The sequence below is a fragment of the Panthera pardus genome, unplaced genomic scaffold (assembly GCF_024362965.1).
Source record: "Panthera pardus isolate Hobbes unplaced genomic scaffold, ASM2436296v1 HiC_scaffold_15, whole genome shotgun sequence".
In the NCBI taxonomy this organism is placed as follows: domain Eukaryota; kingdom Metazoa; phylum Chordata; class Mammalia; order Carnivora; family Felidae; genus Panthera; species Panthera pardus.
This window is the reverse complement of record NW_026526710.1, coordinates 8,856,101-8,927,541: the sequence shown is the minus strand read 5'-3', so window position 1 is coordinate 8,927,541 and position 71,441 is coordinate 8,856,101. Positions and strand designations below refer to the sequence as shown.

At 51.1% G+C, this 71,441-nt stretch overlaps 1 long non-coding RNA gene across 1 annotated transcript; it reads right to left on the bottom strand.

Moving 5' to 3' along the window:
- Nucleotides 1–30,609: 30,609 nt before the first annotated feature.
- On the bottom strand, nucleotides 30,610–65,852 carry LOC109277576 (uncharacterized). Its single transcript, XR_008422135.1, has 4 exons — nucleotides 65,777–65,852; nucleotides 53,889–53,963; nucleotides 31,943–32,046; nucleotides 30,610–31,740 (listed from the first exon to the last, which is right to left on the bottom strand). It is a non-coding gene; the product is annotated as an uncharacterized LOC109277576 (long non-coding RNA).
- Between the last annotated feature and the right edge of the window lie 5,589 nt (nucleotides 65,853–71,441).

The following is a 71,441-nucleotide window of genomic DNA, read 5'->3' as shown; positions in this document are numbered from 1 at the left end:
ATTAAAAAATACTAGAAGGTACCTTTTATTATTTTGCCAGGAGTCAGGCACTTGCTTAGCACATGATCCATCTTACTGAATTCTTGCCTGGCCCTCAGGTGGTAGCTCTGTGACTTTCCCATTTTACAGCTACAGAAACTGAGGCTAGGAGAGACTAAATTAACTGGCCCAGGGCCTTTCTGACTCCAAGGCCTATGCTTTTAACCTTAAACTAGAATCCTCAGGGAGTTCCTGATTAGATGGGGACATAAGAGGATGTGTACACACAGAATTTGGATGGGGCAGCATGAAGGACATTGTGCCCCACTTCAGGAGGGTACGGGGGGTAGATAAGAAATGCAGGATGGGGCGGCTGGGGGTTTCAGTCATTTGGGCATCCAGCTCTTGATTTCTGCTCAGGTCATGATCCCAGGGTGGTGGGATGGGAGCCCTGTATTGGGCTCTGCTCTGGGCATGGAGCCTGCTTAAGACTGTCTCTCAAAAGAGAGGAAGGAAGGAAGGAAGGAAGGAAGGAAGGAAGGAAGGAAGGAAGGAAGGAAGGAAGGAAGAGAAAGGGAGGGAGGGAGGAAGGAAGGGAGGGAGGAAGGAAGGAAGAGAAAGGGAGGAAGGAAGGAAGGGAGGAATGGAGGGAGGAAGGAAGGAAGGAAGGAAGAGAAAGGGAGGGAGGAAGGAAGGAAGGAAGGAAGAGAAAGGGAGGGAGGAAGGAAGGAAGGAAGGAAGAGAAAGGGAGGGAGGAAGGAAGAAAGGGAGGGAGGGAGGTAGAGAGAGAGAGAAAGAAAATGCAAGACAGCAGAGGGGCAAGGGGCTTCTCAGTCTTTGCAGCCACAGAGCGCTTTTGTCCAAGCAAAACCTCATGGAAATAGGTCCAACAGAGCTATTCTGCATGAAACTCTGATCCCATGCCCTTGGGGGACCCCTGAGGACCCTCGGTGAACTTCTGAGGTGTGCAGACAGCTGGAAGGTGCTTTGGTATGAAGTCAAAGCCAGCCCGGGTGAACATGGCAGGTGAGGATACCTGGCAGGTGATGGCAGAGGCGGCCTTGAGGGGTTGGGAGGGATATAAACAGGAATGGAGAAAAGCAGACAGTCACTCATTGAAATATTCACTCACTGGGGCGCCTGTGTGGCTCAGGCAGTTAAGCATCTGACTTCAGCTCAGGTCATGACCTCGCGAGTTCGGGAGTTTGAGCTGAGCCCCACGTGGGGCTCTGCCCTGGTGGTGTGGAGCCTGCGTGGGATTCTCTCTCTCTCCCTCTCTCTGCCCTTTCCCCACTTGTGCTCTCGCTGTTTCTCTCTCTCTCTCTCTCTCTCTCTCTCTCTCTCTCAAAGCAAACAAATAAATAAATAATCACTCATTTGACAAATGCTCACTAAGCTCCTACTATGTGCTCCATATCTAGGCACCAGGAATGGAGTGGTGCCCACAGAAAACCAAGCTCCTCCCTTTGAACAAGAACTGATTCTCTGTACGGCCTGACTGAGGAGGCCCATGGATTGGAGCAGAAGCTTTGCACAGAGGGCAGGAGAAATGCCTCGTTCCTTCAATAAATGCCCATGAAGTTCCTGCCATCCGCTTGGCCTTGACACTGGGGTCTCAGTGATTGTCAGGCTGTCCCTGCCTGTCTCGGGTCAGGTTCTCTAGAAGTAGAGCCTGAGACATGACATCCTGCGCACATGGGTTCTGGAAGGAGAGCTTTCTAGAAAGAGCGAGTGAGGAAAGCAGGAGAGGGCAGAAGGCGCTTAGCAAGGCTGGGATTTCAGCTGGTTCCCACAAGGGATTCTAGAGCATGACTTGTGCCGCAGAGTTGATCCCGCCTCCCCTTGCCCGCCAGTCGCTGGTTCCAGCTGGGGTCAGCTGGGGTGAGGGGTGTCATAACCCCCCCGGCAAGTGAGTTTTCCTACGTAAGGCAACGCTCCAGAAAAAAGGTCAGCGGCTGCCGAGCGGGCACATTGGCCTGGCCAAGGGGACCCAGACGAGGCATCAGACTGGTCTAGCTTGCTGCCCCTGAGTCGTTCCTGGCCCAGCGTAGGAGCTGAGGACGATACAGAGGGCGTGTTGCCCCAGTGGAGAAGACAGAAGCCGAGGGAGCCCCGGACAGGGTGCCGGACCCAGTGTGGGCAGTCAGGCAAATGCAGCAGCGAAGAATTTGGGGCCTGGGTTCAACTCCTAGGACTGCCGCCTGCCGGCTTGTGACCTCGGGCCGGTCACTTCACTGCTGGAGCCCGCGTTTGCTCGGCTTTGGGATGTGGGGTTTATGTGCGAATCGCACAGCCCCGTTCCAGCATGTGGTGACCTACTGGGACCTGGCAGGGGGCGGTGCTGGCGTGCGGAGGGCGGGTGGGATTGCAGGGCACCCGCCTTCCCGAGGAACCCCATCCTTTCCCACAAACTCCAGAGGCACCTTGGGGGCCGTGGGAGATGAGCCAGAAACAGCTCCCAGTGGCAGGTCCCGGATATCACCAGCGCTTTGGGTCGCTCAGGAGGCGGCGAAGGCAGGACGCGCGTGGTTGGAGCAGAGTCGGCTCCGGAGGGGCCCGGGGCTTGACTGAGCGCTGGAGAGGGCAGGGCACTGGCACTGGCCCAGGGGCAGGCCGCCTTCTTCTCCCCATGCCGACTCCAGAGTCCAGAGCCCTGGGCTGAGCAGACCATGTCCCTCCGTAGGGCTCATTCATCCGTTCATTCATTCAACTGGCACTTCTTGAACACCCACTAAGCGCCACGCTCCGACGATGCATTCATGAACAAGGCAGAAAGGATCCCTGCAGGGGCGCCCGGGTGGCTCCGTCAGCTAAGCCTCCGACTTCGGCTCAGGTCATGATCTCACAGTTCGTGGGGTCAGGCTCTGTGCTGACACCTCAGAGCCCGGAGCCGGCTTCGGATTCCGTGCCTCCCTCTCTTTCTCTCTGCCCCTCCCCTGCTCGCACTCTGTCTCTTTCTCTCTCAAAAATATATAAACATTTAAAAAAAATTTTAAAAAAATACACAACAAAGACAGGATCATGAAGCTCGTGAAGCTCAAAGCTCACAGTGGGGGTCACCAAATGCCAAGGACAGGGGACAGAGAGAGGGACATTGCCCGGGAGACAACAGCATTGAGCGGTTTCTGGGCACCAAGGGGCAGAGCCTGGGGGCGGGGCTGTGAGGACGTGGGGCTCCGCTCGGGGAGTGGACGGGGCATAAGGCTCTACTTCCGAGCCGTGTTCAGCTGGGCAGAGGGGACGTGGGGCTCCAGCGGGGACTGTGTCCTTTGAAGAACGTGGGGTGTGTCTGAGGGCGTGTGCGTGTGTCTGTGTGTGACTATGTATCTGCATCGTGTGTCCACGTCTGTACCTGTGAACAAACGTGCGCACCTGTGAGTGTGTGCGTCAATGTCTACACCTGTGACCACATGCGTGTACCTGTGCGTCAGTGCGTTTTCATCAAAATCTGGATCTTTGGGGCTAGACAGAGTCTTGAAGCTTATTCAGTACAACCTTCCCCCCGGCCCCACTGCGCAAATAACAATCCTCCCTCCGTGTGCCCCACACGTTCCCATTCACTGTTCCCCGAGGCCCTCCCAGCAGCCCCGCGAAGATGGCTTCATCCCATTCCACAGGTGGGGAAACTGAGGCTGGGGGGCCCAGCGTGAGATGGCAGTGCCTCTAAGTCACAGGACCTGGTCTTTGGCCAGATGTCAGCTCTGACCACTCATTGCTGTGTCTCCTCAAACCCAAGAGCTTATGCACATCATGAGACGCCTATTCAAAGCCCACGTGCATTCATTATATTATTTCTTTTCTCCTTTGATTCTATCACTTTCTTTTTTTATCCGATGTCTCCCCGGGGTTCCACTTCCCTTCCACTTCACAAAGAATAAATGAGACTGTAACTTTACCATCCCTCGCCCCACCCCTCTCCCCCCTTGCCAAATGCATTTTGAAAAATCACTTTTCCATTAAGAGGGAACTTCTCATAAAAATGTTTAAATCGAAGTAGAGTTCGTTATTCAAGAAAATATGGTTAGGAAAAAAAAATTGGTTTGCAATGCTCCCCATGATTCCCCGAGAACAGTGCATTATAAAGAGACACTTAATGCTTACAAAGAAAAACAAACGATCTCAAATAAGACCAAATATTTTCACAGAGTCAAGCCCCAAAGCAGAAAAAATAAATTTAGTCTTAAGCAAGCTGGCAGTTACTGTTAGCCAGCAATTCCCACAGATTCGGGGGAATATCTCTCTCTCTCTCTCTCTCTCTCTCTGCCTTCCCATCCCTCACTGGCTCCTGACTATGTCTTCCACTCTGCCTTGCTACTGTCACTCTTGCAACAATAATGGCAGCCCTTCATGTTGTCACTGACACCCTCCGTATCCTTGACCTCATTGGTCCTCCCACCTGCTCCGTGAAGTGGGCAAGGCTGGGATGATCCTTTGTCCTCATTAACATATTGGGAGCCCGAGGCTCAGGGAGACATTACAACTTGTCCCTGGTCACACAGAGCTGGGCCTTACCCCCACGGTGTGTTTTCCAGTCCAGAATGTTCCTCCCCAAGGCATCACAGAGCCTCCCGTGTCTCCTTCCCAGGCTCCACACCTTTATGTCAAATTTCCTTCTATCTTCTTGACTGGGATATAAGATATGGAGACAGGAACATCAGGAGAGGGTATTTATTTTTTATTGTTTTTAATGTTTATTTATTTTGAGAGAGAGAGTGCGCAAGCAGGGAAGGGGCAAACGGAGAGGGAGAAAGAGAATCCCAAGCAAGCTCCACGCTGTCGGCACAGAGCCTGATGCGGGGCTCGAGCTCATGAACTGTGAGATCATGACCTGAGCCAAAACCAGAGCCAGGTGCGTAAGTGACTGAGCCACCCAGGCTCCCCGGGAGAGGGTATTTTTATACCTTTAGATACCTCTTCCCCAAGCCCCATGAAGTAAGGGTAATAGTAGTATTCTCAGGAGTAGTATTCTCATTTATCAGGCCCTGACCAGTGTTTAGGCGCTGGTGTGAGCCCCTAAAACACCCCGGCCTTACCTACCATTGCTGGAAACTGGCACAAGCTAGTTGGAGAATATTAAATTGACCTGGTAGCTGGTGTGGAGGGCCTGTCCATGGTGACCAGCAGGATACCGGGATGAGGCTAAGCTTTCGGAATATTAACTCTAAGTGGGCGATAGTTTTTGAGCCAGGGGGATGGTCTGCAAAATGGTATGTGGCTCTGTGTCTTTCAAACATAGAATACTTTTTTTTTAACTTTTTTAATGTTTATTTTTGAGAGAGAGAGAGAGAGAGAGAGAGAGAGACAGAATCCAAAGCAGGTTCCAGGCTCCGAGCTGTCAACACAGAGCGATGTGGGGCTTGAACCCACGAACTTTGAGATCATGACCTGAGCCAAAGTCGGACGCTTAACCGACTGAGCCACCCAGGCGCCCCAAACATAAATACTTTTAAAGGGCACATGTTCTCTCAGATGCTTCCCTCTCAACATTACCATAAAATATTTTTCTTATGATGCCGCTTAGAAGATGCTGCTTCATCACCCTAATAATGCAATGACACCAAAACAAATCCACAAATTAAATGTGATCACAATTGCAAAACAAATCCAATTTGAATTCAAAGCCTGTATGCAATGGGCAGAGTGAGGTTTTGCTCACCACGTGAGCATAGGACAGGCCGCCCAGAGGGCTTTTTGAATATCCCCCTACCCGGGTCTGGAGTGGGTTCTCCACTGACTCAATTTTCTGCCATTTCTCCCCCTGCCACCCCCCTGCCCCATACACTGCTATGGAGCCTCTGTTTGTACAGCGTGGCATTCTGGCCTCATTTCTGCATTACATCCACAGCCTTTCCTTATTATTGTGCTGGGATTAAAGCAGGGCAGCTCAGCCCAGTGGCCATCATAACAGAACAGTCACTGGAACCACGTGGCAATCCTCAGCGATAAGATGGTTATCAGGGAATCCGGGAAAGGCCGATGATCATGTCCTACAAATGGCCACACAGTTACAACTCTTATAACACAAGCATAGTGGTATGAGACCCCACCCCCACCCCAGAGGACCCCAATTTCAGGCACTCAGGTGCAGGTGCATCTAGCAGTCACAGGGTAGCATGCATCAAAGTTGGGGGCCTAATTAGGAGGCTATGGTGGCATTAAGGTGTCATACCAGGATGACTCCGAAGGCTAACACAGGAAGGCAGATTTGAACAATGAGCTAACGGAAGGTGGGCGGGATGTGAGCCGTGATGGTGATGCCCAGGGAACTGGCACGGGTTCCCTGAGCTTTCCAGAGCCCTAGGGAGCCACGAGGGACGAGGAAGGAATCAGCAGGCAGCTGGGCAAGGGCAAACCTCAGCTGGGTTGTTTCCAAGCACGCTGGGATCCTGGGCTTGGCTGCATTTGATTGGTCTGATCCTTGATTTCTTTATCGGTTACATGCAAACAAGACTTTCCTTTATACCCGGCAGCATAGGGGAGCACTTAAGGGCGCAAGCTGGGGAGTCCTGCGGACCAGTCTGAATTCTACCCTATGACTTACCACCTATGGGGCTTCAGGCTAGTCCATAAATATGGCTGGGGATGTGTAACCCGGACCGTAAAAGGGAAATCGCATTCGTACCTTCCTACAGCTATTGTCATGGTTGATCTCAATAATATTTGCGAAGGGCTCGGGACGGCGTCTGGACCCCGTGAGCTCAGAAGAGTATAGCTGCTGACGTTTTTACCACGATTGTACCATTGTGCTGTCACCAGAATGCCTTCACGCACCTGTTACCCACCTCTCCGTTGGTCTGGGTCCTAGCTTCTCTCAACATATGGATCCTGCTGTCTCCAAAACTTTATCAAACCCGCCCCCTCCCCCCCCACCCACCCACCACGTCCAAGCTGTTCTTTCACTAAAGCAGGTTCTCAACCTATTTCATGCCATACACCCTTTGGCAGTCTGGTGAAGCCTACAGAGAGCCCTTCTCAGAGGAAATGTCTTTTAGTGCAAAACAAAACAAAATCAAAAAACAAAAAACGCACAGGATTGCCAAGGAACCAATTACAGTAAAACCTTGGATCGCGAGTAACTTGTGCTGCAAATGTTCTGCAAAGCGAGCAAACATTTCTAATAAATTTTAAATTTTTTTATTTTTTTAAGTTTATTTATTTGAGGGAGAGAGAGTGAGCAGGGGAGGGAGAGAGAGAGAGAGAGAGAGAGAGAGAGAGAGAGAGAGAATCCCAAGCAGGCACCAGCCACACTGTCAGCACAGAGCCTGATACGGGGGCCCGAACCCGTGAACCATGAGACCATGACCTGAGCTGAAGCCAAGAGTTGGACGCTTAACAGACTGAGCCACTCAGGCTCCCCTCTATAAATTTTAACTTGATAAGTGAGCGATGTCTCTCAATCCGAGTTGTCTGTAATGCCAAACATCACATGATCACAACTGAGCCAATGGTTCTTGAAATTCGCTTTGATATACAAGTGCTTTGGGTTACAAGCATGTTCCCAGAACGAATTCTGTTCGCAACCCAAGGTTTTATTGTATATTGAAATACCGTTGTCAAAAACGTACGTTAAAGAAACAAATGTGATATGTGCTTCTCCGTTGAATCGTTAACAAGAGAAGCTGTGAGTCCAACAAAGACTCTTATTCTGAAGTAGTGATGAGTGTAAGTATCTCGAGATGATCTGCAACGATTCTAAGGTGACAGGAAATCCAATGATTTTCATTGGTGATAAAGTCACAGGTCTGGTAAGACCACTGTGGCTTTTTGTCTATGTTTGTAATGAAAGCAAGTGCTGAATTTCAGTTAGGGGACAGTAAAATTAGGATGGGATTATTTTTCCCACCCAAGTTCATAGCCTCCCTGAATTGTCTCCATAGACCCCCTTGCTCCAAATCCAGCCATGTTAACTGTCTGTGCCAATGCATTTGGCTTTTGACCACTGAGTTTGTTAAGCTGTGACTTACCTCTATTCAAATGTTCAAAATATTTTATCCAAGCACATGCGTATGGCTAAAAAATAATTAAGTAGGGGCGCCTGGGTGGCTCAGTCAGGTAAGCGTCTGACTTCAGCTCAGGTCATGGGCTCATGGTTCGTGGGTTCAAGCCCCACAAGGGGCTCTGTGCTGACACTTCAGAGCCTGGAGCCTGCTTTGGATTCTGTGTCTCCCTCTCTCTCTGCCCCTCCCTCACTTGCACTCTGTCTCTGTCTCTCAAAATAAATAAACATTAAAAGAAATAATTGAGTAAAAGAGAAAGCCTTACATTAAGAAGCAGATGTCCACCCCACCCCCTCCTACTGAATCTGCTTCCCAGGAGTGACTGTTCTTACGTTTCCTGGCTGTCCCCTCTGTGGTTAACTACAAATCTCTGAAAACTGTGCTTACATTTGATATTTACTGGTTTACAGACCTTAGACCTTATCTATGGACATTTCCCGCCCTGTCCTCCTAATATAGGTGTGCCATTATTTTTAGGTTCACACTAGTCACTTTGGCAACTTTAAGAAATGCCTTCACTCTCTTACTTCTTATTCCATCAACTACAGGCAGTGTATCTTGACTCCACACTACTTCAGATGAGATGCTGGTGTTCTGCCTTCCTTTCGCCTCCCCTTTTCCCTGCATTGGCATCATTGATAACCCACTCTCTTTAATATTAGGTCCTGCAAGGATCTGGTTTGATTTCTCCTGTATCCCGGCACAGTACATGGGACACAGTGGGGGGGGGGGGGCAGTAAGTCTGTGTCCTGTGCGCTGCCTCTCGGCTGTCTTATGTACCCCCTAACCTGGTTGCCTGCTTGGGCAATGAGCCCCCAGCCAATGCCATGACCAGGGAATGGAGCAGGACTAATGCTAGGCAAGCTTCTCCCTCCCAATTGGCCAAAGGACATCATTGCCCATAATTATGCACTACAGGAATCCTCTCCTGGTCTTGGGTCTGAATTTCTCACTAGAGCTTCAAGGAAGCTTCTTCAGGGAGAATATTAATGACTGTCTGAATCATTAGCATCCCTCCTGCCAGCATCACTAGATTTTCAGCCAGGCAGAAAATGGCTTTGGGAAAGGAGACAGCAAGACCAAATTTCAGAAGGAAGAAGCCTTTTCAGGATCGTTTCCAAGTATGACAACTTGCCTCCCACATAGTGTTCCTGTTCAAGAAGAGAATCTATTTCCTGTGAGAAAGACCTTTCTAGAGCCTGCTTTCTTCACTCAGGCCTCTCTAACATGCATCCAAGGCTTCCCAGTCTCTTGGGACAAAGTCCAAACTCAAACTCAGCCTGAGGCTGTGGACTCCAGCCAGCCCTCTCATTCCTTCCAGCTTCACTACCTATGATCTGGCCAGACGGAGCCCCTCACAGTTCCCCAGGCCAGCACTTTCTCTTGCCTTGCCTGTGCACATGTGGTTCCTTCTGCCTGGAAGGCCCTTGTCCCCACACAGCGACCCCTCCTGGGCTTTCCTGCCTCAGCTGAGATGTCACCTCTGCCAACAAGTTTGTCTGATCCTCCCAGGTCTTGTGCTCTCCCACAGCCCCTCTATGCATCCCTATCGTAACTCATATCCTACCGAATCAAGATTGCCTATTTGCTCGTTTGCCTCCCCCTCTAGAATATAAATCCCTTGAAGGTGGAATCCATATGTCATTTACTGTCAGGTCACAACAGTGCCTAGCACAGTGCCTGTAAGGTAGAAAGTGTCCACTGCATATGTTTGTGATAGGCTATGGGTGGATAGATGTTCTAATAGATGTGCAAATGGGTAGATGAATAGATAGATGGATGGAGGAATAGATGGACAGAGAGATGAATATTTGGATGGATATCTGGATGGGTGGAAGGATGGATGGATGGATGGATGGATGGATGGATGGATGGATGGATGGATGGATATATGGATGGATGGATGGATGGATGGATGGATGGATGGATGGATATATGGATGGATGGATGGATGGATGGATGGATGGATGGATGGATATATGGATATATGGATGGATGGATGGATGGATAGATGGATGGATGGATGGATGGATGGATGGATGGATATATGGATGGATGGATGGATGGATGGATATATGGATGGATGGATGGATGGATGGATGGATGGATGGATATATGGATGGATGGATGGATGGATGGATGGATGGATGGATGGATGGATGGATGGATATATGGATGGATGGATATTTGGATGGATGGATGGATGGATGGATGGATGGATATATGGATGGATGGATGGATGGATGGATGGATGGATGGATGGATGAATATATGGATGGATGGATATTTGGATGGATGGATGGATGGATGGATGGATGGATGGATATATGGATGGATGGATATATGGATGGATGGATGGATGGATGGATGGATGGATATATGGATGGATGGATGGATGGATGGATGGATGGATGGATGAATATATGGATGGATGGATATTTGGATGGATGGATGGATGGATGGATGGATGGATGGATATATGGATGGATGGATATATGGATGGATGGATGGATGGATGGATATATGGATGGATGGATATTTAGATGGATAGATGGATGGATGGATGGATATATGGTTGGATGGATGGATGGATGGATGGATGAATGGATATGCAGGTGAGTGAAAAGGTTAGTGGTTGGAATGGTAGACATTAGATGAACTTTTGGTCCCTGATAAAGGTGTATATAATAAGAAATGCCACAGGGAACAGACTTCACATTTCTGTCATCCTACACTCTGTCATTGATGGAGATATCAAAGCATGTGCCCTATTGATTGACCCTATTTCATGTAGCCCTGAGTTTAAGTTCATGTTCCAACTTTCCCCAGCTCTTCCAGTAACACATGAGGGATATTTCATTCAAAAATGTCTCTTGGGGCGCCTGGGTGGCTCCGTCGACTGGGCGTCCAACTTCAGCTCAGGTCACGATTTCGCGGTTCGTGAGTTCGAGCCCCGCGTCAGGCTCTGTGCTGACAGCTCAGAGCCTGGACCTTGCTTCAGATTCTGTGTCTCCCTCTCTCTGCCCCTCCCCTGCTCATGCTCTGTCTCTCTCAAAAATAAACAAACAAAAATTTTTTAAAAAAGTCTCTCACCCTGGGATGCCTGTAAGCATCCAACTCTTGACATTGGTTCAATTGGTGATCTCGCAGTTGTGGGATCAAGCCCCACGTGGGGCTCCCCAGTGGGCATGGAACCTGCTTGGAATTCTCCAGTAGGAGAATAGGACATAGATGGAGAAAGAAGTGAGGGTGTCCCTAATAGGAGAAGGCACAAGAAAAAGGTAATACTCTCTCATGTGAAATAGGTGCTATTAGCTTCACTGTAGAAATGTAGAAAGTGAGGCACAGAGGGGTTCACAGAATAATTCAAGGTCACGTAGCTGATAAGTGGCAGAGGCAGAATTCTCCCTGCTTCCAGGACCCAGGCTTTTAACAACTGCATGGCCTCTGGCACGGCATGCCGCGAGCACGAGAGAGGGACCGAGAGTGGTCTAAGCCAGGTGCCGGGTACTTTCTGGAGAAGAGGTGGACGCTTCACTCAGGGCTGTGGATTCTCTGTGGACCTGAAGGAAAGTCGTTCACAGAATTGGAGAGGGGCTGTCCCGTGGTCCCTGATACGTCAGTGGTAAACTCCGTGGGGTGAAGCTCGAGCTGAGATCTGACCAGGGGCAGGGCATGCACTTCCCGGCTAGGGTACCTTGCTCCGTTTCCCAGAGGGAGCCAGTGCCGATGATGGAGCCCAGCTTGGCATCAGAGAGGCCTGTGCCAGCCGTGGGACAGGCAAGAAACCAAGGCCAGTGTCTATCCCCCAGTTTGAGCACCTGGAACCTCTGTTTCCTCAACTGGAAAGTGAGAATGATAGGGTCTACTTTACCCAGTTGTTAGTACAGGGATGATGTATGTCAGCCTGGCACATAGTAGGGCTTGGTAAATAAATGGTGGGTCCCTTCTCCTGTCCCTTAGGCACAAGCAACCTGCTCAGACCATTTCCAGAGATGATCCCTTGGGAGACATAGAACCCCTTTGAGAATCTGATAACAGCCAGAAACTTTCTCGAAGGAAAAAAAAATGTATCTGCACCTCGAATTGGGTATACCTTTTTAAGAGGTTTGCACACCAGTGCAGATGCAAGGTCAGACCTTCTGGTCTTAGGGCCAAGGTGTAAGTCATATAATTGCTCACATTAGCATTTTGGTGATTTTGGATTTTGGAAACCCAAGGGACCACAGATGATCCAGTTTGAAAGTCTCTCTACGGATAAGCAAGAAAATGCTCTAAAGGGTCTGTAAATTGATAAAAACAACCACCACCACCATTGCTTGGACATTTTCCATGTTCTGAACATTGCACATAGCCTCTGATATGTATTAGCATTTCTTTTTTTTAAGTTTATTTATTTTGAGAGAGAGAGAGAGAGAGAGAGAGAGAGAGAGAGAATCCTAAGCCGGCTCTGGGAGCACAGAGCTCGGAGCCCCATGCAGGGCTTGATCTCATGGCTCTGAGATCATGACCTGAGCCGAACGCAGGAGTCGGGACACTTAACTGACCCAGCCACCCAGGCGCCCTGCATTAGCATTTTCTAAACAAACAAAGCCATCTCAGCTATGATCCCCATTTTCCGGATGAAGACACTGAGGCTCAAAGATGTGGTGTTACTCACCGGGGATCATTCAGGAAGTGGCAGAGCCAGGATTTGAATCTGAGTCTGTTTACTTCTGACAGTTGTGTCTCTAATGAGAGAGGATTAACGTGACTGAAGGCCACTTGTGGCTCATAAAGATCAATGTAGTGGGACAGTGCCCTTGTAGGACCCGAGCTCACGGGGCTAGATCGGAAACAGAGTGAATGCGGTGCGAACCCCCACTCCTCTAGTAAGACCTCAGGGGTGGCCAAAATGAGCTTCCCTGAAGTGGGCTGTGCTCCCTGCCTTGGGACACGCTGTGTGGACCGCACACTGACCTGAGGCTCCCTAAGCCCATTGCTGCCAAAGCTCTCGGAGGTTCCCAGGCCGGCAATACATGGCCTGCTTTTTTAGCAGGGGCAGAGAACAGCGGACAACATTTTAGTGACAGCACAAGGACACCCTTGAATCATTCCTCGAATTCTGAGACTGGCTGGTAACAGGAGAAAGCCATCGGAAATCGGTTGTCCAGGGTCCTCGACTCCTGGGAGGGATGCGGGAGTGGCTTTTTCTCCCCCGTGACTTTGACGGGCCGAGAGGCGCCAGCTGACAGCCTGATGGCGGTGTCCTCCCACACGCAAGGCTGAAAGACACCCCAAAGTGGGCGGCTTCAGCCCCTGAATGGGCTCAGCCACCATCCACGGCGGCTGCGACTGAACGACCAGATCGTGTCAGAGCCGTGGCCGGTGGACGCGTTGTCTCCCTCTGTCACCTCCACCCACGAGATGTGGGAGATGCATCACAGCAGAAAGGAAGAAAGAGGCTGCCTGGAGGAAAGAGACTGTTCCAAGTCTCACCCTTGTCAGGGCTGGACGTGCTGGGGGCCACCAAGCATATATTGACACTTCTGGGTGCCATGGCCCCACTTTTGAAATGTGAGGGGCCGTATCTCTTTTGGGATTGGGCTGTGGGCTATTGACCGTCTTGAAGATGAGATATATTAGGGCTGCCACGGACTGGGAGGCATAAACCACAGAATTCTACCATCTCACAGTTCCGGAGGCTGGAAGTCCAAGATCAAGGTGCTGGCAAGGGGCCGTCCTTCCAAGGGCTGTGGGAAAGAATCTTCCCCCCACCCCTTTCCTGGTTCTGGTGGCCTCGGGTGTTCCTGGACTTAGAAGCGGCTAAGGCCCTAACTTTCCTGTGCATCATCTTTCTCTGTGTATGACTCGCTCTTCGTATGTGCTCTGTTTTAAGGACACCAGTCATATCGAACTGACCCCCACACCCCGGTTGGACCTCTTAACTAATTACATCTGCAATGATTTTATTTCCAAATAAAGCCACGTTATCAGTTACAGGGGTGAGGACTTCAGTGCCTGAATCAGAGGCCGGGGGGAGCACAATTCAGCCCACGAGACGGGACTGCATCGCAACTTAGCAAGAATGGTTTGAAAGTAGTGATCCCTTCTGTAAGTGGTCAACGGAGAAGAGGAGGAGGAGGAAGAAAATGGCAGGAGGAGAAGGGAGAGGGCACGTGGTTACGAATGAATGTCCCAAACCCAAGTGTAAAGGACACACGCCTGTCACCAGAACTGGGTTGTGGTTCTTCCCCTCCCTACCTCTCCCCCCCACTCCTCCCCCCTTCCCTCTTACTCTCCCTTGTCCAGATAAGTGAAGAGTATGGTACCTGGGCATTTTGAGACTGATTCCCGTAGACGAAAGAAGACACCCCTACAGACAAGCGGATTGAGTGGCCAAGGACAGGCGGGCAAGCTGTTGGGGGTTTGGAAAAGAAACAGTGTTCAATGCATTTTGCCTTTTTAAGCGAGAGGATTCAGAAACTTCCCCCACCTTTGCGCTCTCATACTTTAGAATCCCTAGAGGGTCAGCTCATAAACTTGAGCGTACATCTGACCCACCCAAGGACCAGGCTAAAAAAAGAAAAAGGAGATTCCCAGACCCCACTTCCCGAGATGCTAACCAGGGCTGGCTCTGCGAGTTGTGGGGCTCAGAAATTAATGAGCATTTCAAGATGGCGGCAGAGAATCTCAGCAGAAGCCTGGGGCCCTTCTGAGTGTGAGGTTCTGTGTGGCTGTCCAGGTAGCTCGGCCATGAGTCTGACTCAGAAAGGCTGGGGTGGGGCCCTGGAATCTGCATTTTACCAGGTCCTTGTGTGATTGTGGTGCCAGTGGCTGCAGACCATCCTCAGAGACACCTGGCCCCGAGCGGGAGCCACAGGAGATTCTGGACATGCAGATTTGGGCCGCAGCTGCCTGACCGTCCCACTCCTCACCAATCTCTTAAAGATGGTCTGGAAAGATGTCAGAGCAACTTTCAGAGTCCTGAAGGGCTGCCTTGTGGAAGAAGGTCCCTGCTTCCACACTCCCTGGCAGCAGTTGGAGAAGAGGTAACCTCTAGGGCTTGGCCGCCCTGCCTGTCCCACCTCTGGAGAGGACTTTGGCAGAGTCCAAAGGACAAATGTGTGGGTCCTGGGCTCTCAGCCCCTCGTGACTCTCAGCCCCGACCCAGTTTGTGGGCGGCTTTGGCGGAGCCTCACCCCAAAGGGATGTTCGGGAGTCTGGGCTTGACTGTGCAATGTGACTAACTTCCCTGGGCTAGACAGAAGGCAACAGCTGGAACCCCCCACGAAGTCAGGGCGAGCAGCGTTTCAGTGGCAGGTGGCCTCCCCAGCACCATGTTTAAGGGACCCACACCAGAGAGCTCCAAAGAGAATGCTCCCTGGGATTTCAAGAGAAGCAGTGCCTGAGACAGGGTCTGACATTGCCTTTGCCTCCTCTCGCTAAGCCTGGGACTGGGGTCAGCTCTACCCCAGCGCCCGGCATGTTGAGGGGGTGAATAATCGGTTCACATGCAACACGAAAGAATAACAAAAAAGTAAAGGCGGATGCTCATGTGATCTTAACCTTCCAGTGCTAAAAGTAGCCAGCGTGTCCTCACCTCGTGCCAAAAGATGAGGGGTTTTTCTCAGGTCTATGACCCCTGGGATCCTGCAGTCCAGTCGGTGATTTTAGATTCTGTGGGAAAATACTACGTTCTGTAGAATGAGGCAGTGTCATCAGTACTGAGGGGTCAGGAAGGGAGAGGGAAGGTGGTTGTGAACTGGACCCATCGTTGGGGGGGAGGGTGGGGAGGGATCGTCAGTGGGGGGTGGGAGGAGTGGGTTCCTGCGGAAGGTGGGGGTCGATTTGGGCACCTCCAGCCACAACCCACTCCAGTAGTGAATCTATGGGGTTCGGTATCCAGTTGGATGCTTTTCATTCCCCTCCCTATCTTTACCTCTTGCTGAGGGTTAAACAGAGTCCCCCAAAAAAGATATATCCAAGTCGTAGCTCCCCCATACCTGTGAATGGGACCTTATTTGGAAATAGGGTCTTTGCCAATGTGATCACGTTAAGGACTTCTGGATGAGGTCACCCTGGCTTTAGGGTGGGCCCAAGTCTAATGATGGGGGTCCTTAGTGGAGGAAGGAAGCCAGGGAATACCAAGGATCACCAGCAACATGAGAGGCTGAGAGTACCTAGGACCGCCCCTCCCCCTTTCCCATACAATTGTTGCAACTTCCTGTGACTCTGTAATTATTTCAAAACAGAAGTTTGTTAAAAGAAAAAAATAAGAAAATAAATGTGATCTGCAAGAAAGAAGAAGAAACTAAGAGGCGGGGAACAAATTGTCTTCTAGAAGCTTCGGAGGACATGTGGCCCTGCAGGTACCTTGACTAAGGATTTCCGGCTTCCAGAGCTATAGGACAATAAGTGGCTGTTATTTTAAGCCTTGTTACAGCAGCGGCAGGAAACCAGCACAGGTGTAACAGACACAGGCCTGCCTGGCTGGATTTGACACATAGTAAGTGCTCAATAAATACATGTTGGTTTCAGGGGGTTGCTTTTCCTTACACAGACTTTTTTTTTTTTTAATGTTTTTAATATTTATTTATTTTGTGAGAGAGAGAGAGAGAGAGAGAGCACCAACGTGTGCAAGCAGGGGAGGGGCAGAGAGAGAGGGAGACAGAATCTGAAGCAGGCTCCAGGCTCCCACCTGTCAGCACAGAGCCTGACACGGGGCTCCAACCCACGAACCGTGAGATGGCGACCTGAGCTGAAGTCCGACGCTTAACCGACAGAGCCACCTGGGTGCCCCCTCCTTACACAGACTTTTAAACTTTCTACCACGGATCTGGAGGTCAGCATAACTCAGACATTCCTCAGGGATGTAGGGCACAAGACTGCATTTGAAAAAGGGGGGTTGTTGTTATATTTGAAAGGCACCTTATCGAATGCGTGGTTGCCCAAAATGTGGTCCACCTGAGAGCTGGTTAGAAATATAGCATCTCGTGATTAGAGTCAACAGGACTGTATTATAAACTTCAAAGTTGCTAAGAGACAAGATCTTGATTGTTCCCACCACAAAAAAGAGATAATAATTATGTGACGTCATAGAGGTGTTGACTAATCGTAGGGCGATATATAAATGCATCGCATCAATGCATTGCGTGCCTTAAACTTACACAGTGTTGCATGTCAATTACAGTTCAATGGTCATAAATAAATAAGAAAGAATCTCAGGCTCTGCCCCAGACGTGCAGAGTCAGAACCAACAGTTCAGCAAGACCCCCCCAGGTGACCCATGTGTACATCAGAATTCAAGAAACCTCAGCCAGGGCACTTTTGCCCCACTCCCAATTCGTGTTTTTTGGTTGTTTTTTTTTTTTTTTTTTACAGAAGTTACTTTAATTTTTAAGAAGCAGGGCAGATTTCGTATGTTATTAAAAATTGGTGGAAGCAAATCTCATAATAGAGTTGAAAGACAAAACGTATTAAAAATCCCAGTTTACAGTGGTTTTTTTTTTTTTTAAATACTTTTTTAAAAAGTTAGGTACGACTTACACCATTTCTGGAAATAAAGATCCATCACCCCTAGAATCTAGAGTCCAGATAAATATACATCGACAATGTGACATAGGCTGAGTGCAGGGGCCAGAAGCTCTGAGAGGTGGGAGCCTACCTGCGGTAGATCTCTTGCGGACCCCAGGCAGGGGCCCCTGAGGACTCTCCTGCGTGGCTGCTGGGGCCTGGAGCCAGAGTCCCAGAGGGCCAGCTGCACTGGGCGACCGGGCAGCCGCTGGTCCCCACTGCCCACTGGATGCCCACAGAGCGAGGCAAGGTGATAGGGGCTGGGTTCACCACCGGACTCCTCACGCGGCCGCGGCAGGCTGGAGATCAAGGGCGCACCTGGGTGAGAGGCCCAGCCCGTGTGTCTGTGGGCTCGGGCAGGTCCCTGAGGTGTAGACGCCCTACGGCATCCACTGAGGCTGCCGGCGCGGGGCCCGGGGTATGGATGCCCTGTGTATCCACCTCCAGCTGGAGGACGTTCTCACCCTTGGTCACTGCCAGGCAGGGCCACTGCCTGTCACACAGGGCACGTCACCCACGTGAGGAGTGGGCGCACCATGATCTTCCTGCAGCAAGACGCGCTTCTCCGACACCTGCAGCTGCAGGCAGGAGGGGGTGGCGGGGCCCCCCCCCAGCCCCGGACCAGACGTAAGATGAGGCCACACCTCCAGCTCAGGCACGCATCGCAGAGCGGCCCCCAGGCTGTCTAGAATGACAACTCCCCTCTGCCTGCGAAGAACAGGCCCTTCTCCAGGGGGCCTGAGAAGCATGGTGTGACCCCCACCACCCACGTGAGGGTCCCCAGGGGCCACCTGTCCAGCCTCAGTCTCCTCGCACAGCCACTGATCCCAGAATCGCCCATGGCCGCCGGGATCCTGGCGCTGAAGCCGCCGACAGGGAGGCCCCCCACAAAGAGAGTCTGGGCCCAGGGGCTCCCTGTCCCCTGGTGCTGCTGGCCAGGCCCCTCCTGGCCCTGGGCCCAGACCCCGTCTGTCCCCAGCTGGATCCCATCACAAGGGCACCATGTGCCACCGACCAGCCCACGATGGCAGCTGGGCCTTCTGAGTGACAAAGGGTCTGTGGTCCGGGAGGAGAGCCAGGTGGCCATGAGGGTGCCCCACTCCCATTTTTTCTTAAGTGGGCTTGTGCCTCTCAACAATCTTTTTCTATTTCCGGAGCCCCTAACGCTTCATCTATAAAATGGGACCAAGACTGCTGTTCTGAAGACTGAAGATCAAATGGAACAAGTCCTGGACTGGACATGCTGTCCCCTGCCTGGTCCTCCCCCTGTCCCTCTTGTGGACATCATTCTCCCAGCATCTGCAAAAAAAAACAAAAACAAAAACAAAAAAACACTGGCTTTTTCTCCCTTCCAGGGCAGTTCTTGAGGGAGGTCCTTCCATGCAGGCACAGAAGAAATCACAGTGTCCGTGCGATGGGGTCCAGCCTCACGGCCAGGGCAACCTTGGCCGCCAGTCGTGGCTTTCTCCCCCCTCCTCTGCCACTGCTGCTATATGTCCCCATGGCTGAGATTAGTCCCTGGGGCTGAGTCAGGTGATCCCAAACCCCAGATCAGGGCTGCAGCTTGATAACAAGGGCCAGACTTTTCTTCCGATGAGAATCCCGGCAGCTTTCATGGGACAGATCTGAAGGTTGAGTCCGCAGAGGGAGGGAGAGAGAGCGGAAAGTGCTCCAGGTGGAGGAAGCAGCATGTGCAAAGTCCCTGGGGTGAGGAAGAGGGAGGGGCAACCAACCACAGAACTGAAGGCAGCCAGGTGTGGCTGGAACATGGAGCTGGGGTGGTGAGTGATCAAGAGAGGTGAGCCTGGGACACAGGCAGGTCTGGGTCAAGGAAGGGCTGCCAGACAGCTTATGGAACTTGGGTAGTGGGGAGTCAAGGAGGAAGGCAGATAAATTCAGATGGACACCCAGCTGGACGGGCATGAAGAGAAGGCAAGAGACCTACAGTTAGCAGGTGTTCGCAGCAATCCTGGTGAGAGAGGGTGGGAACCTAAGGCTTTCTAATATGGCTAAGGAATTAAGGATGCAAATGGTCCCTGTCTCACCTCTGAACTCCCGAACTTGACCTCTTCAGATGGCAGGAGCTAGAGAGTATCCCCAGCGGAGGTCAGGCACATCTTGGTTCAGATCCTGCTCATGGAGGAACTTGCTGTGTGGCCTCAGGCAACATGCTCCAGCTCTCTGAGCCTTGGTTTTCTCAACCATAAAATAAGGCTAATTACCTACCTCACAGGAGGCATAAGCACATCTACTCTACTACTGTGTGAGGATTAAATGAGAAAATGCGCATAGAGAATGGTGCCCAACAGAGTCGCTGTAATTATTTCATGTATCACTTGTTAACCTCCAGTGTACCAACACCTATTTTGTGCCACGTTCTGGGGACCCAGTGAACAAGACACTGTCCCTACTCTCAAGGATATCACAGGCTAGCTTGGGAGGCAGGCATGTATATAAAAGGGAGAGGAGAGTTAATCATGCCTACTGTACATCGCAGGTATGGGCCATGGACGGCCAGGGGAATGTTTGAGAGAGAAGCTTCGAGTGTAGACAGGCAATGAGAACAGCCCCTGGGATCCCCAGGGCCAGCTGCCAGCCTGGGAAATCAGAGCAGGGGAACATGATCAGGCCTGGAAATCTCTCATTGGCATGGACTGACCAAGGGATGGTGTGTGTGTGTGTGTGTGTGTGTGTGTGTGTGTGTGTGTGTGTGTGTTAGGGTGGGCGAGGTTGCCTAAATAGCCCAGATCACGAGGCTCATGGTGCAGGGTTTGTGACAGCCACTGGATCACGGGATCCATGGAATAGATGCCACCTGAGATGAGAAAGGCATCCTGAGCCTCGCCTGGCCCTGGGCTGTCTGGAGAAAGGGCAAGGGTGAAAATAACCCTGGACTGTCAGAAGCTACAGGCTGGAACAGCCTTCAGGATGGCACCTGACAGGACCTATTAACCGGAGAACTCAGCCTGCCTCTGACCTTGCCACGTCTAGAGCAGCTGCGGCCAAGGGGCACGTTGTTTATAATAGTAAAAAACTGGAAACAGCCTAAATGCCCATTAGGAGGGGAGTGAATAAGTAAAATGTGGTTTCTTTAACGGATACAGCAATTTAAAAAGAAAGAGGTAGATCTGTGAGCCTTCATGTAACAAGATCTCAAACATCCTGTAGAGGAAGAAAAGAAAGTTGTTATAGGGCAAAGTGTAAAAGGGAATAATATTCATGTCTATTTCAACATCTGCACATATACAAAATAACACTCTGTATGTTTTACTGATACCTGCATTTGTATGTATCCATGGAAAGCAAGGTTGGAAACATACACAAGTAATTCACAGCACAGAGTGCCTCTGGGAAGCAGTTAACCTTAGAGGAGATTTGATACCTAGAACAGATCAATTTTTAACACTCCTCTAGATGACAAGACTACTTGCAATAACAATTCTATAATAAAAATTATTACTCTCATGGTTTGGTCTTTGGTTTTAAAGAATGAATTTCAATGTTAAAGATGCATTCAAATTCACCAAAATAGATCGTGAATGAGTGAAACATCTGTGCTTTACAAAACAGAGAACAAAAAATATTATACCTAGCGATTTGTTCTCCATTTCACTCAAGTTTTAAACACAGATAAGTTTTAAATGCCACTCCAGGTAGTGACAAAGAGTGACTGGAATAATTTGTTTCTGTTGTTTCTCCGTGTCTATAATCACTGTTTATTTTGAACCTACTGCTTAAATGTAGGAATATATATTATCCCAGAGGTTGGAGACACAAACCGAGCCCAAAGGTGACTTTGAACAATTCCAAACTGTTAGGAACTTTTGAAATGTAGCTGAGTCTACCTGTGTCGGGATCCAGTGTATAACCAGGGGGTTCTCTGAATTAGCTTCCAGGTATAATACCGTCTTCACTAAAAGTAATAAAAATGGGCTGATTTGAAACTTATTCTCAAAACTTAACAGTAATGCAGCAGTGGTTTACAACTTAGACAAACAAAATACTTTCTCGGGGAGGAGTATTTATTTGATCACTGACTTTGGTTAAAAGAGACACTGCTCAGTGATGATATAAAGCAGACTGACTTCAGTCGGTTTTATTATTGCTGCAAACTTCTACAGACGGTTCATTGTTGCCTGCTTTCAGGGCCGGCCACCCCCTCAGCCCCGCCCTTGGGACCTCATTGCTAGGGAAAGCTAGGGTCTAGGCTAGGGGGTCAAAGGGGACTTTGGCTTTACCTGTAATTTTCTAATTTTTTCCAGCATAGTTGGCTAAGAGTCTGACTCCAAAGTCAGACTTCCGAGGTTCAAATCTTGGCCCCGTGCATGTGTGACCCTGGGCTAGTTACTTAATCTCTTCTGGCCTTGCTTTCCTTATCTGTAACATGGGGCTAATGATGCCTTTGTCAAAGAGTGTTTGTGCCATGACGTGCGATACTTTGTTTAAAATGCAGAGAAACATCTGGCATACGGTAGGTGCTCAATAATGTCAGCCACGTTTTTAGGGGGACAATGTATTCATATATTAAGCACGTTGTTTTTAAAAATACATGCCTAAAAAATAAATAAATAAATAAATAAATAAATAAATAAATAAATAAAAATAAAAATACATGCCTAAACATACTCCTACCTTTCAATCCAGGCAATCGCATTCCTTGGTATTTACTCAAAGGAGGGGAAATCTTTTGTCCACACAAAACCCTGCAGACAGATGTTTTCAGCAGCCTTACTTATAATTACTAAGATTTGGAAGCAACCAAAATACCCTTCAGTAGGTGAGTGGATAAAGTGTGGCCCACCCACACAATGCAATGTTATTTAGAGAAACGAGCTAGCAAGCCATGAAAAACGTGAAGGAACGTTAAATGTCTATTACTAAGTGAAGGAGGCCAATCTGAAAAGGCTACGTTCTGTATGATTCCAACTATAGGACATTCTGGAAAGGGCAACACTAGGGGGAAGAAAAAAATCAGTGGTTGCCAGGAGGTACTGGAGAGGGAGGGATATATAGGCAGAGCAAGGGGCTTTCTAGAGCAGGGAAAGTATTCTATCTGATACTGTGATGGTGGATACATGTCATTATACATTTGTCCAAACCCATAGAATGCACACCACCAAGAGTGAACTTGAATGTAAACTATGGACTCTGGGTGATAACCATGTATCAACACAGCTTCACCAATAGTAACAAACCTCCCACCCTGTGCAGGATGTTGACTGTGGGGGAGGTTGGGAGGGTGGGCAGAAGGATACAGGAACTCTGTGTACTTTCCGTTCAATTTTGCTGCGAACCTAAAACCGCCCTAAAAATTAAAATTTATTTTTTTAAAAAGCATACGCCTAGGGGCACCTGGGTGGCTCAGTCAGTTAAGTGTCCAACTTCGGCTCAGATCTTGATTTTGCGGTCCATTGGTTCGAGCCCCATGTCGGGCTCTGTGCTGACAGCTCAGAGCCTGGAGCCTGCTTCGGATTCTGTGTCTCCCTCTCTCTCTGCCCCCCCCCCCCCCCCGCTTGCGCTTTGTCTCTGTCTCTCCCCAAAAATAAACATTTAAAAAAAAAATTTTAAGCATATGTCTAGAAAAAAGCTAGAATGCCAAAATGTTAATCAGGGTTAATGCAGGGTAGTAGGAATATGTGAAGTGGTTATTTTATTATGTGTGGTTCTTACAAAGTATGACACCTCCCTCCATCTCGAGGCTGGAAGGCAGGAAGGTAGTCTCCTGGGGCCTCAGCTGCTGAATCAGAGCCCTGCCCTCAGCACACCCTTCAGCTTTGGGTCTGAGGCTTCGAGATCTATTCAGGACAGCTATGACCTGGCCTATGGAACTCTCTGGCATGACCCAGGAGGTTCCTTCTCTCTCTGGGTAGATATCCTTTGTCTGGAGTGGACTCAGGGAGAACGCAAGCTGCTGAGGAGGTAGGAGGGCCTTGGGCCAGGCTGGCAAAGAAAATGGGGGCTGCTTCAAGGTTTAGAAGGATTCTTACGGTGGAGAAATAGGGCAGGGGACTGGGCAGGAGCCTGCCTGGACACCAGACCTGGTGCTTGTCCATACACCTGTCCACTCACCTTTCTATCTCTTTTGCCTGTCCGTCTGTCCATCCATCCATCCATCCATCCATCCATCTGCCTATCTGCCTGTCTGCCAGTCCCTGCTCTCATGCATCCATTTAATTCGTTCATTTAGTCCACAAATATTTATTGAGCACCTACTATGTGCCAGGAACTAGGCTAGGCCTGGGACGTTGCTGTGTGTGAACTGGGCGGACACAGTCCCTGCCCTCCTAGGGCTAACGCTCTAGTGCAGGACACAGCAAGAACAAGTAAACAAACAGTAAGTATATTATCACAAGTTGGGCAAAGACTCAGGGGGAGACGACCAGGCTGCTGCCTGTCTCCTTCCAGCTGGCCCTCCATCTGCAAACGCTGGTACCTCTCCTGACGTTGCTCGCTCTGTCCTGCTAACGAGGGGGTCTGCGCCTGCTAACGAGGGGGTCTGTCCTGCTAACGAGGGGGTCTCTTGCCCCAACTCGCCCATCTGTGAGCATTTCTGGGGCACCTGTTAAAGATACAGATTTCTGGAGACACCCACGCGGGTGCCCTGAGTGTTTTAACAAGCTCTCTGTTGTGAAAGGCTGCTGTGCACTGCCCGGGGAGGGAGGGGGGAGCCTGGAGCTCCACCTTCTCCCCCTCCCTTCAGCTGCAGCCCTGTCATCTCAGGTACAGTCCCAGGATCATGGTGACATCTGGGTCCAGGTCACAGGGCCCCAGAGGACTCACCTGGGCTCGTTCTCACGGCCTGGGGCCCCGGGAGGGAGGGCTTGCCGGGGCCGGGGGGCAGACCTGCTCAGTGCCAGGCTGCCAGGAGCTCGAGGAGGCCAGGCCTCTGGGAAAGCAAGGAGAAAGGCGCCCACGGGATCCGCCCGCCCAGCTCCGAAGCAGAAGGAGGAGGAAGAGGAGGAGCCTTGAAGGGTCTCCGCAGGTAGGAGGCCTGGGCAGGGAGGAGCACAGCCCTTCTGCCTGGTCGGGAGGGGCCTCTTCTGCCAAGACTTGGTAAAGAGCCCTCAGTGAGGCCCAGCCCAGGTACCGCCCACCTGACCATCCTGGGCAGGGTCTGAATTTGGTTAAGGAAATTGTCCCGCTGAAGGCACTGGAGGGGTCAGGGCAAGTTTGCCCCGGGGAAGAGGGGAATTAGGAAGGTGTTCCTAGGGGTGGCAACAGTGGGAGCCAAGAACGGGGCTTTTCAGCATTCGAGAGAGATCCACACCATCCTCATTTCCTGAAGCTCCCGGTATACAGGAAAAGGAGGAAATTTCTAAACAGAGTGTTAAAAAACTTGCTGCTGTATTTTAAATGCTTGCAATGAGCTAATGGGACCGCATTTAACACCCAGCCCACAACAGGGCAATACAAGTGTGCTGGTCCTAGGAAAATGAAGGGATTTGTTTTAAATATTGATTTATGGCACACGGCAGGTGCCATAGCCTGGGGCTGGCCAGAAGTTAAAAGCTGTTCGATGAACGTCCCTGCTTGGGACCCTATCACTGCATCTTGGTGACTGTGTGAGCGACCCCACAGTCATTCGGTTCAGAGATTCAGAGACAAGGGGTATCTGCCTTTGAAGTTCCTGCTCCGGGCAGAAGGAGGCCTGCGGGCACTAGGGAGACAAGTAGGACTTCAGTGAGGGGACCTGGGGGGTGTGGCTGTGTTGCAGGGTCACGGAGCACAATGGCCAAGGAAGAATTCTGGACGCGTATGGTGCCACTTAGTAAGCTTATTTGAGTAGCACAGAGACAGGACCCGTGGGCAGAAAGGGCTTGCCCTTTTGCTGTATGAAGCTGGTGATAAGACGAGGAGTGTTTGAGGGGAAGGGGACGTGCGGGGAACAGCAGATTAGCAGTGTCTTCTTCAAAATTCTACTCGTAAAATTACGTTCGCAAGCTTTCCCTGGTGCTTATCGTCCAGTTCGCTATGGACTGTCCTTCAGATGTGCAGGCAGCCATGAGACCCTTGGAGAACGTAGCCACCGGCACGAATCTGATCTTTATCGGAACTGCACAGGCTGAAGTTCAGCCTGCCGAGCTAAGGGTGAACGTTTTTCTGCTTCCGTCCCTCATCAGTGGGATGAGGCAGGCCACTGTGGGAGCGTGAAGGAAGCATCTCACCCAACCCGGGAGAGCCAGGGGGACTTCCTAGAAGAGGCGGCTCTCACCTGGGACCTGGAAGATGAGCAAGCATGAGCCATGTAAGGAAGGGCACAAAGGGGGCTCCCAGAGGAAGGAATAGCAGGGACTGGACAGAAGAGGCTGGAGCCCTTGGTAGGACTGCTGAGAACGGAGAGGTGCGTCGGCAGATACAGAGAAGGATGTCCTCTCGGGTGTATTCAGGAACTTGGCCTTTAATTCCTGAAGTCGGTTCAGCCAGACTCGCTTTGCTTATGGATATCGCCAATGCGGATTTTTGCATATATTTGGGTTCTTTGCTGACACGTCGGAAAATACAGAAAAGCAAAAACAGTTGGGGTGTTTGTGTCATGATTGGGAAATGCACGGGCAGCCTGTGGCTTTCTCTTTCCCACCCAAACCGGTAACGTGAAAATAATGGCTTCCGTTCCTGGAGAGCCCAGTGGGTGGGTGTCTGGCCTCAGGACTGTATAGACAAGAGATAGATAGAAAGATAGAGGAATCAGTGATATATGATGTATATGTTAACTATTAAAAACTTTAGCTATTATATATAATTATTAAATATATAAGATATATTACTTATCTGTTGCCACATAAACTAGTCACCACAAACGTAATGGCTTAAAACAACACACAGCTATGGTCGCAGTTTCCATGGATCAGGAAGCTGGGTTTGGCCCAGCTGGTTCCTCTGCTTCATGATCTCTTATGAGACTGCAGTCAGGGTATCAGCCCGGAGTGAAGTCTCCTCCGAAGGCTCAGCTGAGGACAGCTCTATTTCCAAGCTCCCGTGCCAAGCGCTTAAGAATAACAACACGTTTGTGGGGTACCCACCCCCGTCCTCTCAGCATCATATCTATGCCTCTGGCACCCCTGACTGCTTCCTTGTCCCATCTCCTCCCTATCTCTGATGCAGGGCTGTTTCTGAATGTTTTGGGGGCTTCAGTTCCCAAGGGAGAGATCTGACTGCCTGGCTGGATTTTGAGGGCCAGCCTTCACCATAAGACTCAGGCTTTCCCAGGATTTTGCTTGTTCCCACGTGAGTCCCTGACCACATGACATAGAAATAAACCCTTGCTGGGGCGCCTGGGTGGCTCAGTCGGTTAAGCATCTGACTTCGGCTCAGGTCGTACATCTCATAGCTCGTGAGTTCGAGCCACATGCCAGGCCCTCTGCTGTCAGCGCGGAGGCTGCTTTCAGATCGTCTGTCTCCCTCTTTCTCTGCCCCTCCCCCCCAGCACAGGAGCGCACAAACCCTGACCTTGACCCTTGTTAGCCTGTGAATCTCCTCGAGGCCAGTTCGCCACACCCAAGGGGGAATGTAGTCTCACACACTCATTTATTCTCTCACTCATTCATTCACTCCACACTTTGTGTTCACGCCTACTGTGCGGGCAGGCACTGTGTTGCTCAAAAAATGTATCATTCCTCCCCTCCTAGAGTTAAGTATGGGTATAAATCAAGTACAGGTTTACAAAAACGGGAGTTATGTTCTGTATTAGAGGTGTGGGGGGCTGGCCTGGCTCTGCTTTGTGTAAGTCTAGAGAAATTAGCAACGAGTTGCCTCTCTTGGAAGGAGTAGAGGCTGAGCCAGAAGGGAAGCAGCGAGGAAGGGGCACTTCAGACACAGGGAACTGTATGTGCAAAAGCACCGAGGCACAAAATGGCAATGATATATTTGAGGCAAGCTGGAAAGTCCATCATGTGTAACATTTTGGGGAAAGGGGGTAACAGGAATGGGGAGTGGACAGGACAAAATTGGAAGAGAGAAAGAGAGACCTTTTTTAAAAAGGGTGGGATCCCATACAGTAAGATGTAGCATTATGGTCTCGCCATTCCATGGTCCTTCTGTCCTGACCCGAGAAGCCAGCTGTCACACGCAAACAGCTCTGAGGCGGGCACATTCTGTTCAGCCTGCAGTGCTATATCTTGTTGGGTTTGCTCTGGGGGTGAGTTGCCCGATTTAAAATTCAGATTTTACATTAAAAGAACAAAGCTCAGGGTGCCTGGGTGGCTCAGTCGGTTGAGCATCTGACTTCAGCTCAGGTCACGATCTCGCGGTCCGGGAGTTCGAGCCCCACATCGGGCTCTGTGCTGACAGCTCGGAGCCTGGAGCCTGCTTCGGATCCTGTGTCTCCCTCTCTCTTTGCCCCTCCCCCTCTCATGCTCTGTCTGTCTCTCTCTCTCTGTCAAAAATAAATAAACATTTAAAAAATTTTTAGATCAGACCATCTGGCCACGCTGAATCTTCCACATTCCCACCTGGAACGATCGGCCGGAGCTGAGGGGCGGGCGTGGGTTCAGCATCCCCTGGGTGCAACAGGGCACCTAGGGTGGTCGCACGGAGGGTCCTAAGCTCTCCGCTACCCTTTCCAGCCCCGGCACCTAAAGGGGCTGATCTGGGCTGTTCTCCAGAGGCCAGGCTGGCTGAGTCGGCTTCAAGGCAGCTCTAATCTGCCCAGACAGAGGGAAGCAAGGGAAAGAGGGCAGGGAAATGGAGAGAGAAGAGCCCAGCAAGCCTCTGCATGTCTTTCTGCCTCGTCCCAGGCGATTCTCAAAGTTCTTCTTCTTCATCTGTGCCCCTCCTTATCCCCCCCCCCCCACCCCGTAATCTCGTACTCACAGCTAAGAATCCAGTGCCAGGAAGAGTGGAGTTCACCACTTCCCCTGAAGCAGGAGGAATAAAGACATCACCTCACGGGTTACTGCGGGAAGAAACGGGCTCATATCCATAAAGTGGTGGGCACAGTACCTGGCACTTTGTTCGAGAAAAGACAAATGCGTCTGTGCATTAATATTTCTTCAATCGAGTTCTTTCTCGAAGTGTCTGTAGCAGACGCGGTCAGTGCCCTGCACCGATCCGTTACGATTTTTTCACCATATTTGTGCACACTGGCTCCCCGCGTGCGTTCACTCCCAACAGCCGGAACCCGCTTTGCCTGGGAGAGAAGCCGAGTATCTGGGAACTTGCATCCTCCTGGGGGTGGTCCCTGCCCGGTGATTGAGCCGGAGGGGTGTGGCCTCCTCACACCCTAAGGGGGACAACTCTGGGGTCTTGTCTACACTGTTCACTGCCATACAAATCCTCATCTCAGGGTCTGCTTCTGGGGAACCCAACCAGAGACGTGATCTCTTTTCATCTCAGCCTTCCAAATGCCCCTCCCTCCCAACCTGGTTCCCTCGCCTCCTTGCTCTCCCCACCTCCTCCCTGCTCTGCCTTCCCCTCCCGGCCGCCTTACCCGGGCACCTCCACCACCGACTTGGAAACAGATGGCATCATCTGGGCGAGAGAGCTCCCTTTGTGGTGATTTATGATCCTTGATTGGGCAGCCGTTATTTTTAGCTGCCTCTCTCCACCTTCTGCTGCCCTCCGCGGTGGAGAAAATTCTGCCCTGGTTTGTGGGCATAAGAGGGTGTCTATGTCAGTGGTCTTCAACTGAAGACACTTTTGCCCCCCACACCCCTCCCCAGAGACATTTGGCAATGCTGGGAGGCATTTTTGGCTCTCACACTCACAGCTGGGGCAGAGGGTGCTCCTTGTGTCTGGTGGGTAGACTGGGGACATGGGCAAATAACCTACAAGGCACAGGACAGCCCTCCCCCACTCACAAAGAATCATCAGGTCCCAAATGTCAGTGGTGCTGAGGTTGAGAGCCCCTGGGCTATGCGTTTCTCTACTTCCTTTATTTTGTCGCAGGACGAGGATGTCATGTTCTCCTCCTGGAAATATAGAGGGGAAAAAACCAAGATGCTGTGTGGGCTGCTGTTTGGAGCTTGCAATGAGAAAAGGCCCAGAAGTGCTAACACCTAACACATGTTGGCATTGGCTCTGTGCTAGACCTGTAGCAAGAGGCTTATGCCATTAGGTTCATTCTTTCTCACGGACGCCCTATGAGATGGGGACTCTTAATACTCCCCGTTTTGCAGGTTAAAAAATTGAGGCTCGGAGAGGTAGGGAGTGTGACTGTTGATGAGCACATTTGAGACGAGACTGTCTATGCCCTTAACCACTACACTAGATTTAGTCCACTGGCGAACAGCTTATAGAGTGCTTACTCCAAACAGGATACAGCTACGTCTGTTTATCGCGTAAGAGGCATCTGTGGTCCCAGCTTGGAAGCAGGCTGGGTGGGTACCCAGGAGAACTGACCGTCAGACGCAATTACCAAGGCTCTGGCCTCATGAGGGGGTAAGGGCCTATCCCTACGGATGTTCCAAGTCGGACAGGTGTGGGTCACCGATGGCCCTCCGAAGCCTCTCCTTGCGATGTATCAGTCAGCTTCTACTGTGTAACAATCCACCCCCAAATGCAAATGCTTACGATTTTAAGTCACTATTTAAGTTCCTAATGCCGCAAGTTGGCACTGTAGGCTGGGTCAGGTTGAGTGGTGCTTCCGGTTTCCAGGGGGCTCGTTCATGCATCGGTGGTCAGCTAACCAGATCAACTGGGGGCTGGCTGATCTGGAAAGCTTTAAGCTAGGATGGTTTGCCCCTACCCCAGCTAGCCTCTCAGCCTCCAGCAGGCGATTCTGAACTTGTAAATGTAGTGGTACAGGACTCAAAGAGCATGATAGCAGCTACCAAGGACTCCTGAAACCTATACGGGGCACTAGGAAATGTCACTTCTGCTGTATTTCGTTGGCCAAGCAAGTTACACAACCAGTGCAAATTCAAGGGGCGGTGAGGTAAACTCCACCAACTTAGGAAGAGTCACAAAATGTTGCTGTCATTTTTTGTCATCTGCCATGGGGGCGTGTTCCTTCCAGGCCCAGGTCCGGTATTTATGTACAGTCTTCGTGGATGGTGGCACCAGCACTTAATCTGGCTCTGAGAAGTTGTCAGTTACTTAGCTATGTAGCCTTGGAAAGTTACTTAGCTTCTCTGGACCTCGGTTTTGGTTGGTTGTTTTTTTCAGTTACATTACAGGTAAAATATACCCCTCCTGCCTGCCTCGTAGGTTGTCATAAAGCTCAAATAAGACAGTGGAGAAAGGAAGGCCTATTATTTCATAATCTGTCCTTGAAACAGAAGGAGGCCCGGCTGTTTACGCTGGGCACGTGCATCTCTCCCCCTGAGCTGAGGCTCCTGTAATTCATCAGTAGCCAAAGCTTGACAAGCCCCCAGTGGTTCTCCATCAATCCTCCTGTCTATTTTCCCAGGGAAAACCCAAGTGGCTGGGCCAGAAAAATCTCAGGACCTTTTTTCCCCTCAAGTTCGAATATTAGGCATGGACCAAGGGCCCCTCTTATGGCTTTGTTATTTGGTCTAAAAGCAAATTTTTGAGATCTGTGCCCTGAGCTCGTCTCAGTGAACCTCTCTCACTGGCAAAGCCTCTCTCCCAATTGACAAACAACAAACACAGCCTGTGTGCTCTAGGACGTCTCCTAGGTCCCGAGAGAGCACGAAAGAGCTGGGTCCTCCCAGATGGGGCCAGGTCTGTGGAAGAGGATCAGGCCGGCTCAGTGCACGGTGGCCCTCCTGCAAAGATCATAGCAAGCCTCCCACAAGCCTGGGGAAACTGAGGCCAGAGGCATTAAAAGAGGAGCTTGATTATCCATGCTGGGATCATGGGTCTTTGGACTATTTGGAGGAGAGGAGAGAGAATGAACATTGTCATTCACTTATTACAACTGATTCACACTATTCAGGGCTGGCTTTGTGACAGTGTCCCCTCCCTGTCAAGGCTAGGGACCATTCCTGTCCCATTCGCTGTTGTAGCCCTATGCACAGCACTGGGTCCTGTCTACGAGATGCGGAGAGGTGTGGAATGGTCTCATTTAATGCTCCAACAACCTATCCAAGTGGGTACCATTATTACCATCCCCATTTTGCAGATGACAAAGCTGAGGGCAGGGAGAGGATTGAAGTCACGCAGCTGGGAGGTGGCAGAATCAAGATTCAGACCGGGTCTGTCTGGCTCCGAAGTTCATACTCTTCATGGCTGCACGGTGTCCCTTCAACTCCGCTGGCTCCATAATAGTCCAGGACTTTGGACAGGGTTCAGGAGGGTTACAGACGAGCACCTGCAAAGCAGAGAGATGACCCGGTGGGGCGGCGGGGGGTGGGGGGGGCTCTCTTCCTGGGGAGGGGGAGGCAAACCACTGTTCTCTCTGGCCTCCTCCAGATCAAATGCACCCTGCCCCTGCTTCTGGTGCCAGCGTGTCATGTAGCAACAGGGACCAATTTGGACTTTTTGTACTGATTTCACACTTATTACATACTTACTTGTAGCAGGCACTGCTCAGAGCTTGGCAGAAGTCATAGCCACAAGAGCAAAGCCCAGCAGGTCCATCAGGCCTTGCAAACAGTCACTGCACACCCAGGGCCCTCTGGAAGGAGCACAATTAGAAAAATAAGGGACAAAATGGACATTTAAGGTGCCTCCTCTTTTTCCACCCCGTATAACAAAAAGAATCCTGCTTTCTCCTGCGTGCATGGGAAGTAAGCTTTTAAAAAAGCATTATTGAGCATGGCTGTGTGCCAAACTCTGTGTGTTCCCCATGGTCGTTGATCATATTCTTACAGTGCTGCTACGTTTATTGTCCCACATAGAGGGATTCCGTGAAAATAGGAGTCAAATGATGTCACTCCCTGTTCAAAACCTTCCGGTGACTTCCGAGAAGACTCAGAGTGAGGTCCAATGTCCTCACCGTGGTCCATAAAGCCCCCATTATCTCTAGGGTCTTTTCCTATCGCTCCCTTCTCACCGGCTCTGCTCAAACCACACTGCTGTTTCTTCAGCACACTGAGCATGCTTATACCTCAGGACCTTTGCACTGGCTGTTCCCTCCAGCTAGAAACATATTCCCCCAAGTATCCACATGTCTCATTCCCCCACTGACATCAGGTTTCTGATGAAACGATTCCTCACCAAAGAGGCCCTTGCTGACCACCCAGCATCCCCTCTCCCCACCATGTCCCTACCCTGTCCTATTTCTCTCCAGATCCCCATTATCCCCAGACACACCAGAACATCAGATGTTAGCTTCATGAGTGCAGGTAGCTAAAGTGTCCACTCTGTGTCCCCGGGACCTAGCACAACACCTGGCACTTAGGAGGCGCTCAAAGAGCATTTGCGGAATGAATGAACAAATGATGAGTGACCCTGTCAGATTAGAGTGAATGATCCTGCTTACAGATGAGGAACCTGAGACTCTGAGGTGAAGGGACCCCCCACTCTGTAAGAAGGCACCAGATGAGGAAGAGGACATAGGTCTATGACCTTCATAATATTCCGTCCTCCGATCTTCTATTGTTAGACTCTTACATCGTTTCCTCTCTCCAGTCAGTAACTTGATGACCCTCCTTATACATTCACCTTTTGTCCTGTGTCTGTTCATTTTCTTAAGATTTTCTTACCTTGTTTTCCCTGTTTCTGCCACTGTATTCTGGAGGCTTAGATTCCAATTATTATTATTATCATAAAATAGTTTCACGGACTAGATCTTGCTTCAGATAATTATTTGATATTTGCATTGTCAATAACCACCGGCAAAAAAAATAGATCTATCTTTTCATTTTCCTGGTTTTATCACTCAGTATCAGTGCTTAAAAACCACCATCCTCTCTACCACATTCTTGGATTATTTATCTTGATTTATTATTTGGTCAATTGGGGCTTATATCGGGGTCCTTTTTTTTTAAGGACACATAGGTGGCAAACTGTGTAAGCCTGTGTGAGAATGCATTTCTGGTGCCTTCCCACATAAAGGCAATTTGAAGAGTGCAGAGTTCTTGGATTATGATTCATTACCCATGACTCGGCGTGTGTGTGTGTGCACGAATGCGCATGCGTGTGCACGCACACACGTGTGAAAGTACTGTGTTCAACTGTCATAAACATACAGTAAAACGCAGAAATCTTTAATTAAAAATCTCGACAAACAAGTTACCCATGTAACCATCAACCAGGTCAAGATAGAAAATATTTCTACCACCACGGAATGTTCCCCCTGGGTTCTTTGTATTCATTCTTCCACCCATATGATGCATTCTGAGAGTACTATGGTCTCTTTTCGTCTGTTCTTGCACCCTGATTATTTTAAGGAGGCTCCATGCCCAAGCAGGGCTTGAACTCATGACCCCGAGATTGAGAGTCATAGGCTCTACCAACTGAACCAGTCGGGTGCCCCTCTTGCACTCTATATAAATGGAATCACACCGTACGACCCTTATGTCTGGCTCAGCTCAGTCAACACAACACCTTTGGGATTCATCCACCCTGTTACACGTACCACTGGTTTATTCCTTGTATCGTTTCCATCTGAGTAGGATTCCACTGAATTAATATACCAGTTTGCTTTTCCATTCTCCCACAGATGGACACTGGGGTGGTTTCCAGTTTGGGACTTCCATTCTCGTGCAGGTCTTTTTTCGGACATCGGGTATGAGTGTGGGAGAGGAATTGCTAGATCATAGAGACAGTCAATGTTTACCTTTGTAAGAACCCGTCAAACAGTTTTCCAATGTGACTGGACCAATGCATACTAGTTCCACATCCTGAACAGCTCTTGAAATTGCCAGGGTTTCAAACAATTGTTGTGTTTTTGTTTTTGTTTTGTTTTTGCTTTTGCCTTGTTCCAACCATTCTGATGGGTGTGGAGGGAGGGTGTGTGGTTTTAATTTGTGTTTCTCTGATGACCGGTATTATCTATCTTTTCATTGTCCTTTAGTCTCTGGCTTAGTTTTAATCTTCCGTTTCCTGTTTCCACTGTAGCTTTTAATTCAGCAGTCATGCTCGCCTCTCTTCAGTCTTCCCTAATCTCAGCTATGCCTCTTTCGTGAATGCTTCCTATGGTTTCTTAGAGGTGGCATTCCTTAGAGCTGTCTCAAGAACACAGATTAGAAATTGATAGTTGACCCTGATTCCTTTATGATCTTCCCATTACATAAGGATACACCATTCTTTCCGATACACCATCTCCTATTTGCTCGTTCTTTCTACGGGAGCTTTCTGCTGCTACAGTGCAGGCAACTGAACCACGTTTTTCTAAGATTAGGCATCCTGTTGATCCCTTGGGGCCCAGTAGAAGTCAGAAGGGGAAAATTGAAGTTGTTACAGTGAAACATGTCTCGTTTGGGATTCCAGCCACGTGGGGGAGCGGGCTGGAGACTTGCGCCATGGGCAACCTCATCAGGAAGTTCAGCTTTAGGTCAAATAGTATCCTTTCTCTGGTAATCGTGGAAGCAGGGGGAAGTTGAGATAGTGTCCTTAGTCCCTCGCAAGCCTGTCTTTCCCTCAGTGGCAGTCGGCCGTGGCAGTCGGCCATGGCAGCACCATGGGGTTCCCTCTAACATGGCGGCCCCTACTGCATCCTTCCATAGGCACCAGCTGGATTAATTGAGCTGCTTGTTACTCCCCATTCCTGACAGTGGTATGCTCGGGAACCTCTCCTGCTGACTTGATAGTGACTTACTCTTTCTCACATGAACTTCCACGGATCTGTTTCGACCTCCCTCCCATCTAATCCCATCTATACTCTATCTTGCATAACTTATCTGAAGTTTTGGGCAACGTGGATGCAAGCTTCCTTAGTTTACGGCACCAATAAAGGCTTTCCCCCTGGATTTTTATATTTCATTACTAGCTTCAACAGATATCCTGAAGAGGAACATAGACCCAGCTCCAAAAGCCATCAGCCAAGCCCAGAATTCCTTTGCTGTCCCCCAAAGCCACAGGAAGCTGGCATCTAATTAAATAGAGATCAGACCTCACCTGATAACCACTCATTGTATTTTATTACACAACCCAGGAACCCTCTTATTAAATCTAAATTGCTCACATAACTGAGTGTACCGTAGATGTTTAATCATGGCCAGGGCCTGTTTTTCTGCTCGAACTAAAGCACTTCCAGGTTTGGAGAAAAGGGAAGAGGAATTATTACACTAAAGCCCCTGAAGCTGTGGAAGGGCTTTTGTTTTTAAATGAGGGGCAGTCTGAGGGGCACCTGGGTGGCTCAGTCGGTGCTAAGCATCCGACTTCGGCTCAGGTCGTGATCTCGAGGTTTGTGAGTCAAACCCGTGTCGGGCTCTGTGCTGACAGCTCCGAGCCTGGAGCCTGCTTCGGATTCTGTGTCTCCCCCTCTCTCGGCCCCTCCCCTGCTCACGCTCTGTCTCTCTGTGTCTCTGCAATAATAAATAAACGTTTGAAAAAATTAAAAAATAAATAAATGGGAGAGTCTGAGGCCGGCCCTTCCCTCAGAAATGGTTCCCTCCTCCCCCAACCCCCCCAGCACCTTTGAAGTTAGGCCAAGTCCACCCCAACTAAGTCAACAGCCCAGGCTTCGGCCAAGCCATAGATCAAGAGGTGGAGCCAGCAGTCTTCTCCTTCCGGGCCCTGAGAAGCGCTCCCAACATCTCCACTGAGTGCATGCATTCCGCATCCCATTGTACAGATGAAGAAACCCAGGCTCAGAATGGTCCAGTGGGGGTCACACAGCCAGTGTGTGGCACAGCTGAGATTTGGATCCATATTTTATTTCCATTCCTTCTCAGAGCTGACTGATGAGTTACGTATGATTATTTCCACTTTACCGGGAGGCAACTGACACCCCAGGGGATAAAACTGAGTGCCAAGTTCCCCCCACCCCACCCCCGGTTCGGATGTGGTGGAGCTGAGACTCAGCCAGGCAGAAGGGTCGAGGAACCTGCTGGTAGTTCAGGACAGAGATGTGACCTGATGAGAGAGTCTGGGGACAGGATAGCGGGTACCTGACTGCTGAAGCCTCCAGAGTTGGTGGGGGAGGGAGAGTAGGTAGATGATGACTGAAGTCTCCAGAACGGGGGGGGGGGGGGGGGGGGGGGGGGAGGGGGCGGGGGGAGGGGTAAAAGGAACAAAGAAACCTGTATGGGATGAGACAGAAGAGCAACCACAGGATGAAGTGGGGCCGAGACAGGGCAGCTGTGAAAATCGAAGGAAGAAGTTCTTTCGAATGACTGGGGGTCATCAAAGCCAAAGCTTCCTTGGAAGTGGTGCGGGATAGGGTAGGCTGGTCTGACACCTGATTCAGGAAGTCTGGGGCCAGCTCGGAAATGTATATTTCTAACACCTTCCCACTTGACGTCCATGCTGCTGCTCCAAGGACCACCTTGAGAACCTAGCCCATCACGGAGGTGTGGCTTCAGTAAGAGGAGGGAATATTTGCATGGTTGGGGTTCAAGGTGCTCAGCCAGGTCCCTGAGCTTTTCCCCCTTTCTCTCCTGGCCTGGCCCTTCCTGTGGTCTCCCCCGGACCCTCCATTTATTTCTCGCCCTCTCTTTTGAATGGAGGAATAGCCCACCCCCCAAATGGCGCACTAATCTGAAAGGCACAGGCTTGGTGGATTTTTTTTAATGTTTTTTAATTTATTTTTGACAGAGAGAGAGAGAGAGAGAGCATGAGCAGGGGAGGGGCCGAGAGAGAGGGAGACTCAGAATCCGAAGCAGGCTCCAGGCTCCAAGCTGTCAGCCCAGAGCCCGACGCGGGGTTCGAACTCACAAACCGCGAGATCACAACCTGAGCCGAAGTCGGACGCTTAACCGACTGAGCCACACAGGCAATCCCATTTTTTTTTTTAATGTTTTGGTGGATTTTTACAAGGTATATCCACCTGCATTGCCAGGTGTATATCTGGATCAAGATGCAGAACATTTCCGGCACAGCTTGCAATCTCACTCGTGAGCTCTCGTAACCAATAACCCACCCCTAGAGGTCACTACGATTCTGGAAGGAACAGGGTCCTTCCTCTTGAACTTGCTAAGATGGAAGCACACAGAATGTTCTCTTTGTGCCATAGGCCCCTTCTTGATAGTTGGACAGTGTATTTTTATTTCTCGCTCCACAACACTCTCTCCAGAAAGTGCGGGGTTACTGTGCCCGTCGACAATTCCCCGTGCCTCTTCCTCTCTACAAGTTGTGTCTCCTCAAGACTCTCCTACTGCTCATCGCTCTGGGCCCGACAGAGGTTTCTGTATTATCTGTTTCAATTCTCGAAACGGCCCTGTAAGGAAGGTGTTTCATTTTCCTGCCATTTTACAGATGAGGTTCAGAGAGGTGAAGACATTTGCCCCAGATCCCACAGCCTATAAGAAGCAGCCTCAGCCAGCTTGAATCCAGACCCTGCCCTTGACCACTGGATGATCCTGCCTTCCCTCCCGTTGGAGCCCTGGGACCCACTAGACATGCCATCAATGTTTGCTAACTGACTAGGTGAAGTGAACCCCCTTAAAACAGCTGTCAGTCTTGCTGTTTGGTTTTTTGGAGTTGCTATGTTGAAAGCGCCTAGGATTACTTCCCAGGCGGTAGGTCAAAGTCAGACCAGCTTTGCTCATGGGGGTGAGCACTGGATTCACGTCCCCAGTGGTCCAGCCTCAGCTGGCAGTCTGGGAGGCTGAGTCCAGGGGCCTGGAGGTTGGGCTCCCTGATGGACGTCTCCAGGAGCCATCAAGGGTGCAATCCAGCGGACTGTTTTTGAGGCATCCTGGAGCCTTCCTGGACCCCCCAGGTGTGACCTTTATGTGGCCAAAGCACAAGGCCGCTTACGTAGGCCATGGAAGGGGACCTGTGAGGATGTCAAAAAAGGATCATTTTTTTCTCCCCTGGTTTTTCGAAGCAGAAAAGAGAGAGAGAGAGAGCTGGGGGAAATGGGCCTAATTATAAACGAGGATTGGCATGAAGTTCATGATGACTCATTTTTTAAATTGGTGTTTGACAAGAACAGAAAGAACTGAAATCAGTGACAATAGGAAGTAATGAAGAGATTAAAAAACAGAGAGAAACGCAGGTAAAAGAATGAGCCTGGAAGGCCAGGCCTGAAATGACTAAGTGTGCCTCGGGGCCAGGCTGGGAATGGGCGTCCCACGGGGGATCTGTCTAGAGACAGAGCGACCATCATTCCCTCATTCCAGATCCTTCTGTGGCTTCTCAATGCACATCAGAGAGAATCTCCATGTCTCACCTTGACCTCCAGGTTGTAGTCTAAGTGATGAGCTCATGTCTACCTGTCCAGCCTCATCCCAAGACACGCGGACCCTCACCCGTCCACATCAGGATTCTGGCATCCTCAAACACAACTTCAGGGCCTTTGCACATGCTCTCTCCTCTGCCTGGAATGCCCCGTCTTCACGTGAGGGGCAACGGTACTCATTCTTGGCCTTCAAGTTTGTATTTCAGTCAGAGTAAATGTTCCAGAACACCTAGCTGAAGTAAGCCCTCCCTGATCATTCTCATTCACTACACCCTATGGCATTTCTTTGTAGCCCTTATCGGGGCTTGCAGTTAAAGCTTTTGTTCATTTGTTTGCACCTATGCTGCCTAGTTCCTCCTCTGAGCTATGAAGACGGAGGCCATGGGTATTTTTGTTTACCAATACATCACCCAGCACAATGAATTACCCCTAGTAGAGTGAGAAAATCAGCCACCTAATGCTGTGCTTCCAATGCCAGCTTCAGGCACAGTTGGATCCAGGTGGCTTCGTCAGCAGGGGATCTTTCTCCGTTCACTTAGATCTGCTCTCCTCCGGCTGTCTTCATTCTCAGGCCTTTGTTCTACCAGAATAGCAGCTCCAGTGGGAAAAGAGGCTCTCTTTCTCTCTTTCCTAATCTCTTCAGACAGAGTTAAGCCACTATTTATCCATTGGACAGGCCTTCACACTTATCACTCGGGCACCTGCTATGTTCTAGGCACTGCTCTAAGAACCGGGGAGCCATCACTACACGAAAGGGACAGCGTTCTTGTCCTCTTTAGAGCTTATGTTCTAGCAGTGGACGCAGACAACATATAAGTCAGGATAAGAAGGCCTCTAAAATAATTGTAGCTGAGAGGGGGTTGGAGAGTAATGGGCAGGATGGTAGCAGATATGTGGTACCTCTGAGTGCCCTGGCCGGAGCCACTGGCTCCTCAACCAACGTCATGGCAGTGAGAGGAAGGGGAGAATTGTTCCCCAAAGGAAGATGGGAAGGAAGATCCCACCCAGAAAAGGGTGGGATGCAGGCAGTCAGGCAAACCCAGGAGATGCCTCCAACTATCGGGGAAAAGGCTCGGGCACTGGATGAGAGAGGTTGTTTCCGGCCCCGTGGCTTAGGGTGGTGGTTCTCACCCCCAGGGCGGGACGATGGTGTGTCAGGACCAGCCTAGAAACACTAGGGCACTCGAGTGTGTAGAGACCTGACTCGAGACAAATCAGAGCACATTATAGGAGGTCCCCACACACATATCCCTGGCAGTAAGAGAAACTTTCAGGAGCGGAAGAGAAGGACCTAGAATCTCCCACGGGTGCATGAGGGCTGTGTGCACCATCGCCCCATTTCAGCCACACTGTGCCTGATGCAGTGAACTCATGGGTGGGAAGTGGCACTCCTGGTGGTGACCAGGACTTTATTTCTCTGCGGTAATGTTTTTGCAGCCTTAAAATCAGGCTCGCCCGTGAAGGTGCATTGCCTTATCTCTTCTGTAGGTCTCAGAAGAGTGAGAGCCAAGAATTGCAATTGAGCGGTACTAAACGAAAATTGGTGCCAGAAAGGGTCCCTCCCAGAAATAATTGTGCTTTTGGGGAGGCAGCCAAACCTTGGGTGGGGTTTGTTTTCAGCAGGCTTAGAGGCCTTTTGGGGTTCCCTCATGTCTTTGGGAAGTCATCTGAGGCTGTGGGATTTGTGACCAAGGGCTTAGAAATGTCGTCTTGTCCTCAAGATGACCCTCTGGGACAGGAGTAACACCTGATTTTTATCTAAATGCCATCTCAGAATGTTTGGAAATGACTGCCTAGATCACCGCATTGAACACAGATACAGGCTCAGCAGGGAAGTGTGCTGTGATCCTCTAGTAATGTCTGCCCGGGGCAAGGGAAGAGTGGGCTGTGTGCACAGGCCAGCTATTTACCAGCTATCAGCTGATCAAATGGATAATCTCGTGCATCCTGGTGAAAAATGCCCAACTAGAAATAGACGCAGAGCAGTAACAGAGGGATTGTCCTGAGGCCCCTTGTCACGATGAAGGGCAGACTGAGTTCAGACTGCTCCTGGCTCCGTCACATATGTCCTGCATGACCTTGGGCAAGTTACCTGCCTCTCATAGCCTCATTTCCTCATCTCATTGATACTACTATCAAGTAGTATTTTTTTTTAAATTTTTTTAAAACATTTATTTATTTTTGAGACAGAGAGAGGCAGAGCATGAACGGGGGAGGAGGGGCAGAGAGAGAGGGAGACACAGAATCGGAAGCAGGCTCCAGGCTCCGAGCCATCAGCCCGGAGCCTGACGCGGGGCTCGAACTCACGGACCGCGAGATCATGACCTGAGCCGAGGTCGGACGCTCAACCGACTGAGCCACCCAGGCGCCCCTCAAGTAGTATTTTTTAAAGATTAAGTGCAATCATATATGCAAAACGATTCAATACGTTCTATGTCTCAGCTTCCCGCCCTGTCCCCCTGCCTGGGGGGTGAGGCAGTGGGGGGAGGTGAGAAGTCAGGAAGGGAAGGGAGAAGAGCCTGGAATAACTGGATAAGGAATGTGTGGAGGGGCTGATCTAGACAGGAACTGAGATTGGAACAACTGGAAAGGAGCAGGAAGTTTAAAAAAAAAAAACAAAACCCAGAGCTTCCACTAGAGATATGAGCTCATCTGGCTGGCACACAGCTGCCTGGAAAGGCTGTTGGGAGTTGTGGCTTAGAGCATGAGCTTTGGAGCCAGACTAGGCAGAATGGAAACCCAGCTCCACCTCGTCCTGGCTGCGCGCTGTCACCTCTCCGGGTCTCAGTTTTCTCATCTGCGAAATGGGAGCAAGTAAGGGAGCCTTCCTCGCAGGGGCAGGGTGTTAATTAAAAGAGACCTGAGGGGCGGGGGGCTGGGGGGTGGGGAGACTGGGTGGCTCAGTCGGTTGAGCATCCGACTTCAGCTCAGGTCATGATCTCACGGTTCGTGGGTTCGAGCCCCACACTGGGCTCGCTGCTGTCAGTGCGGAGTCCACTTCGGATCCTCTGTCTCCTCCTTTTCTCTGCCCCAACCCTCAACTCGCGCACGCACTCTCTCCCTCTCAAAAATGAATAAGCATTTATTTTTTAAAATTTTTTAAATGTTTATTTATTTCTGAGAGAGAGAGAGAGAGAGAGAGAGCATGAGTAGGGGAGGGACAGAGAGAGGAGACACAGAATCCGAAGCAGGCTGCGGTCTCCGAGCCGTCAGCACAGAGCCCGACGCGGGGCTCGAACTCGCGACCCGCGAGATCATGATGTGAGCTGAAGTCAGACGCCCAACTGACTGAGCCACCCAGGCACCCCAATAAACATTTAAATAAATAAATAAATAATGAATGAATGAATGAATGAATGAGACCTACGGAAAGCACCAGCACAGTCCCCGGCACATGGTCTATACTGCGATGATCGTAGTCGTAATTATTGTTATCATCATAGTCTAGCAACATTCGCTTCTCTGTGGCCTGGAAGTCCACCATGAGGCTCCTTCTTTCTGCCACATCATCACCGCCTGAACCTGGGGAGATGGAATACCTCCCCCTGCGTCCAAGAGATGCACCGTTCCTGTGGTCTGGGGTTGGAGGGCGTCCAAGGCTGCTGGGTGACCACGCCATGCCGAGGCTTCTGAGTCCCATCCGGGCAGATGGCGTCTCCTGGGTCCTTCATTAATTATCACACAACAGAACATTGCTGCTTCCCACTCTGATGCCCTGTAATCAGCCAAGAACCCTCACAATTCGATATTTGGAAACAATCAGCTCAGTTCACGGCCTCGGCACCATCAATTAATGTGGACGTGGACATAAATTATGGGGAAGCAGGGACGCACACAGGGGGATGAGGTCACAGCAGCCACGAACCTCTGGCTCAGCTGAGATTTCCCCTGGAACGGGGCTGATAGTGGGGTGCTTCGCCCCTCAATCCCACAGGCGGGGCCGTTCTCCATCAGGGGCCTTCAGGGACCCAGAGCCAGAAGCCTGTGGCCAGGGCCTCAGGGCTCCGATCCAGGAGGATGTGGGAGGATTCCAGGTCGGCCAGCGCTCATACAGGCCACCTCGGCCATTCCCCTGCCTCCACTGCAGGCTGTTCCTAAGAGGAAGAAGCCACAAAACCACTTAACGTCTTGGGACAGGTCTCAGCTTCGGATGTCCCTCTGGGCAAGACGACAGCACTGATGCCCTCTTCCAGCCCAGGCACAGGCTAAGGGTCCTTCCTGGACCAAGCAAAGTGCTCCTTGGGGCCCACTTCCTGGGAGGCCCACCCTATCTGTTGGGAAGCAAAGGCTCAGAGGCCAGGCCAACTCTGTCTTGAGTCCTCAGACACGTAGCAGCTGCGTGACTGCGTCCAGGTGTCTTAACCGCTCCCTGCCTCAGTTTTCACATCTGGAAAATGGGGATTTCAAAAACCCAGATGGACCGGTGGGTTTCACACAGTGCCTGGCGCACAGAGAGTACTCAGGCCGTGCCGGTTGCCCGCATAATGGTTAACAGATGGCCTGCTAGCTAGCGTCTCAGAGGGCTTCAGAGCTCACAGAGCTCTTGAACACCACAGTCCCCGTGGATCCTCCGAGGGCCAGGAAAAGAAAGCAGACCAGAAGTCATCTCAAGGCGCTACCGGGGAGGAATCCACATCCAGGCTCGCTCACAAGGCTCTTGGCAGGCCTCGGGTCCTCGCCCCGTGGGCTTCTCCGTGGGGCTGCTCACAGCTTTCCCCAGGGCGAGGGCTCCCAGGGACCCGCGAGTACTGGGTCAGCTGCATTGCAGCCATCGTCTTAATTAATCCTAAGGCAAGGGCAAGAGAAGGCAGGGAGACGGAGCTTCTGTCTTTTTGGAACCTAATCTCAGAAGAAGCGTCCGTCATTTTAGCCGTGTCATTAGAAACAAGTCACACTGAAAGGCGCGGGCCTCACAGGGATGTGGGTGTGACCACCAGGAGGCAGGGATCACTGGGGGCTCTGCGGGGGCCACCTGCACCCCCGCACCAGGCACCAGGTTGAATGCTTTGCCGGCAGCATCCTATATAATCCCGATTTACGAGGGTGGGGTGGGAAAGTCTGCCAAACGCTGTTCCTCTCCCTCTTTTATAGGCGAGAAGGTTGAGGGTCAGAGGAGTCAGGTGACTGGCCCCGAAATCAGGAAGAGCGGCTGGAATTTGAACCGTGTTTTTGTCATTGGCATTTTGCTCCACAGAGGTCAGGCCAGTGTCCTCTGGGATGCAGCCACAGACCGTCTGGGCTGCCCTGAACTTGGGAAGTTGAATATCTGACTAATGGGGTCAGGAAGCCAGCCTCCTGGCTGGTCAGGGGAACCTTGCAAACGAACTGTAATTCGGTAATGCAATTTCCTTGACTAGGGAGGACTTAAGTCTTCTGGGCCAGCAGGAGCAAAAGGCGTGCCCTGTCTGGCTTGATCTCATGGGACGCCTGAAAGTTCCTGAGGAATTGCAACCGGTCGGCACTGCCTGCTCAGGTGAACCTCGGGAGGGTGAAACTGGTCCCACTGGGAGGAGGTTGCCTCAGACCCCCAGAGATGGCAAAGCACAGTGGCCCAGCCAAGGAAGCAAAGGGAAAGGGCCTGTTCATTCCTGACCCCAGCAAGCCCAGGGCGGGGCAGCCTTCCAGAGGTGGGCAGAGCTCATACCCAGAAGGGACGGGGACCCACACCCCAGCCAGCCAGGTTCGCCATCCCACCTCTGGCACTATCTGACTGTAGGACCCTAAGCAAGCCACGGACGCCACAAAGCCCCGGTTTCCAGAATTGCAAAACGGAAGAGGCGGTAATCTAACCTCACAGGACCACCGTGAGGGCCTGCAAGGCACCCTGCAGAAAGTAGCTGTCTAGCAAACGGTGACTCTTTTCGGCGTGGGGGGGGGGGACACGCCGGGCAGAGCTGTGTCACCACCGTGCTTGTTTCCCTCGTGCCTGGCACAGACTCAGCCCTTAATCACGTTGGGCTAATCGATTAGAGAATCAAGGAAAAATGTAATTTCTGAACAGGGTGAGGGTCAGAAGCTGCACCTTCCAGACTTGGGACCTTTTCTCAGCTACAGAGTTGACATGAAGTGGGTTGTAAGCCTATTCTATAGAGAGCTTTGGCCAAAGGCGTCAGCGACATGAACTCCCTGCTTGGCAATCACGTGTCCTTCAGCCACCTCAAGGGAACAGACTGCCCACGACACCTGAGGTGTAGCCAGGCTGGTAAGCAGCTCTTGTGCCTCCTTGAGAGGGCTCCCTGAGACCCCACGGGGATATGGATTAATCCGGGGTGCCTGCCCTATGCCAGCTCTACCCTAGACCCTTCGGGATGATCTGTGGCCATTCACAACTTACCAGGAAACCTGAAATAGTATACTTGCTCTGTGACCTTGGGAGAAAGACTTGACCTCTTTGAGCTTCAGAAAACGGGACTCATCTCAGCACCTACAGAGCTGTCCTGAGGCCTTGAAGGTGACACAAGAATTGCAGTGCCTGTGCCTGATAGAAATCCTCAGTTACTGGTAGCTCCCCGTTGCTATTAAGAGATGTGCTTCTGTAGAGGGATTCTGCAGCCCTAAAGACCTCCTCGGGTCCCGAGGAATAAAGCTAGATGTGTTTCTCTGGAAGCGGATCAAGGAGGAGCAGAGCATGGGCTGGCAGCTCACAGGAGGGAGAAGGGACTGGGGCCTTTCTGAAGGCTAACGGTGGGCTGGGGACAGCCAAGAGAGACCCAGGTGTCACCTTGCAGTCCTGAATGTCTGCCCTGGGTGCATCAAGTCTCCGCTCACAGAAATTTTGGTGTTGGCACAGGGGACAAAGAGACCGCCCATCACAGCTCGGTACTCTAGGGAGTAGCAGTGACAGAGGAGAGCAGGCATGGGGCAGAGAGAGGGACACTTTCAGTGCTCATCAGAGCTCCTGGCACTCAGGAGATGGAAGCTGGGTGTGTGGGCGTGTGTGTGTGTGAGAGAGAGAGAGAGAGAGAGAGAGAGCCCATGGCGTGGGACACTCTTCAGCAGTCAGGCCTTCCAGGACCAGCAGGGAATCCAGTGTGCAGGGCTGCTGGAAGACTTCTCATCCACCGGGAGGGCTGCCTGCCGAGTTCGGGGGCTGCTGGCTGCAGATGGTCAGATATTAAATTCTACTCTGCCTCCCATCTGGCGGCTGCACTGGCTGGCCCGGAGAATTCCCCGTAGGCCAGCTCTGGGTTCTGGACAAGCCACTCTGCCCCGACCCGACCCTCCAGTGACCCTCAAACAGGGCTGTGCTCAGCTAATCAGGAGAGTCCTCCCCCTCCTGCCAAGCACCCGCCTTCATCCCCCCTCCAAGGCGGCCACCTCTGCTCTCCCCTCGGAATCTGCTCGTCCGGAGCAGGGGCTTAAAAGAACACAGGGTTGAGCATCAGATTCACTGGGTTTTGATCGTGTTCTGGTTCCACTGGGCATTCACCTGGACCTCTCTGAGCCTCTGTTTCCTCCTCCATGATTCCTATGACACAGGGCCATTGGAAGGACAAAATAGGGTCTCTCGACCTTGATGCTGCTGACTGATCCCCTGGTCTGGATCACTTTTGTGGTGAGGGGCTGTCTTGCACTTTGTAGGGTGTCCAGGACCACCGTTGGCCCATCCTTGGCCCATCCTTGACCTCAACCCACTAGATGCCGTGGTACCCCACCCCGACCTGTGACAACCAAAACTGTCTCCAGACCCTGCCAAATGTCCCTGAAGGGTCAATGTTGTCCCTGCCAAAAATCACTGCTGTGGGTGTTTTGTACTCTGCCTGGCAGGTGGGGAACACTTGATAGACAGAGACTGCCCCAGACCAGCGTCCGGGGCGCTTAGAACATTTCCGGGCACACGGTAAATGCTCAACAAATGTTAGCTCTGACTGTTCTCTTGCCAAAGGACCTTTCCAGTCCTTTGAAAGCAGGCTTCAAAGTCTGTGGTTCAACATGCATACATCATGCATGCATGGAGAGCTGTAGGCCAGCCTGGGATGGATACATATGTGGACCCGGTTTAAGTAGGTAAGAGCAATGCGACCAGAAGATTGAGGGGGGAGGGGGGACACACCTGAAACACAAGAGGAGCGCCGTTCTCGTCTCCATCACCTGGTAGTTTTCTATCGTCACTGTTGTCCTTACTGTGATCACTTAGCATTTGTCGACCACGGACTCTGTTGCAGGCAGTGTTCTAAGAACTTGAAACATTATCTCACGGAATCATCCGGATGACCCTAGGAGGTCACTTCTCTGATTCCGTCTGTTGTGCAAACAGATGAAGGTATTTCAGTAGCTTGCCTGAGGGCTTGTGACAGAGGGCTTTCTGCAGGGTCCCACGGGCGCTGTGCAGAGAAGGGTTACCCAGCTGGCAGGTCAGGAAAGAGGGGCTGATATCTGAGCTGGGTCCTGCGCCCTTCCCAAAATTTCAAGGAAAGGAGGGAGGGTGGGGAGGTCCAGGCAGTGGGTGCGGCCTGAATAAGGCTTTGAGGCTGGAAAGGTCAGCTTTCATTCCGCAAGACAGCCGACTTGTGGGGGAAAGAGGTGCAGAAAAAGAGACAGTGGCAGCCCTTCCTGTGCCTCTCCCGGTGCCTCTGCCCCAGCTCCAGCCTTGCCGGGTGGGCAGGACCACCCGCCCACCCCCCACCCCCCCAGGGCCTCCAGTAGCCACATCTGTTCCCTACTCAGCCTCATTATGCACGGAAGTGTTAGGATCTGCTGGGCTACGGTGGAGACTGATGGTCCCAGGTTGCCCAGGACTGAGGGGGTTCCCAGGATGTCGAACTTTCTGTGCCCAAACCAGGATAATCCTGGGCAAACTAGCAAGGTCAGTCACCCAACCTGTGGCCCCTTTACCGGCCCTTTACACAGGCCACCCTGGGCTTCTGCGGGTGAATCAGCCCCGCTTTCCACCCAGCCAGCCTTCTGAGCACCCCCTGAAAGGGCAGGCCTGGGCCAGGCGGTCCGACAGCTGCTTCCCAGCTGCTTGGCAAAGCCCACCTTCCCCGGGGCGGGAGAATCCGAGCACAGCCGCGGAGGCCCAGAGAAGGGAAGGGACTTGCTCGGACCTGGGCCCAGAGGCCAGGTCTTCTGGGTAAGCAGGATAATTTCCCTTTAAGTTTAAAGGACAATAATGATAATAGCTGAGGTTCATCAAGCTCTTGCTACATCCCCGGCCCCATCATGAATAATTCACCAGCAACATGGCACTGAAGGCCCATCCTGACCCCAAAAGTCTTTTCTCATCAAGATCATTTTTACAGAAGGGGAAACTGAGGCACATAGAAGGTAAATGATGGGGGCAAGATTCAAACCCAGGAAGCCAGACACCCCAGCCAGAGGAGGTAACCATTGTGCCACATGGTCTCAGAGGGACAGCGTCTCACCTGGCCCCTGATCGCATTGCTGTGGACAATGAGACCCTTGCAGAGTACTACAGTGTGGAACACGCACACCCCCTTCTGGGTGTTTTGTCCCATGGGACGCTTCCCTGACACTGGAAAAGTCACATGCTTAATGTAAGGTCTTTACTTGAGGATTCCCCATGGCCTTTCCAGCACTGTGGTAGGTCAGAGCAATGGTGGACGGGGACAGGGTGCACCTCCCGCAGCTTCTCCCTCCCAACCTTGTGGGAACCAGTAACTCTCTTTGCAACTACAGGGCCCTGATGGATCGTGGCAGGGGACAGGATTCAGAAGTGAAGGAGAGATGGCATTCATTCAGAACTCTTTATTTGCAACTTTGTTAGGCGTTAGAGAGCCGGCCAGTCAGGAATATGACACAGACACAGAGAAGCAGCCAGGGAACCAAGAGGAGTGTGGTCTATGATGAGTTGGAGGTGAGCCCAGGAGACTCAGAAACACAGAGGGGGCACTCACCCCAGTCTCTGGAGGTAAGACAGGTCTCCTGGAGGGAGTGATACCTTAGCTGAGATTTGAAGGAGAAGTAGGGTTTAGCCAGGGAAAAAAGGTTAGGCAGATATTCCAGGCATAAAGAAGAGTTTGTGCAAAGGCCCAGGGGTGGAAGACAATGGCCTATACTAGCAATTGTCAGTCACTTTATTCTCTATTTGGCCAAAGTCTGGGTCATGGCGGGGACAAGGGGAGAGGAAAGGCTGGAGAGGTGGGCAGGGATCAGATAGGGATCTGCAGTTCATTCTATCTTGAGGACAACAGAGGGCCACTGATGGGCTTGGAGTAAAAGCATGGCAGGATTGATTATGTTTCTGTGTCAGAATATCACTCTCACTGCTCTGAGGAGAATGACTTGGATAGATGGGGTGAAGCTAGTGTAAACGTGGGGTTGTATCTTCTTAATTCTCCATCTTCAATATTATTACAGTAGATGGATGGATGGAAGGGCAGGAAGGAAGGAAGGGAGGAAGGAAGGAAGGAAGGAAGGAAGGAAGGAAGGAAGGGAGGGAGGAAGGAAGGAAATGAATGAATGAATGAATGAAACCCATAAAACAAATTAATAGGGGTACCTGGGTGGCTCAGTTGGTTGAGCGTCTGACTTCGGCTCGGGTCATGATCTCGCAGTTCGTGGGTTCGAGCCCCGCGTCAGCTGTGCTGACAGCTGAGAGTCTGGAGCCTGCTTCAGATTCTGTGTCTCCCTCTCTCTCTGCCCCTCCCCTGCTCATGCTCTGTCTGTCTCTGTCTCTCAACAATAAATAAATGTTAAAACAAGTTTTTAAAAACAAATTAATCAAGTTCAAGAAGGAAATATTTCAACTTAGAATGGGAGAGAATTTTTTTTTATAACAATAAGAATGGAAACAAAGATAGAAAGAGCTGCCTTAAGAGGCAGTGAGCCCTCTGTGTGGGGGGATATTGAAGCACAGAATGAGATAGGACTCAGTCTCACAAGGGTTAAACCACAGCATTGGTATCTTACTTTGTATAGGACTTCACATTTCTAAAACAGTTTCATATTCTTTGTCTCTTAATTGTCATAACACCCGTGTATCTTGACTAGCATCCTGAATATAATCTCCTTCTCACAGATGAGGAAATTCAGATTCACAGAAGTTAAGTGACTTTTCCAACTAGTAAGAAACAGAACTTGCCCTGGAAGCCTTCTCACTCCCAGTCCCCTGCTCTTTCCAGAGAGCCCCAGCTGACTTCTGAAGTTGCTTCTAACCCTGAAATGATGGATTTCTTAGTAGAAGACACTTATGCCCATAGGGGCTTGCACTAACAATAGAAAATATAAGGTCAGCTCCAACTCGGAAAGCTGATTCGTCAGGACGGGCCGAGTAGCACAGTGGAAACAGGACAGGTTGGGGGTCATCAAAACTGCCTCCTACTGGCTGGGTGGCTTTGGGCAAGTCTTCTCACCTCTCTGAGCCTCAATTTCATCTATAAAATGAGGGTTATTAATACCATTTTCATAGGGTTGTTGAGAGAGACAAAGTATATAAAGGGCTGTATCAGTCAGGATTCTTTTTTTTAAGTTTATTTATTTTTGAGAGAGAGAGAGAGAGAGAGAGAGAGAGAGGGAGAGGGGTAGAGAGGCGGGGGGAGGCAGATGATCTGAAGATGATCTCTGTGCTGACAGCAGAGAGCCCACTGTGGGGCTGGAATTCATGAATCGTGAGATCAGGACCTGAGCCGAGTTGGATGCTTAACCAACTGAGCCACCCAGGTGCCCCGGTCGGGATTCTTTTGGTTGCAAGTGACAGAAACCCAACTCCAGACAGACAAAAGGGAATGTATCGTGTCCCTCATTCCCTCTGTTCTCTGCTTGTCTCTTCTTCTCTTAAAATGGAACCCTCAGTCTCTCCTCCCACAGATGAGCCTCTTCCAAATGGCGTGGACAGAACCACCCTCAGCAGAGAGAGAGAGCTTCCTTCACCTAGTAACAGTGTATCAGTCCCAGGGAAAGCCCTTGATTGGTCCTGCTTAGTCACATGCTCATTCTGCAGGCCAATCGCTTTGGAAGAAGGGAATGAGGTACTATGATTGGCTACACCTTAGTCCTGTACTCACCACCATGGCCAGGACACATTACAAAAGGCTACATTACAAAAGGCTACTAAAACCCATTATAAACACCTAGGACAGTGTCTGGAATGTAGTAGCTGCTCATTAAATGGGAATGTGGTTGGCACCGTTTCCTGGGGGTGTCAGTGACAGCTTTGTTTGTAGAGAAGTCTGGAATTGTGGCTTAAAATCTTGGGAAAATTCTAGCTGGGAGAGAAGGTCAGCTACATACGCCTTGTTAGCGCTAAGTTCATGTTCACCTCCATGGAGACCATCGTAGGTTGCACCAGCATCCTATAGGTGTCCTCTGTAAAAGAATAATTTACATGTAGCAGAAGTAAAATGGGGGTCTTGGGAGACAGCCTGGCCACTCACCAAGGGTTCCCACACCCTGAAGCATGCAAACTTGCTTCTGTGGTTATTACTCTTTTATTCACCCAGTCCCTTTCATTCATTACTTTATTCAACAATATTTCTGTGCGCCTTCTCAGGCCTGAGGATTCAGCAGTGAAGAAGACACAGCCCTCATGCTCTAAGTCTAGCTGACTCTCAGTCCTCACTCCTTTCCTCACCTGTTGATAAGCTTTCAATGTTTACCTCACCAATGAGGGGATAAAAAGTTGACACACAAATTATGGTTCACAATGTACGTGGCTGAGTCAAAGAACTTGTGTTCGTTCAGTAACAATTCCAAAATGATTCTATCTCTTCCCCTTTGGGAAATTTCTTACTCCCTGAGGCTTTCAAGCTGGTTCCAAGCCCAAGGATCATATGCACAAGGCACATGCTCTTTGGCCCACGGATCACTCTTTGGATGTAATTCGTTGCCAGCGTTTAAAACTCAGTAGATTTCTAAAATCTGAATCTGAGGCTTCTCTTGGGAAGCCAGATAGACCTAGTGATGATGGACGCATGTTCCACACAGAAATGATTGGCTGGACCCACGTTGTATCCACCCCTTAAATAAGACCTGTACTCTCCCATTCTTCAAGGTTCCCACATGATGCATTTTTCTGAGTCATGATGCATTAACTGGCTGGTTCCTGCAGGCATTTGACAAAGTTTGCTATCCTGGGAGTAGAGAGCATTGGGGGAAAGTGTCAGCTTTGCCAAGAGTCTCTGCCTAGTCAAATTGCCTCCAAGCCTGCCCAGAACCCTTTCTCTCCACCGTGGCTCCTCCAAAGCCTCCATGGAGTAAAAGACATTTAGCCTGGGCAAAGAGACAAGTGGCCTTATCCAGAGGCAGGTGAAGCCCAGACTTGCCTCTTTCACACTCTGTTTTCAAAACCCAGCCTATTAGGTGAAGCCACTTGAGGGAATAAAAGGCAGAGATTCAAGTGGTTTTCAGTGCATCAAAGATGAGTGAGTGTTTTACCCAATGTGTCAGGAAGGCAATTTCAAACATCGTCAGAATTACCTTCATTCAGCCTTTGAATGGCTGGATTCTCAGACTTCTCTGAGCTCAGAGAGCCTCTTCAATGGGCATATGAGAGCAGAGCAAGAAATGGATGGTTCTTTGGCTCGCTCTCAGGTTGGGGAGGGGTGTTCATCACTTTTGGGTGATTTGTGCCCAAAAACTCCAAACGCTAGCTAGAAATAAAGAAGAAATGATTCACGTTCTGATTCAGAGAGGGTTTATTAAGTACCTACTATGCACTTCAGATTCTGTCTACAAGACAAATCCGTAAATTACGTCACCCGCTCAGACCTCTTTTGAATCTTTATATCTTTCTACTTGACATTGCCATTTGAATGTCTCCCAGACTGCAAACATCCGTGTTCTAAATGCAGCTCTTTACCTGCCCCCGCGACACACACACAGAAGACTCTTTCACGTCTTCCCAGCTCAGGAAATATCAACTTCATCTCCGTAGTTGCTTAAGCTAAAACTTCAAGGTTGTTCTTGACCTCCTTCTCACTCATCCACAACAGCCAATTCATTGCCAAGTCCTGATGGTTCTTTCTCCTAACTGATCTGTTCATTGGGTAGTTAAAGTAGTGCCAGCTGCTCTAACAGATAGACCCCACGCTCGCAGTGGAATCCATAGAATAGAAATGTATTCTTAGATCAAGTAAAGTCTAATTAAGGACCCAGATGATGATTCGGGGACCCAGGGGGCTCCGATCTTGTGAGTCCACCAACCCTTAAGGCATTGCGTCCAACCAATGGACAGAAAAAGAGAAGGCAGGGAAGACACATCTGCTTCTAGCCACTTGAGCCCAGAAGCGATGCCATCACTTGCATTGGTGAGAACCAGTCACATGACGCCATCTAGATGCAGGGCCCCTGGGAAACGTGGTCTCTGGCTGGGCAGCTCCTTCCCTGCCACAACTTTACACTATGGAAATAGCCAGCCATCTCTGCCTCAGTTCCCTGCCACTTCCCCCATCTAAGCCCCCATCATGTGTCACTTGGGTGACTGAAACAGTCCCCTTCTGGTCTCCCTGACTTCATTCCTATTGCTTCTCTAGTCTGTTCTTCACACAGCAGCCACAGAAGTGCTTCAAACCATATATCAGACCATCCATATCACCCCCCACACTCAGAATAAAACGCAAACCCTCACTGAGGCGTGCAAAGCTGGATTAGCCTGGTCCCTGTGACCTCTCGCACTTCATCTTCTTCTTCCCCCATCACTCGTGCTTCCTCCAGCAACCACCCTCATCACTGACCTGTTCTGTTATCTACACTTGGATCACCTTTCCAACCGGCTGATCTTCATCTTCCAAGACTCAGCTCAAACATTAGCCATTTCTTCACAGAGGACTTTTCAGTCCAAATGGGACCCTTCAGGGAAGGGCTAGTTGAGTATTTGTGTGGCTCCTTGTTTATGTCCTTTTCCCCACATAGGCTATCAGTTCCCAGAGGATAAGAGCAGTTACCTGTTCTCTTTCCTGCTGTGTCCCCAGCACCTAGCACATTGCCAGGTACATAGTACAGCCCAGTACATATTTGTTGAATGAATGGATGAATGATGAATGAATGAATGAATGAATGAATAACATGATGTCATTGACTCCCTGGCACAACTAATATGGCAGGCTCTATTACCATTCCCATTTCACAGATGAGAAGATAAGGCCCAGAGACAGGCAGTGGTTTTTCCTAAAGGCACACAGCAAGAAAGTGGAGAATCTACAGCTCAGAGCTCTTTCTAGCTGGGGCTCTCCTTAGCAATCCTATTTGGAGGTACTTGGTGAGACTTCTCTTTGTCTTCTCTCAGACCTCCATTCTCTTCCCACTTCCCAAGATCCTGGGAAACTCACCACTCCTTCCGATCTCCTCTGGATCCTAGGCAGGTACAGCTCATGACAGACACTCCTCCTGTATCCGTCAGGGCCCTGGCGAGAGAGGGATGCACACTCAAACTGTGTAATCAAAGAGAGACTAATGAAGAGTCTGTTTATGAAGGTGTGGTCATGGTCAAGAGAAACCAACAAGGTGCATACAGGAACCAGGACCATGGGGATCCTCACAGAGCAAGAGGAGGGAGCAGCCAGCAGAGTGAGCTGTGTGGGAAGAGCTGCCTTTAACAGAGGGACATAGCCACTGTTCCCCCAGCCCACAGGGAAGGACCCAGAATGGAATAAACCCACCCTCACTGTCCTCCCAACTCCCACTGTTCTGCCCATGCTTTCCACTGGCTGATTCCAACCAGAAGCTAGAGGCAAGGGGCTCTGCTGATTGGATCAGCCTACAGGGGAACCAAACAGAGATGCTGAAGTGGGGTGAATAGACCTGAAGGAGCCAACAGCAGCCCATGAGACTTTCAGGTTGGAACATAAGAGGTAGCGCCATCCATTAGGGTCTCTTTGGTTTCAGGCACCAAATGATTCTGGCAAAACTCTAGCAAAACCAAGAACGTACTGGAGGGATTCAGGTAACTCTAAGATTTCAAGAAAAAGCTGAAAAGCTGACCCTCAGGGGTAGGAACCCACACTCCAGGACTGTATCTGAAGGGGGAGGGGAGCTCCCCAAAGAAAATTGAGGCGCAATTGCCAGAAGAAAGGATGCAAGGGCCGGGCCCACACAAATGAATGAATGAATGAATGAATGAATGAATGAATAAAAATAAAAACAAGAGATGTCCTCACAAGACTCACTGCTACCAAAAAGAAAATAAAACCAAGTCAGTTGAGAAGCTAATGTTTCATCAAACCTCAGAAGGATCACTCATTGGTGCTCAATCAACATTTGCAAGTTGGAAGAATAAATGAACCAAGGAATGCTAAAGAATGTGGGCTTTACCCAGAGGGCATTGGAGATGTTGAGGTGTTTCCAGCTCAGGAGGTGGCATGGTCAGATTTGCATTTTGGAAAGGTGTCTCTGATCTGCATGGGGAGACTGGACTACAGTGGGCAGGGAAGCCGTAGATGGGATGCCCTAGATGAGGAAAATGGCAGCTCAGACTGGAGAGCGGTCATACAGAAGGAAAGATAGAGTCTGAGGGTTGGGGCACATTCGGAGCCTTTGAGACTATAAACCTGTGGCAGTTGATCAAGCTGCTAAATAAATGCAGCTTAGAGCCCCATCAATGGGCCTGGATGGGGCAGCTGCAGCCTTGGTGAGGTGATGAGGAGCACTTGATGTGAGCAGCTACAGCTACTGATATGCTAGTAGCTTGTCAGATGCTATAGTCACCTCTAACCCCCCATAGCTGTGGACTCCCCAGGCCCATGCCATGAACCAATATGAATATCCCTCTATCTCCCAAGATGATGGAGACCCAGTCACTGGCCCCCAGGATCTTCTGTTCTGTTGGGCAGAGGGAGAAGGGCACAAGGATAACCTTGCCACCCAAAGAAGGACTAGGGGATCACCCAGAATCATCTGGCAGGTGCCCACGCTCTGCTTACAGATTTCCGGGAAGTATGGTGCAGCCCAGAATTGAACTCTGGCTGCAGACACATGACCTGCTTCCTGCTGAATACTGAGCCACACAAAATTAGGCAAGGGGCTAATTCTGCATTGGACAAAATGCAGCCTCCAAGGGGTTCCAGAATGTGCCATCACTTCTGGGTCTTTGCATGTTTCTGGAGTTCCTCCCCCTTCCCCTGCTCCCCTCCTCCCTTCCCTGGGCCAACTCCAATCTTCGCCAGACTTCGGCTTGGAAGTTACACCCACGGAATAGGAGTTTCTTTGTCCCAGGCTGGGTAGGCCTCCTTCCAGCTCCCACCACCACCTCCCATTATTGCCCACGATACCCTGCCTTGTCATTGTGTGACCTTGAGCAGTTCCTTAGCCTTCTCTGAGCCTCCCTTTCCTCACCCCTGGAAAACAAGGTCATAATAGTAGCCTCCTAACAGAGTCTTTATGAGCCTTAAATGGCGTGGCTCTTATAATGCATCTAGGAAGGTACATAGAGCAGAGCAAGCAGACAGTCAGTGTTAGCTGTCACTGGCCTCAGCCACTTCTCGGTCAGGAGACTTACTGCAGAATCTGCTACAGACCTTTGCTTTCCAGAGGCAGAGGATTTTCCCAAGACCTCAGATGGCTCCTCATTGATTCTGGCAAGACTCCTACTAGTATTGATCAAATATCATGGCTGCCTTCGTCTCAAGGGTATTCGTTGGCCCAAGAACTGTGTGCATGGGGACCTAACAGATTTCTGAACAAAATCGTGGATACCTTTCTTGTGGCATCACCTCAGACAGGGTTAGCAGTCCTTGAAGGGCTTGGAAAAGCCTTCTTTTATATACTGAATGATGAGGTTTCAGAGGGATGGTGGGGTCTGGAGCCAACCACCAAGAAAGAATACTTGAGATGTCTTTGGTGCCAAAAGGGTGATTTTATTAAAGCATGGGGACAGGACCTGTGGACAGAAAGAGCTGCACTGGGGTTGTGAAAAGTGTCCTGTTATATAGTATGGAGCTGGTGGAGGTAAAGCCAAGAGGAAGTTTCTTTAAAAAAATTTTTTTTTAATGTTTGTTTATTTTTGAAAGGGGGGGAGGGAGTGGGGGAGGAGCAGAGAGAGAGGGAGACACAGAATTTGAAGCAGGCTCCAGGCTCTGGGCCGGCAGCACAGAGCCTGACTCGGGGCTCGAACTCACAAACTGGGAGATCATGTCCTGAGCCTGAGATCGTGACCTGAGCTGAAGTCAACCGACTGAGCCACCCAGGAGCCCCAAGAGGAAGTTTCTTAAAGGGATTTCCATATGCTAAAGAAGACTCACAGGAGGCCTAGTTATTGTCAAGCTAAGGTTGTTTTTCCCTCCAGCAAAGTATTATCATTAAGACAGTAGAGAGTTCCTGGAGATTAGGCTATTGATAAGATTGCTTTTTTTTTTTTAATTTACTAAGATATTTGTAAACTGATGGAGACTCAGTGTCTCGAATGACTGTGATCTCGTACCAGTTAACCATTTGTTTTCCCCTTTCCTTTGTTCTTGGGGCAGCCAGGAGTGCCTGAGGGATGTCACACACCTATCCCCCTTGTTGGTGGGGGAGGGTGGCGTGTGCCTGGCAAGTATGCTTCCTTGGCCCTGAGCTTGCTTTATGCTCCCTCATCACTGAAGATGCTATCCTCTTCTGTGCTATTATTCATTGGTTACATAACTAAAGGTTTTACTTCCTGTATTCATCAGCCCTTTAATGAGCACCAACTGTATGCACATCCTCCAAGAGATCTTTTCTGCCACCTTACCTACAATTACCCCCAGCCCAGTCCCCTCTCTGCCCCTTGCCCTGTTTTTGTCATAGTATTTATCCCAGTCTGACGTCGTATTACTTGTTTCTTTGTGGATTTGTATGTTGTTTATGTCTTTACTTATTTTGTGGTCGGTCTCCCAGACCAGAGTGTCAGCTTCTTGAGGGCCAAGACTGACTCTGCTTTGCTCACTCTTATGTCCCCACAGCCTAGAACACACAGTTAGTGCTCACTGAATATTTATCAGATGAACACATGCTAAGCACTGGGCCAGGGATTTTGCAAGAGGGAAAAAATTTGAACAATAAGATGTGGATTCTGGCTTCAAAATGCTTATTCATGGGGTGGTCAAGAAAAAACAATTACAGTTCTGGACAGAACTTGGGTGTATTCTGAGAGAGAGAGAGAGAGACAGAGAGAGACAGAGAGAAAGAGAGACCTTACCATTCCCCTAGGGCAAGTGAAGAGAGATGGGTAAGAGACTCCTATACTGACCACAGTTAATTCTTCACTGTCTGTTTCCTCTCCTGGCCTAACTACAGATTCTAAATGGACAGCAGGGACAATGTCTGTCTGGTTAATCATTAATCCAGGCACAGGATGGAATGTGACACATAGTCGCTCAGTCAATGTCTTCTTTTAGTTTTAGTTGGGAGATTGAGACTAGGGTTGGAATGCAAGGGATTTCTTTGGGAGGTGATCCCAGAAAAATATGTGTTATCATGCAAGTTACCACGGTGGGAAATCAGAGCTGAATCCCGCAGGGGAGTCTTAGGAACCAGTGTAGACCACACATCTCAGAGTTACCTTACTCAAGGGGACTTATGTCCCAACTCCTGTCAGGCAGTGGTTGAAAGCACTCTAAGGCGGGAGGGAGGCGGGGAGAGTATGCTAATCCCCACCCCCCCCCCCACTCCGACATTTCTTCTGCAAAAGAGGAAAGGTGCTTCAAGCTAGAGTTTGGATCAGTATGTGTGAGAATTGTAGATGCCAAGAAGATACAGGTGGGGCACTGCTGGAAGGTGCTACAGTAATTGTTTATTGAATGAATCAATAATGGACGTTGGTTGGGTGCCTACTACATGCCAGGTGCCTTGTAGCTATTTATTAATATGATTTTCAAAGCTTTTGAAAGACAGGTAGATACTGGGGCTCAGAGAGGCTAGGTAACTTGCTCAAGGTTGCACAGCAAGCAAGAGGCAGAGCTTAGATTTGGCCCTGTCTTGTCTGGTTCCATGCCCATTCTCTTTCTTTCATAATGTCAGCTGGTGGGATACTCTGGGCTAGAAAATACCAATGTGGATACTCTGGGCTAGAAAATTCAAGAAGGGTCACTGTTTGTCTCATTCATCTTGTTTATCTGTCTTCTTTTTGGCTCCAGGTGTGGGCCAGCCCAGCCTTGTCCCAAGCTTCAGCCAATGAACCCCCTTGCCCTGAGGTCACTATAACCCTCCAGGGCTTCACTTCAACCAAAATTCCCCCCTTAAGATTGGTGGGCTTTGGAGTCCAATAGATCTGGGTTCAAATTCCGGAGCTGCCACTACTTAGTTATGTGTCCTTGAGCAAGTCATTCTACCTCTCTGTGCCTCTGTTTCTCCCCAAAGAAGGTCAATGATACCCAGCTGCAAGGTGGCTGTGAAGATTAAGGATTAGCATGGCCCATAGTAAGTGCTCAAGAAATGGTAACCATGGCGATCTCCAAGAAGTGATGCTTACTTATTTGTCACTTGCTACCCTACCTTGCTGTACCCTGAGCTGCTTCCTTTACCCACTTCCTCCTCAGTATCAGCAACCAACATGTAGGGGTTTCATTGCACAGACCCTGGAGCCAGTCTTCCTGGGTTCAAATCCTGGCTCCTCCACTTACCAAGTGAGCAAGAGGTAAGGTGTAGGAAGTGCCCGCCATGTTATGAGTGCTCACATGCTACTACGTGTCTATCCAAGTATTTACCACCATCATACTTCTTGTTATTATCATTAATATTATCTAAAAGTCCTGTGAGTCAGCAAAATACTATTAAACACCTACTATGTGCCAAACACTAGGTGGAGCGCTGGGGCCCAAGACATGAAGAAAACAGGATCCCTGCCCCCAAGGAGCACTGGATCAGATGGAGACGCAGAGCCAGAGGACAATGAATACAGAGCAAACTGATCAGCACTGGGACAGTGGGAGGGCCAGAAGAGCATTGACATCACATCCAGTGAAAGGCCAAAGCGTCCAGACCCTTCCCTGTGGACCCCCAGACACAGCTTTCTCTGAACACCCTGCTATCCCCTCTGTCCATACTTCTCACTTGGCTCCAAAGCTCCCACTTCCTGCCCTACAGCATGGCTAAAGCTCTTGATGAGTCTTTATGCTTCTCCTTGGCAACCCAGCTGTAAGCCTTTCAAGGCCAGGGCAGTATCTTAAGTTTCTTTTCTATGCCATGAAGTAGCCAACACACAACACTGCCACGGTTTTATGGATGCTGGCAGGAGACATGAGACTCCTGGGTCAGAGACATGGGATTTTATTACTCCTAGCAATAGTAGTAACCAGGGTATCACCATTTGTGTCAGTAGCCCAAACCCCAGTTCCCACAGGGCAACACAAAGAGGACCAGGTGTTGTGGTCTGGACTACAGGAGAGGAATCTCAAATTTAGAGAAACTGAATTATTTATAATTGGAGTAAGCAAACCTGCCCTTTCCTCTTGAGGGAGTCAGTGTCTTTTTTTTTTATTTTTTAATGTTTATTTTTGAGGGAGGAGGGTCAGAGACAGAGGGAGACATAGAATCGGAAGCAGGTTCCAGGCTCTGAGCTGTCAGCACAGAGCCCGACATGGGGCTCAAACCCATGAACCATGAGATCATGACCTTTGCCAAAGTCAGAAGCTCAACTGACTGAGCCACCCAGGCACCCTGGGAGTCAGTATCTTTATTATACAGGACAGTAGGCATGCCTGCCTTTTGCTCTGAAGGGAGATACTATTTCCATTTTTCAAAACTGTTATACAAACATCTTGAAAAGAGAGTCTGGAAAAAAGGCAATCAGTGCCTCTTCTGGCAAGACTTGCAGAAATGAATAAGATAGGTGGTCTCCCAACAAATATAGATGGATGGATGGATGGATGGATGGATGGATGGATGGATGGATTGGAGGATGGATGGATGGATGGATGGATGGATGGATGGATGGATTGGAGGATGGATGGATGGATGGATGGATCAGTGGATGGATGGATGGATGGATGGATGGATGGATGGATGGATGGGTAGATGGATGGGTGGATGGATTGGTGGATGGATGGATGGATGGATGGATGGATGAATGGATGGATGGATGGATGGGTAGATAGATGGGTAGATGGATTGGTGGATGGATGGATGGATAGATGGATGGATGGACAGTTGGATGGATAGATGGATGGATGGATGGATGAGGTTGGGTGGGTGGGTAAGTGGGTGGATAGATGGGCATGAGGATTAAAAATTGTGATGCTTTTTAAGCTTTATTCCTAGCAGGCATAAGCACTTCAGGGCTTCCTTGGAGGAGGATACGGTAGTCAGGGATCTTGCCTCCTCCCCAGTGATTTCTCAGGAATTCCTCCTTCACTTATTTTATATATTGGCTTCTGCCTACAATTCCATTTGGAAATTTAAAATATATGTATTATCACAGCTAAAACAAGTTTGGAAATCATTGGTGTAGAAAAGTAATTCTCAAACTTAAAAATGTGTCAGGATCACTGCAGGTTTGTTGAGACTCAGATTGCCAGACCCCACCCCCAGAGCTGCCGATTGAGGACCACTTTTGCAGAGAAACTGTCCTGATTCTTCCATGCAAGAGAATTCAGTTTTTGAGTGCCTGGGATGTACTAGCAAACTGCGAGGCATATTGAAGTCCATACAAATGGATTCAGGCATGGCTCATACTTCTCAGAGATCTTCTAATCTTGAAACAGAGACAAGAACCCCCTACATATTAATAATAACAATAACAATAATAATAATAATAGGAGAAGGAGCTCTCACTGTCTGAGCATGTTCTATGTGCCAAAGACCATGCAAAGGGCTTCACATGCATTATCTCAGTTAATCAGCACAATTCTGGGAGGTAGGGACTGTCATCACCCCCATTTTGACAGATGAGAAAGCTGAGGTACGGAAAGGGTAATTAACTTGCCTAAGGTCACAGAGCTAGGAAGTGGCAAATCCCAGGACTAACTCCAAAGCTTTTAAATCACACCATATCCTTGCACACTCCCCTCTTCCACACAATTAGAGTATAAGACAGTTTGCCTGAGTGTCAGATTAAATCAATCAAATGCCAAAATATATGAAGCTAATGGAGCTCTAGGCTGTCAGGCTGAGAGGAAGAAAGTGGGTTCTCTCATTAAGGCTTTAAAAGACAGGGTAAGGCCAGCAGAATCGCTTTCTGGGGTTCAGGGCGGTGTAGACCGCAAACCATGGCAGGCTAGCAGGCTGGACTGTGAACTTGTCTGACTTCCTCATTGTACAAAGTCCTTCAGGAGCCAGGAATCCTGCCTAGGGGTTTTGGTTGCCCCAGCCCCTGGCACAGTGCCTGGTACGTAGCCCACCAAAAAAGAGGAGACAGCGGATGATTAAATGGACACTAGAAGACGCCATGAGAGTTCCCACACCAGTCGTTCTCAAGTTTGTTTTTCGAATGAAACCTGGTCTCTCAGACTCACAAAGAACAGACCAGCTCAGAATGGAGGGGGAGATAACGGGGTTCAGGGTACCCTTCCCCGCCCTTCTTCCTCCACCTACACAAGACACTGCTGCAGGACCCAAGGGAGTCCTAGAACAGAGAAGAAAGCTATGCTCCAGTCCTACCCCCTTAATTTTATAGATGGGAAAACTGAGACCCAGAGAGGGGAGGGGCCTTGCCCAAGTGTCGCACTGTGAATGGAGGACAGAGTCAGATGAGAAGTCAAACACGTTGGCCCCAGGTTGGTAGTTTCCAGAACACTGAGCTGGCATTTCCATCTGCTCCTGTCTCTACCACCTCCCCATTACCCTCCCCCAGGGATTGGTCTCAGAAGTTTCCTAACTCTTAGAAATAAGTCCAAGTGTGTCATCTTTTCTATGCATATCTCTGGTATGGGGGAGGGGGGGAGGAACAGAATTGCTAGATGGCTGCTCTGATGGGGGGAGGGAGCCGGCATTGCTGCTGAGAAGCTGTGTCACTGAACTCCAAGTATTTGCAAGTGGAGGTTGAGGATCCAGCCCAGGTCACTGGGGTGGCCTCGCTGGCATGGAATGGCCAACCTGGGACCAGAAGACTGCCTGCCTCAGTTTCCCCTGAGGAGTTGGCTAAAAATTTAGCCTCTTGAATCCTCTTCTCCCCCCTCCAAGACCTACAGATCCGATATCTATGGAGGCGCGGTCCAGGAACTGGTGGTCTTCTCAGGTAATTCTCATGCACCTGGCAGTTTAAGGACCACTGCTTTATGTTCCTTTTTTTTTTTTAAAGTTTGTTTCTTTATTTTGAGAGAGAGAGCATGCAAGCAGGGGAGGGGCAGAGAGAGAGGGAGAGAGGGAAGTCCATACAGGTCCCATGCTGTCAGCATGGAGCCCGATGTGGGGCTTGAACTCACAAACCGTGAGATCATGACTTGAGCCGACACGTAGAGTCGCATGCTTCATTGACTGAGTCACCCGGATGCCCCTGGGACCACTGCTTTATGTTCTGATTAAGACCTGCCTTGCACTCAAACATCGACACCGCCAGGTGCTGAAATCCATTCCCTTGGTCAGAATTCCGATGGCTGACTTTGAATGTGAATGCCTTTAGGTGGACCCTGCACTCCAGTTAGCCACAGGTCCTACCGCTCCCTGATGTCTCAGGGCCAGCCCACCTCATCTGTTCCCTGGAGGCACTGGCTTCCCCAGGTCTTTGCCTTCAAAATGCAAATACTTTGATTCCCATTCACACCCCCGTGTGACAGGCTATCAAACACTCCAGGGTTTGGAGGAGCCTGAGATATGGCACCTCGGGTTGAGACGGGGGAGTACAGGAGGGGGTCCTGTATTGGGGGTGCAGGGGAGAACAAAAGGACTAAATAAGGCTCCTTTTGAGTTTTCAGTTCATTCTCTGGGGTGCTCAAGACGCCCACACTCTAATGCCCCCACCTTCACATCCTTTTTGGTGTCTCCACTATGGACAGACACTGCAAGACTGAATGGCAGCCAGGTCAGCCATTCAGGTCAGCTCAGCGTAAAGGGGGCCCAGGCCCGGAGGTCCCCAAATCTGAGTGAACAGAAGCAGAACGTACCTGAAGAGTCTCAGGAAAACAGGAAGGCTATAGTGAAGGTTTAGCGCCATCTGTCGGTCATCCGGGGAACTGCCTCTGCCGAAACGGCTGCGTAGAGCAAAGGGCAGCTGCAAACTTGCCGGGGCGGGGTTTCCCGGGCAAGAAGTTGCCTCCATTTTGCCGATTAAAGCACCTGAAAGACCATTGGTTCATTTTCTCCTGATCTTTCCAAGGTTTTAGACTCTTTTAAAAAAGCTACTCAATACTGAAAACCCTCTACCCCAGAAAAGCACACTTGGGCTTGATTTTGTGTATACTTCCAGGAACGATCTTCTGGTTCAGATCACTCTTCTGAGACTGAGAGATTCCAAGGGGTTTGTCCAAGCGCCCACAGCCCATTAGTGACAGAACCAGGTCTGGAGGCCAGATGTTCCAGCTTCAAATCTAGTGTTTCCTAGGCCCAGGCAGCCTCTTTAAGCCTTAAAGGGCTCCTCCCTCTTTCTTCTCTGCAGGAGTCCTATGAATGAATGTCTACCAGGGGTGTTTGACCAGTCAGTAGCCGTCCTGGGGACTGTGGCACCCCCACCCCTCGCAGGAGTTCTAGGCACTCGAACAACCTCTTTCCCTGCTCCCTGGCCCTGCTGGCCTGCCCTCCCACAGATGCCCTAGTGCCACAAAGGTGACCCACCCCTCTTAGGGGCACCAGAACCAGCATCTCGAGCTGGGAGCCAGGACAAGGATCTTATAGGCCACTAACAGGCTGTTGCTCTTGGATCAATCACCAAACCTCCCTGGACTTTGGCCTCCCCCTGTGTAAAATGCCACGGCTGGGGACAGCCATCTCTAGGGCCCTTCCACGGGCTGCCCCTCCCACTCTGTGCAAGACTGACCCACAGGCATGATCCTTCATAAGCATATCTAAGTGACTTCCCAAGCCAGGCACCCAGGGACAGGGTCTAATTCTCTTCCGGAATTAGAGGACCTGCGTGGGTGGGCGGGGGGGAGGACAACTTAAGGGAAGGGGCATCTGTGTGCAGTGGGAGCAGAGAGAGGACACAGAGGAGGCGCCCCCGGGTCTTTCAATAGTCCCTGTGGGTCTCCACCTCAGGACAGAGAGGCCAACCAAGGGGCATTGCTGGCGAATGGAGGGGTGGTGGGGGACAGGGAGTGGCTGGGAGGGGCACAGCCTTTGGTATACAGTTGGTGGCTAATTAGGGAGCTATTGCCATTTCATGGCAGGACCCCAGGAAGCTCTTCAGTCATTGATTCAACAAACATCAATTTGGTTTCTGTTTGGAGCAGAAGCTTTCCAACTTGAGCGTGGACCAGCCCCTTCTGGAGAACCTGCATGAAACACAGCTCGCTGGGCCCCCACCTCGGTGTCTGCTTCAGCAGGTGTGGGGCAGGGCCCAGGAACTGGTAACTAAGTTCTAAGGGGATGCTGAGGCCTCTGGCCCAGGGAACATGCTTTGAGAAGCACTGACTTTGAGTGACAGATGAGACAGACCCTTGCTACCCTTGCGGGGCTCTTAGCAGCCCAGCAGGAACCCAGCAAATATCCTAAAGTGGGTTTCCTCAAGAAAAGGCAAGCGCAGGGCATTAGGGGAGCCCAGAGCAGGAGCCTTCCCGGAAGAGGGGGTGTTTATGCTGAATCCCGAAGGCTAAGTAGAAGTGGCTCAGCAAAGAAGCAGAAGGGGGAAGTTTTTGTTAAACACTTACTTAGAATGTGCCAGAACCCCTCTCATATTCCTCATCTAGTCTTCCCAGTCAATGGGAGGGAGGCAGGATTGACCCCACTTTACAGATGAGGAGGCCGAGGCTCAGAGAAGCAGAGGACTGGCCCAAGATCACGCAGCGAGAAAGCAGTCCCAGTCGGCCTGTGCATAGGACACCTCCCCAGCTGCTGCACCCCCGCCCCGTGCTGCTTCCCACCCCCCTCCCCTCTCCTGGGGGGGCTGCCACCCACATGCAGCTGCTGCCCGGCCTGCCGCTGACCAGCCGCGCTCTGCCGCTCTCCCCACCCCCACCCAAGCCCTTCAAGTGTTTTCGCTGCTGGGTGAATTCAACAGATGCCTTTCGATCGCGGCCTATTAAATTAGCCCCTCTCTGCAGCCAAAAGAAGATAATTATGTTTTCATTAGCCCTGGATAATGTATTACCCCCTCAGTGGCAGCCACATCAGCCAACCTCCTCCTTCCCCCTCCTCCCCTTGGTCCCGCTGGAGCACTGTGCTCCCCTGGGCTCACCTCTAAGCTGCTGGGTGGGGACTGGTTCGGGCCCAGGGTGGCAGAGAGGGGGGACAGGGGGCAGCCTCCTTTCGGCCGGCAGAGGCCTTTTACACACCCACCATCCACACGGGGATTGAGGGTGTGGGCCCCAGAGAAGCTCCAAGAATAATTGTTCTCATGGTGACCATTTATGGAGAGCTTGCTCTGAGCTGACCCCTGGGTGTGTCATAGCTGCTTGACTCCTACAGCAGTTGGGGAGAAGGGTGGCTTTACCGACATCCCCCCCCCCCCCGCCCCGTTTTAAACACCACGGGGGTCCTGTTGGAATCAGCTTAGAGTGAATGCCCAAGCAGCCTCGGAGAGGAAGAGACATCAGGGGGCACCACGCATGAGCAGCTTTCGGGGACCGCCGCTCCACATAGTTCCGGGACGGCCACATGGCTGTGAGTCTCTGGTCCCAGCGCCAGTTGTTGAAGCCCTCCGGGGTCCATGCCCAGCACAAGCGAGGGGAGCCCCCCCCATGCCAGACACTCCCCGGCCATCCCGAAAGAAGGTCTCTGACTTAGTCACTCTCTTTCTCCACGAGGTGGCGGGGGCAGGGGGGGCAGGCAGGGAGGGCCCCACTTCGGGACCAGCAGGACCTGAGTTCTCATAGTTGCTTTTCCACCAATGAACTGGGTGACCTGGAGCAAGCCTCTGTGCCTCTCGGAACCTCTGCTTCTCCGCCCCCCTCCCCAAATGTACGATGGGACTAAGAAAAGGAATCATCTCTTAATTTTTATGATGAGTCCATGAGATCTACCTATAAAATGCTTGGTTCACGCTGACAGCCATTATTCTTTCTACTCTGAGGACTATATTGTCCGAATCCCCTAAGCCGATGGCAATAAACACAGTAAAGGAAGGGGAGTCTCTGCCTAAACTCCGCCTCTCTCTCTCTCTCTCTCTCTCTCATCTCTCTCTCCTTCTCTTTCTCTTTCTTTCTCTTTTGCTCTCATACCCACACGCAGGACCCCTCAGGATGACAAGCTCCTACCCTGGGCTCCAAGGCCCCGTCTCCCCACACCTCTGTCTGGAGAGCCACATTCGGGGGACTTTGCTGTCAATTGCACCAGGACACCTGGCGGGGAGGACAGACCTGAAGGAGCAGGGTTTCTGTCTCCCTCTCCCCAAACCCAGGCCACCTCTGCCTTTTGCAGACATAGCTCAGCCTGGGCCCTGACCCCACCATCTCATGGCTGCCCCTTCCCCACCAGCCACCCCTCTCCCCAGATCGGGGCAACTGGTTCTCCAGGAGAGGAGGTGCCCCGCCTTAGGCCTATTCTGGGCCCAACCCCGCACACAGGCGAGGTAGCTGCTTTGAGCAGGTGAACGGCCAGCCCAGCGGAAAAGTGGCTTCCCTTCCCCTGGCTTCCTGATTTTCCCCAGTTGCCATGGTAATTGAGGGGAGCAGCATTCTGAGTCTGACACCACTGAGAGCCTGTGCTCAACTTTGAAATGGTTCAGGCCGGGGAAGCTGGAAGGACTCAGCTGCGGCCCCACGTCCCTGGGGTGCCCCATCCAATGTTTATGTCACTATTAGTCTCGGCATTGTTACTATCTTTTCTGGCTACTGTTTACTGAGCATTTACTATATGCCAGGCATTTTTGCCAAGAGCTTCACCAGCATCATCTCATCGTACACATGTTCCCGACGACCTCAGGCCCATTTCACCACTGGGGAAACCGAGGCTCTGGAACTTGGCCCACGTGGCACAGTCAGGAAGTGGCAGCAGAGCCCTGGGGCCCAGAGGGAATTTCTGGCATCTTCTTTCCAGGACGAAGCAAACAGCTCCGTGTACCCGCCAGCTTACTCCTTATTCCTTCTTCCCCTCCTCACCCCCCCCCCCCATACCTCTCTTTCTGGCCCCAAAGTCACACCCCCCTCTCCGGAGCGTCATATGCAAGAGGATCTGAAAAGCATTTCTTAGTGACAAGGGGTGGGGAGGGGGGGAGTTCTTCTTTGCCTCATCTCTGCAGAACTCAGAACCTGAAGAGGCTTGTTTCTCTCAGCAAGGCTGGTGGGGGAAGTCAGATCAAGCCACCTGGAGCCAGGTGGTGTGTGTGTGTGTGTGTGTGTGTGTGTGTGTGTGTGTGTGTGTGTGAAGTCTCCTCTCTTTCCTTGATTTGCTGTTTCCCCAAGAGTGTGTGAGCAGCAGTAACAGTGAAATGCAAAATCCTTTGCAATCTGCCCAGGAAAAGACAGCTTTTGAGACGGGTTTATATGGTTACCCATATGTTAGAGCCCCTAAGAAAGGGAGGAAAGCTTGGATCTCCATCTTCTCCTCCCACAGCCCAGCCCCGGCCCTCTCCCCACCTGCAGGCCCACTGGGCCACAGGTGAGCCAGGCCCCTCCCCAGCTGCCAGGCCTAAGTGCTGCTCCGGAGAAGACCAGAACAAGGCAACGTTTCCAGAACTGGCTGCTTCTGTCCCAGTCTGCCCACCCAAGAGCCAGGGCCGGAACCCAAGCTGCGACCTCCTGCGGGCTCCTGGGGGCTTCCGGCCACGCCCCGCGTGGGGGAACCGCGGGGCCCACTGTCCCGTTAAGGAATCCTATCCAACACTGATGCAGAGACCGAAAGAACCATCCCCGCCTCCCATGGGGCCTTGTCTACCCCCGAGAGCTGCCCTGTGGCCACTGCATTCAGCCCCCTCCAGGCTCCCAGAAATCGTCGTGGTGTGTGTGTGTGTGTGTGTGTGTGTGTGTGTGTGTTTCCTGATAGGGGGAAAAAATGGAAATTAGGTTATATAAAAGATGTATGCTTTGGAGCCCAGAGCGGCTCTTTTAATGAGGGTTGCGACGTCTCCCGCCCCACACCCATAAACCAGCCGGGTTGGACGTCACCGCTAATTCGTTTCAGCGATGATAGGATAAAGGAGGGACATTAAGAAATAAATTCCCCCTCACGACCCTCGCTGAGCTCACGGCTCAGTCCCTACATATTTATGCCGCGTTTCCAGCCGCTGGGCGAGGAGCCACTTAGCGCGGCGGCTCCTCCGAGGGGCGGCCAGGCGGCGAGCGGCAGCCGGGCGGCCGGGGTGAGCCAGGGGCGCACGCGGGGAAGCCCGCAGCCTCCGTCCCGAACTTGGGTTCGCTGGGGCGGAGGGAGGGGAGGGGACTCGGGAGGGGTGGGGGCTCGGCGAGAGGGGGCGGGGAGGGATCAGAGAGGCACAAAGCGGAGGGGAAGGGGGAGGGACGCGCGCGGCTCCCATCGGGAGGTGAGTGGGTGCCACTGGCGCCCTCCAGCCGCGCGGGGCGGCGGACCGGGAGGATTCGGAACCGCGAGCGCGGCGGCCGCGGGCGCCCGGGAGGAGGAGGTGGAGAAGGAGGAGGAGGAAGAGGAGGAGGAGAAGGGCAGGCAAGCGGACCCGCGGCCGGGCGGGCGGGCGGGCGGGCGCGCAGCGCGAAGAGGCAGCCTCGGCGCTGCCCGGCTCGGCGGCAGGTGAGTTCTCGGCCCAGCCGTCCCGCGTCCCCTCCCGGTGCCCTAGGGCTCCCCGCCCCGGCGCCAGCCCCGGGAGTGCCACGGGAGGCGCGGGGTTTGCCGCGCGTCCCAACTTGGTTCGGGCGACCCTGTTTTCTCCTCCCAGCGGGCTGCCCCAGGCCGGGGGCCCCGGGCCGGGGGTCGACGCGCCCGCCGCGCTCCAACTTTGCAGGGACCCGCGTCCCTCTCGAGCGGCGCGCTCGGCTGCGAGCTGCGCGCCCGCGGTAATGGCGGACCCCTTGGCACCGCTCGCTGTCCCCGGCGGGCAGCCCGCGGCTGGGGGACGCCGCTCCCCGCGGATCGCTGCACCTGCCCGGCCTCAACTTTAAGCTTTCCTGCGCGCCCGGCCCTCCGGAGGTATGGCACCTGCGCGCCCGCGGTAATGGCGGACTCTGCATCGCTGGCCTCCTCCGGCGGGGGCCCGGAGGCTGGGAGGGCTCCGCTCTCGGGAAACGTCCCTCCTGCCTGGCTTCCAACTTTGCGAGGATCCTCGTCGCGCGCCCGCGGTCATGGCGGGGCCGCCCGCACCTCTTACTTCTCCAGCCCGGGCGGGATTGGGGTGTAAGAACGCCGGCTCCCAGAACCTAGGAAAGTTGTGCCTCTCGCTGGAAAAGAGGCTCTGGGGCTCCCGGCGCGCGCGTCCCCCGGACGGACGAGGGGCGCGCTCCGCGGTTAGGATTTGGGACCGGGCAGTGCACTGCGAGCAACGGCTTTGCTTCCAGGTGATCAAGGGTCAGGGCAGGGTCCCCGTGAGATCCAGCTTCCAGGACCACCCGAAGGTCCCTTGGGTCCGAGGGTCCCGACAGGGCTCTCTGGATTGCGCCCTAGAAACCCTGAGACCCTCGCCTCCATCCCGGGGTGGGGGGCGGCACTGCGGCCGGAGCGCCCCGGGCTCTCTGCGGGCTGGAGACCGTGCTGCCTGCGGTGGGCACCCGGAGGGAAGAGGTGCGCGCTGACAAGGCGTAGAGCGAGGACAGGGAGCTTCCGAGGGACACCCCTGGGCTCCAATCCTAGATTTACCTTTTACCGGGTGTATGGCCTCAGTTCTCTTGTCTGTAAAATGGGAAAAACAATTCCTTTCTCGTGGGGCTGTGGTGAGGACGTTAAAAAATTTTGAATGTGAATAAAGTGCTCAGTGTTTCTGATAGTTTATTATTATAACGCCCCTGGGCCAGATCCGGGAGACTCAGGGTCAGGTGTTTCCTGCCAGTAGGACCTACAGATCCGCCCCTCAAGGCCCCCAGGCTGGGTTCGGAGGCACTTACCTCTAGTGGAACCCGAGTAGTCCAGGAGAAGATGCATAGGGTTCTTCCTGGCAGATGAGATCCCATTCTAATTCCATAGTTTAGTTCAAACCGTGCACACAGACCCCAGAAGAATCTACAAGTGGCCAGTGATGGAGCACCCCCAAGGGGGTCCCTGAGCATAGATGTGGTGCTGGTGAGCCTGCCCAGGGCACATGGTCTGGCCTCCGGTGGCCCACGACCTTGACAGAGAGGAAAAAGGAACTAACCCCTCAAGCCAGCCCCCCTGAGGAAGGAGAAAAACCTTCTCCCTCTCTTCTACCCCTTTCTCTAATTGGGGTTGGGGCAGATGCTGCCGGTTCAGACTCAGGGAAGCACTGATTTTCCCCATTGTTATTTTGAACTTGAAGCCGGCAAGGGGCCTTTGTGCCCCAGCTGGCAGGGGTGGTGTCAATTCTTCTCTGCCCCCAGGCACCTCAGCAGACAGATCTGAGAAGCCTTGGCAAGAATCCTAAGGGAGACATTCTACGCCACCACTTTCACTACCACCACCCCAGTCCTTATGAAGAATCCAATTTCCAGAACCCCTGAAAGAGTGCACAGCTTTGTGCCATCGTCAAGGGGAGGTCACATAATAAGGTATCCCTGGAATACCCCAGAATACTCCCCCGAACTCCCCCAGGTTACCAGTGCAGTGATCTGAATCCCATTTTGCAGATGCAAAAGCTGAGGCAGATTAAACCCAGCAACCTGCCCACGGTCGCCTAGGTGGTTAAGTACCACAGCTGGAGAATTTAGTCTCAGGTTTTAGCTCTTTAATTTGCGGGAGGGGGGCACCCACGTCTGGACACCTAAGTGGTCTAACAAGTCCATGCTCCTGCCTTTGCACCCACAGCCTCATTTCCTGATACATCTGCT